Source organism: Bactrocera oleae, chromosome 4, assembly GCF_042242935.1.
Source record: "Bactrocera oleae isolate idBacOlea1 chromosome 4, idBacOlea1, whole genome shotgun sequence".
Classification (NCBI taxonomy): Eukaryota; Metazoa; Arthropoda; class Insecta; order Diptera; family Tephritidae; genus Bactrocera; species Bactrocera oleae.
This window is the reverse complement of record NC_091538.1, coordinates 71,497,780-71,569,868: the sequence shown is the minus strand read 5'-3', so window position 1 is coordinate 71,569,868 and position 72,089 is coordinate 71,497,780. Positions and strand designations below refer to the sequence as shown.

Sequence of the window (72,089 nt, the reverse complement as noted above, 5' to 3'; positions counted from 1 at the left end):
ACGTCTCAAGCCCTCAACTTATTTATGGATAGCAGTTCGTGATGGTTAGCTGGTATGTGTTGGCGCGTGTGTGTGCTCACAAGGGAAACGTGTCTGCAAAAGACTTGAAACGGAAGTGCAGCATAATATTAACGCTCCGAAATGTAAATATAAATATGTAAATATATCTCACTTTTTTATTAATATATGCTTCATAATAAATGCAGTGTTAAGCTAAAAATGCACTCAGCCTCAGTGCGAAGCCTTTCATACATACATACATATATACATAATTGCATTTCAATATCTTATTCATACACATTCAGCTTTAAAAGCAGTTTTAAGTTCTTTGAGTTAGTGCTAAAAATATTCTGGAAGTGTAAATTTAAGCTTACGCCAACTTTCAAGCAATCTATAGGTCAGCTATTTTCAAGGTTTTGGTTATGAGTCACAGAACTCCAGCAATCACTGGAGTATTGCAGTATACAAGCCATGCTAGATGTCGTTATTACCAACTAAACAGATAGACAAGTATATATAAGCTTGCTAGTCACTTAACCTTCTACCCATCATCGACTTCATGGATGAGGTTTCACTCTTACGAATGTCATTTAGATAACACAACTGGAGTGCCAGCCTAAAGAAAGTAGATGTTTAGGAATTTAAAAAGAAACAATTGATATAGTTTTCAAAATTTAGGAGTATTCCATTTAAACATATTTTACGATTGCACAGTAAAAAAATAAGTATTCTGCGAGTTAGAAGCGAACTCCGACGGCGCTAAAAAATCTCCTCCACTGCTGCAGTGATTTCGGCTTTCTCCATGGATGTAACCTAATTATCTATCAAAGAAAAATTAAAGATTTACAAAATGACGGCAGTAAAAAAAAGTTGATTTTTTCCTAAAATTTTATCTTTTTTGGTCTGCTATATTCGATATTTGTTCTGATAAAAAAACTGGTAGGTCATTGTATGGAAAACTATTATTAAGAACGTGCAGAAAAAATTTGATTTTGAACGGAAAATTTGCCTCCGTTTAAAAATAAACTGATGAAGCTGAATGAACTGAGCGGCTACACTTTAGTAGGCTGTAACCCGGGTTGCAAATAATGCGTTAAAAAAAAATTGAATTTGAATTGAAAATTTAACAAATTTGCAACCCTGGCTGTAACTCAAAAACTATTTTAGGTATTGATTTGAGATTAAATTGTTTTAATTTTTGTAACGTTTAAACTATCGAAATCTAAAAAATGCTCTGGTAACTCTACAAAGTAAAAGGAAAAATAAGTGAAGGTTTTATTTCGTTGTCTGTATTATTTCAGTAAGCAGAGTATCAAAGCATAGCACTGAAGATCTAATTTCCTTCGATAGGTGTAACCGAAACTTAATTCAGCTGGACCGCCGTTCACATATTTTTTATTCTGCTCCATAAAGGAAAGTAACTACGTTTTGAATCACTGTGCTCTTAAACTAAATGTTCGTGGTAAGAAACGACTGACTGGTGGCGTCTGGACGCACCCTTAAATAAAAATGCAAGCTAAGTAAATTCGTTTTGCATTAGAAATAAGTAAAGTATTTTCTACTTACGTTCAAGACGAATTTTTAGTACCGCTAAAATTACTATTCATTAATTAATATTCAAAAAACTGTGAAGACTGATTGTAATAAAATAGAGAAAGTTAGCGAACTTCGAGCTTATTGTCACACTTTGACGCGTAAAATTTCAGTTCTACTAAATACGAACAATACAAAACAAACTTACTCTTTTCAATTACTGACTGAATGTAGGGTGCAAAAAACATTTGCTAAAGCTAACCTCAAAAAAGATAACACTCATAGACTTACACACCACAGCACGGCAGCAGGGCACTCCTTAATTAATTTACATGTGCCTGCTGTGCTAAAAAAAACATCATAAATAACATAAAAACCGAATGCCATGCAAAGTATGAAGGTGCCGAGGCGTGCCCTAACAGGACAACACCAGGAAGTGGAGCAGCCAACAGACAACAGTCGCTCTTTTGCTAAAAAGTTCACGCACGTGGAAAAATGCTGAGTTTGGAAAAATGTTTAGAAACTGCTACTATTCAGTCATGCAGTGGAAGTCAGCGTAGAAAGTTTAAATTGGACTGGGCGATTGTTGTGAGTTTTGAGATTTTGTTTTCCAAACGGCTGAGTTTATTACACACACGCATATTTAAATCGGCGACAATAACAAATCACTATGGGTAATAAAGTTGCCACATTCACAGAACAACAGTTGGATGACTACCAGGTGTGACTCTCTGAAATTGATAATTAAAGTTAGAAAGAGAAATCTGTATATTTAACTTCTATGTACTTTTCAATATCTGCTTGTTCACTGACAACCGAAGGACTGTACATTTTTTACGCGTAAGGAAATTTTACGGTGAGTTTGCTTGATTTTGAAGAGAAAGTTGGAGACAAGGTGATTGCAGAAATAGCTAAAGTCAGTTATCACTTTTACTAAACGTTTAGATCTACCTCAATAGGTGACCGGGAAAGTGGGATTTACTGGAAGATGCAATCTTGTTTCCAAGTGGTGAAGATTCGGCTAATACCCCCCTATGTCGATTATATTGACACTTGCATGGATTAAAATGCCAAATGGACACACGTTTGAGGCTTCTAGAAATCGATTTCAAAGGCCTTGACTATACCTCTGTCCCTGAGATTCTACTTTAGCTAGTGCAAAAATAATTTTTATATAATATCAAGACTAATTATAAGGCGACTAGTTAGCCAATGAAGTAGGCGCTGGTGACCAGACTCGAACTGAGTATAAATCAAGTACCAGTTGTCAAAAAGACCAACTTCGAAAAAAGTAGTACCTCATTGAAAACCACACGTCTAAAAAAACACCCATTATAACTTTAAAAAGTGATCTATATAAGAACACACAAGTCTTTGGACGTATTCAGCACGAGAAGCCGCAAAAAGTTGTATGGTTGAAGCGTTGATGTGCGCATGTTGAAAATTTGCTATAACTGAGTAAAAAAAGTTTTCCTCCGAAGATAGGTTAGACGAAGCAACACAGAGTGAATTACTTCCCCGCAATTAAACGGAATATCTTCCGAAATAATCCATACTTAAGTTAAGTGAATCCACTTAAGTTCTGTTACCGAATCAAAATATGTTACCGGCTGGTGGCGATTATTATTCTCCTATTAATTTTGAAAGAAAAAACGAGCTTAAGGTAGGAGATAAGTTGCTTGGAGCACAACTGCTAACCTGTACAAATGAACTCATCAAATTCTGCAAAACATTTTAAAGAATTTTAAAGAATTATACATCCTTAGACCTTGTTCTACTAACCACAAAACCTTCAAAAACTCATAGTTTCGCGCACAATTCTGCTTTGAAATTTAGTGCCGTCAATGGCATCGAACTCCACTTCGAGTCGCCACCGCACGTCTAACTTAACCCGGCAACTTTAAATTTAAAGAGCTCAATTCTATGCAATGTTCTGGCAGCTTGCAGCCTTGGCCGCTTACTTGCAACTCCTTTTATTACTCGGCAAGGATAATTTTACACTGACCTCAGCCATTGACAGCGAACTGCGCTCATAATTTTCGCATTCGCCATTGTTGTCGTTGCATTTCATTGTGTGCCTTGCAACATTACGAACAACTCCTTTGTTGTGCACATTCTCCTTGTACGCTTTGTTCGTGCATTTTTTGTGTGCAACATTTTGCATGCATTAACGTTTCCGTGCCAGAAGTATCGCTTACATTCCCGAACATGCCATCATTATGGTCTTTAGTCGTGGCATGCTTATCGATTGCGTAGGCGACACCGAGTGGCGAGAACAGTGGCGCAACAACACATTAAAGACGGCAACATGAAAACTATTCGCGTGGTGAAACTCAGTGCTGTGAACTAACGGAATGTTGCCAAAATCGGAATGTTTATTGTGGTGTATAAATATCCGCTAACTAATCCATACGCTTTCTTTTCGCTTTTCTTTTGTCATAGCGTTCACAAGCGTTTTCGCGAGCTACGTCCGGATTTGGTGCCACGCCAAATGACCGAGGGCCAGGCGTCCAGTGTCAAGGTGCCGTGCGAGTGTATTGAGAAGATGCCCGAATTGCGCGAGAATCCCTTCCGGCGGCGCATCTGTGAGGCCTTCTCGCGCGATGGCCAAGGCAATTTATCCTTCGAAGATTTCCTGGACGCATTGTCCGTGTTCAGCGAGCAGGCGCCGAGGGACATTAAAGTTTTTTATGCCTTCAAAATTTACGGTGAGTACGTGAAATTGCGCGCGTCTTTTGTGCACTGCTGTTGTCGTTGTTGTTGCATTGTTGTTTATTGTTTACGTTTGTGGCTTTGTTGCGCTAATGGTTAATGCCTTTGTGCGCTGGCATGTGTGCGTGTCTATGTGTGGCAGCGAATTATGGACAACAAAAGAAGATAGTTGCTGTTGTTGTAGTTGCCATTTTGGCGAATTTGGCTTAACCGCCATATTTGTGTTCGACCGGGCTTGCAGCCATTGTCTATCGCTTGCAGAGACATGCATGCGCTTTTTTAAGTACACGTGTGTAGGTGTATGTGTGCGCGCGCATTTGAGCCACGCTGTTTATTGTCATTTGCATTTTTTCGTCTAAAATTTGGTCACCACTACATGCTTACCGCACACGCTGTGCAGTCAAGTGGGCGCGACGCGTCAGATTTTGGCAGTTCGCCTCATACACACACACTCACATACTCGCTATATGTTTTTCCGAGAATGTGTGTTTTTGACATTTGAATGCGCTTTGTTTGAAAGTCACAATTCACCGTTATTTTTTTTTCTTGTTTTTTATTTTAGTTGTGACTTTTGTGCGGCAACTTTATCACAATCACGACCAGCACTAATATTTACCGCTCTAATTTCTATTTTCTGTGTGTGCTTCTTTGTAATAAACAGAAACACACATTTATGATTGCAATTGTGGAATTGTTTATATATTATTGTATATATATATATGTATATGCATGTACACACACACGTGCGTACCCTTGCATGTATGTAAATGCTAGTATAAGCAATTTCCCTTTTGTCTGAGTTCAAGGATATTCTGCATATGCTTCAACTGAGAACACCATACAACACAATTTATCTTTCCAACCAATATAGAGCAGCGTACGTAAAGCAATTTCTCTGTATAGAGCCTTCAGCGAATTACTTTAATGACTTCAATCGACTCATGGCGCATCAAAGCCAAGTGGGGACAAAATTTATGAATGAGCGCCATTCAGTAGATTGTTGGACAGTTTCGAAGACATATTCATAGGCCCACGTCGCGTCACCAGTACTGATGCGTTTGATGACTGTAGGGTCCCCAGCTACGTTGTCAAGCATCTTTTTTGCAACCTCTATTCGACTTCGTTTTGACCAAAAAATCAGTACTTGTGGTATGAGTCTAACATTGACACGATTTGTGCCTATAATATTAACCAAAATGTATTGACCCATAAAATAAGTTGAGATCCTCTGCAATATCTTTAATGCCAATACGACGATTTCCAATTACTGTTTCTTTAATTTTTCCGAAGTAATCTTCATTAACAAAGGCAGGTGGGCGATTTCGATAACTTCTCGACCTTCACTGAATGCAATGTTTTCGGCGATTCCATAGCTTTTAATCTATTGGAAACACAAAATTTCAGGTTAACTCATCGTTTTTTTTGACATGATAAAAACCGCCAGACAAACCTTTTGCGTCGTAAGTCAAACTTCACACGAACATAAAAAAAAGGTGTACTAATGTAAGAAAAAAAGTGTTAATCGATTCTATTTATATGTGGCTATGACTAAAAATAAATGAAACGATAGTGTTCAACAACACTTTGGACAATCACTTCATCAAACAAATTTGATGTGAATTAAAATTTGTAGAACAGTGTTACTTGACATGCAGCTGTGCCCATAACATTTGTACTCTTGCATATATTCGGTTACGACCATTCAGTTGGTCATTCTGAGGACTATAAAAGAAAATAATATCGTTCAGTCGCTTCTTTTGCAATTTTTTTTTTTCGTTTTTTTTTTTTTTGCTTTACGAGTGTATTCTAGAGCAAGTGTTGTTGTAGTGAGTTGAATTGGAATGAAAAATATGCTAGTAGCGTTGCGAATTCATAAGACAATCTGTGTCGCTAGAATAAATGTTTCATTGCAAAACAAAGTGTAAGTGAATTCGAAAACAAAAGTTATCCAAACGCACAACTGCATTCCGGAGCGTGTGGCAACATATTTGTGCCGTGCAACATAGTAGTGTTATGAATATTTCAAAGATTTTAAAGATTAAACAGTTACTTAGTTTTAGCATAGATTTGTGTTAGTGTTTTGCCTTTACATTTTGTTTGCCGATTTTTGGTTGTAATTTTAAAATGAACAATTTGAGGTTAACAAGTTTTGGTAGTGTCCTTGAAAAAGTGCAGCAAAAGGAACAGTTTAAATACATATTACATCAAAAGTAAATATTATATTTTATTTATACGACTGTGGGTATACAAGTATGTCCGTCTGCACTCACGAAACAACGTAAGCGAATTTTAACGCATAGCCGTACTTTGATAAATAATTATTCGAATTTATGTTAAGGTTTTTTATGCACATGCAAGTAAAAGAACGAATTTTGTATGAATTTTTTTAAGATTTAATTAATTAAATAAAATTAGTAAATAAATAAAAACAATTTACTTTAACAATCGATGAATTATTTAAAAAAAAAAAAATGTTTCTAGCCGATCACCAGAAGGATATCCGAAAAAGTTGTCAGGCGGTGAGGCAGTTACAACTGCTTAAAATGATCGAAATTACAAAAACGAAAAATATTAAGTGTCACTATATATTAATTAAATACTCGAAGGACTAGTCAAAATGTTGATTTTTGAGAAAATGGTGGCTTCTAAAAAAATCGTTTTTTTTTTTGGCAAAAAGTTGCACTACAGAGTGGCTTAAAAAGTAGAAATTATTATTAAAAATCTTATTCCTTCGATCTTCGACCTGACAAATTTATCTAAGAAAGTCACGTGAAATTTTCAAGACGATCGATGCAGGAAAAACGCTTTAAGATTTTAAGAGCTGATAACACTAAGTTTAAAAATTCTTGCAAAATATACTCATATATCCGAAACTATTGCGCGCATCAATTTAAATTTTTCAGAAAAAATAAACCAATATTTTCACCTGCAAATATGAAGTTATATGCGAAAAAATTTGATTTTTGAAATTCAAAAGTAAATATGACTTTAACCTAACTTTTGATGAAGGTTTTCTTTACTTATAAATTCTAGCAGCTAAAATTTAGAAAAGAGAAAGCTATCGTATTGACATCATAAAAAGCTCTCTTCTTTTTGATGAGTTTTCTATATATACACTATATATTCCACATCATATAAACTTACTACCCCTTAACGCCCCTTAAACACTAAAATTTTTTATAAACTTCCTTTTCCATGCATTTTTAACGCAACATTGCTCTCTCACAACTTCTTCGCCATCGAAATTTCATTGGAGCATTTAACAAATCGGAAACAACAAATTAATTATGCAGTTTGTTAAAAGCAATCAGTATTGGATCTGTTTTTGTTTTGCTTTAATCTGCTTATGCACCGGCGGGATGTATGCCTAAGTGTGTGCGTGTGTGCATGGATATTGGAATTTTCAATTTTCTCTTGTAATCAAACCGTAAACAAATGCCGACAAAACCTATGCATTTTTAATATTAAACGCCTAAAACAAAATAAAGCAAAGCACAGCCAAACATTTTTACGGACTTATCGAACAAAAGCCACAATTAAATTGAAATCAAAATCGACAACTTATACATCGATAATGCTGGCAGACTATAATAGCTTAGGCTGAAGGCAAATTGAAATCTCATATGCTTATTTTCCTGTGTATATTTTTAGGTTTGAATACTCGTATAGTCTACCATATATTAATAATAATAAATTTTATTATTTCCCTGTGTGTGTGTGTGTAGGTATGTAAAAAAATTCATCCGCTTTCATATTTGTATAGTTTCTGAAAGCTTCTTAATGCACTTTTTAGTCAAATCTTTTCTGAATTTTCATCGGCAAAATCAATAATTCCTTTGTCAACGCCAAGTTCAATTTAATTGTATATTATTGCACATGTAGTGGTAATTGATGAAACGGCTACCCGTTGAGGAATTCAATGTGCCCAAGGATAAGGATTCTTTCTGTACTACATTCTACATAAACATTTTTTAATACCAAAATGTAATTTTACTAATGGAATAAAAAAAAAAACACCAAATATAGACCAATAAAAAGCCCAAAAAACTCAAGGCAAAATTCTTGAAATTTATATGAAAACCTATCGCACAATTCACACAAACAATTAAGTTACTACAACAAGTTTTATATGATTAGATCTTCGTTTGGCTATAGAAAAATATATATTGAAGTGGCTGCTCAATAAACATAGTAAACAGTGGTAAATATGTTTTAATATTTACGCTGAAGACGTTTTCATGACTGCCAGATTTCATTGCAGAAATTATATCCGACGAGCACTAAATTCCTGATCATAGTAGTTCAGAGGCCCGAAAATTCACTTTGTCTGAAATCTGAGTCTAATGAACATAACAACTTGCTAGCTTCTAAAACCCCAAAATGCGTCGTTAGTAACAGTAAAAACTCTGGAAACACGTAAACATATATTTTAGTTTTTCGATTTTAACTACATTTAATATATAATTACACTTTATATCGACTAGTTACAAACTAATGATATCAGGATTAGTTTAAAAACTGAGCATGTCAGGATTTAGGATTATCACACAAGTAATTAAATTCAACTCTTCAAATGTTCCAAGCAAAACAAATGCAGCTTGAGCAGTTGGAGAGCATGAAAACTTCTAAGTGTCTTTGTAATTTATTGTGAAAATAATTCGATTTCCTCAATGTGATGTCGTGCATTTCGAAAGTGTCTATATTTATTTCAATTCATATATAATATACTTGTATGTATATGTATGTACCATATATGAAATGCACATAATCCCATTTGTTTGTATTTCTCCATAAGATATTAAGAGTCTTATAAAATATGCATATTAAGCGGTAATGCAATTAAATAAAATTGAATAAACTTCCATAAGACAAACTCGAACAACGAATGCATGCAATGGCGTGCGCCTACATGTAGACTACACTTCATGCTTACATATATGTATGTATGTATGTAGTGGTATACGGTGTTGGTGCGAGACCTGAGTGCATGCGCTGAGCAATAAAATTTCATTGCTGCAGGTAATCACTACAAATTGTAATGCATTATAGGGGCAAGAAATGAAGAAAATTTTAATGAAAACGACGTTGCAGCTTCAATGTGCCACTTTTCGTCTGCGCCGCACGGCACTCGTGCAGCAAAGCAAATTACTTTGGCTACCAAAACCCCACAGGTCGATGAGCTGTTATGAGAACAACATACCTCTACGCACACACATACATACGCAGTCTATTGCTATCACCTTGTGCTATCGCAGGCCAAAGGACATACGCACACACACACATGCATGTTTTGTATTGTAAATTAAACACATATGTATGTGTACGTATGTGTATATGTGTGTGTGTGTCTCACTGCTTGTTGTCACACATTGGCATTTGCATGCACGTCCTGCTCGGCTGTTAAGCCCCTCACTACTTAACTCTACTCCTAAGCAAACACGCACACGGCTATGTTCAAATAGGTATACCTACACATACACACACATACGAATGCATATATAGCTTTACATTTAACTGAGCACAATTTAACCTGTTTGTTCGTTCAATTCCATTCTCCACTTGCCTCAACAGATTTTGATCAGGATGGCTTCATTGGTCATGGCGACCTCATGTCTTGCCTCACCACCATGACGAAGAACGAGCTAAGTCCGGAGGAGCATCAACAGATTGCCGATAAGGTAATGGAGGAGGCGGACGTGGACGGTGATGGGAAATTGTCATTTCTAGAATTCGAGCATGTCATACTGCGTGCCCCGGACTTTCTCTCCACCTTTCGCATACGCATCTAATATACTATACTAATATGCAGATATGACTCTGAGAATTTTTTTTCTACAAATACATACAAATAAACACATACACATAATTGTGTATATGATTTGCATACGTGTTGTTTATATTGCAATTTTATGCATTCTATCCTCTGCACACACTTACCTACTTGTATACAAAAGGATAAAACTTTATGTGTCGATGCTCTCAATTGAATTTGTGTACAATATGTGGAATTTCGGATTGAATGATTGACTTCGAATAGAATTGCAATTGCTTAGGTAATATTTATGAGGGATTTCATATGCAGATAAGAATTGAAGAGTGTATTGTACAAATGCTCATTTAATTTGTTATGTAAATATGTTTATGACATGAATCAATCTTTAGGAGACGTCCAGCGGCCGGTAGCAGACTTATAGAAGTTGTTCTTACAATGAAGAGCAATAGTCTGGAGAAGCAACTACCCGCAGCTATTATATGAACTTAAATATGCAATAAATCTAATTATTAAACTACAATAATGGAACACTCTTTTAACTTAATAAACTGAAAAACTGAAGCTAATGACCCTACACTAAACGCGCCAATGTCTTTGACATTAAAATAAATTAGTATTTAGTAGTAGTATAAAAAATGTAGTCTTGAAAAACAAAAAAAATCGCGTTTTAATATAAACTGAAGCAGCTGATTGAACTGAGCGGCTACGCTTCAAAAGACGATAACTCAAAATCATTTGAGATATCAATTTTAAATTGTATTGTGTTTTTATCGATTTCTTGTTTATAATTTCAAACTAGTTGTGCCCCTTAAGAATTATATGTTTGCTTGTGTAAAACTACCAAATACACAGGTATTCTTATTGGGGAACTTGAGAAATTCTGCTTTATCCGTTGAACAAAAGCAGATGTTTTCATTTTTCAATTTCGTATTCGAACTAGAAAAGATATGCATCGATATTGGTTACTTTTAGGTGAGAATTGCCACGTGTCGGAGACACTACTGAGGCAAGTGTGGTTATCAACAGTTTTTTAACATTTTCACATAACAATTCAGTCGGGTTAATCTATCTCCTTAAGTTCTAAGTGCTTTAAGCAACCGCTAATCTATTATACTATTATACTTTATACAGAATGTTGTGAGAGCGTGAATAATACAATACTGTTAACAACGCTTTCGTTAGGGTTTCAGTTTAGAATTCACGGCAATGCATTTTTTCTTCAAGTCATTAAGAGACTTAGAGGTAGTAAAAACTGCTTTCTTAGTGATTCACCTTCTTCGTCTTGGTCGTAACTCTTTCCTAGAGGAGACACAAATTCTACGAATAAATGTCGTAATGTAATCATGTATTCATTTGCATACACAATAAACGAAATTTTTTTAAATTATTATTCCATAAGTACGCATTTATTTATTTACAAGTACATATACTTAATTCTCCTCACACATTACTGTTATACATATTATATTTTTAATTTATCATTAATTTATTTTAATATTTTTTTAAGTGTTTTTGTTCTAATTTAAGCAGCAATGCAATATTTAGTTATTGTGTAGAGTTTACATTTATCCGTAGCTATCTTAAATATTAAAGTATACGTATGCATTAAAGTCTACCATATTACAATATTATCTCCTTCCGATTAGTACATGTAAGTATGTATCTCCTAATACGGTTTTGTTTTAACATTCAATTTTCTTTTATTCTTTAAGAGAATTGTGGCACAGTGGGCGAGTATACATTTCCGCTCGAAAGAATTTTATGTGTTCTAATGGAGTAAGCGATCATGTATTAATTTTTAATATTTTGCCATTAGAAACAATTTATTTCCTGAATATTACTATCAAATAGCTCAATTTCTGAAAAGACTTTCTAAATAAAAAAAAATGGAAAAAGCGATTCGAGATTTTGAAATAGTTTAGTTTTCAGTTTTTGTCGAAAACATTGAGTACATTCTATTTAAAGCAAGATGAATCATTCATTTAATTTGGAACCGCAATAAGGAAATATATTATATAATATTTTTACAAAACTTTATATTAACACTTAAAAACAAGTTTTCTTGTCTATAGTGTTAGTTACCAATGAAAATTCTGATTTGCAGCCAGAAACTCATTGATATGCTACACTATTTTCGTAAGAAAAATATTACCTTTATCATCACATATTTGTCGGTTTAATCATTCAAATATCTTAAACACATACAATCATACACATGTTTACAATCAAATACTTAACACTAACCTTCTTACGTTCGGCGAAAGTACACTCTTGACCCACTATGCAGTATTTATTTACATCTAAGTCGAAGCATTATGTATATGGGCAAATATTTAGTACATCGAACAATTTGAAATGTTCACAAAGGCAAACATTTGTAAGAATGTGTGTTGGTGTGTGAAATATCGAATATTGGCTTGTTAGTCTGGGCAAAAACAACGTATTTGTTGTTGTTATTTTTTCTTGCATATTTATCCTTACACAGTATGTGGTGTGGGCAGAAAAGTTTAATAAAATTAATTTAAAATATTATTGCACAAAGAGAGGCAAAGTCTGGATTAAATTAGTAATAGTGTGAACACATGCTAATAACTGTAATTGTTTCCAAAGCTGAAGTGACACCTAAACTGTGACAAAACTAATTGATAAATTACACTGTAAAATACTTAACGGGGTATTAGACCACAATAATATTACAAAAAGCTGAAGTACTAAGAAAAAATGTAATTTTTTCGTTTTTTCGAAGTTAGCCAAAATCGAGATATTTGTTTTCGAAATTCGAAATTTGACAATTTGAGAAAACAAATTTAATATATGCAAAAAAACGACTTTTACTCCTTATTTCACTGACAATTACTTTATGGGAACAAATATAAGTATAACCTTATACGTAAAACATCTGTCATATAAGCTTAATTGAAACATATTATACACATTGATGTGTGAGGAAAACGTAAATGATTGGCATATTTTTTCTTGTTTAAGATTTATATAATTAATAATAATTTTTCTATAAGCTCAGTCTCGAAATTATTTCCGTTTTGAAAGACTAACTTCGAATAACGGAGAAACTGCTTCCATCTGTCGAAAAAAATTGCTTGGTCCAATAACCAGAAAAAAATCGATTTTGCCGTATATTGTTATTTACAGTTTAAAATAATTATGTTTTTTTTTTGTTTGAAAATTTCTGAAATTAAATTTCATAACCTAATATTATGGTGACATTTATTAACACTTCCTTCTTAAACTTTGTGTTTGCCTGTGTAACTTTGTATATGGTATAACTCTATTCAGAACTGTTTTTGCTGCGCTTTTTGTTGTAATTTTTTATTTATATTTGAATTTAATTAACATTTACTTAGCACCTAATTATGTAATAACTTACTTGGAAACATGTATATAGTTATATGTAAATATAGTCACTAAGTTTAACTTTAATTCGATAATTTATAATTACTCGTTCACTGCTCTTCATTTCGTATACATTGGTTCTTTTACATTTTATAGTCTTTAATTGCATTTATTAATTCGTTAAGTATATGCTTAAGTACAGTATGACACTTTTAATCAAAACCGAAATTTTTATATACACGATATTTTGTAATATTATTTTCTAAAAATTTTTAGTTCAAAAAATTAAAACTGATAGCTCATACAGTGACGCAAAAGTTTATACGGGCGTAGCGTCAACTTAAATATGAATTTAGCAAAATATATTTGCTTATTTTCCTATCTATCTAATTTTACCTTTGAAAAGCTTTATTATAGTATTAAACGTTGGAATAGAAGTTTAAGCGTTTAAAATTTTGTGTCACTGTACATATAAAAGATATTTTTAGCATATGCAGGAAGTTATCTGCTTTTAAATTCTTTAACTTCACTGATAAAACACTTTCAAAGCTGTACAGTGCAAGCGAAAAACTATTGACTTGCGAAGTTAAAAAAAAATTCCTAACACAAATATATTTTTGTCAATTTAAACAAAAATAAAAAAAGAAGAAAATTACAACTGTTACAGTCAACCTTACCTCTACTACGTTCGTCTTTTTACAATTTCAATATATGCGTATCTGTGTATATATTCTATTTTAGTACTTCCATACAAACAATTTTAGTCATATTGCAGGGCATACAAGTTTATTTATTTGTAAATCTTAATTTTAAATTTGCATTATGCTTGCAGTTCACTTTTTACGTATACTTCGTTCGGTTCTTTGCTCTGGCTAAACTTTTCAACAAAAATAACTTCACCACAACGCTTACAGCCACTGTACTCTGCTGCGCGCACAGTGGCTGCCAAACTATTGTGTGTTTATTCACCTTTCTTCTATGCTTATTCGCTTCTGCCATTCTCATCGGTGTTTTGTTTTTAATATCACCACCCTTGCGCCATACCACCATTGGCATCAGCATCCGCTTTGGTCACATGCTAGAACTCATGATTCCCACAACTGGGGAAACCGTAATCCGAAAAGCTTTCAAAGCTCTTCAACAAATTTCAGTAGACCGAATTGTGATGTTCGTAATTGTTGTGAGCGGCGGCCGCGTGATGCAAATACGATGGAATCGCCGATGTTGCGTTTAGTTCGGAAGCGCGTCGCCGCAAGGCGGCTATACTGTGTCCTCGCCAGACATCTTCCTCGCCGACGTTGCCGCCATCTGATGGCGATTGCATGGATTGGTGACAATGTGGCACCATATGAGAGCCACCATTATTTGCCGTATGCTCTTGATGTTGTGTCTGCGGTTGTTGTTGCTGCTGCTGTTGTTGTTGTTGTGGTGGTGGTTGTTGATGGTGGTGATTCTGTTGGTGGGCTTGTTGCTGTTGCTGCTGCTGTTGTTGCTGTTGCGGCGTTGGTGGTTGTTGCTGATGATGTGGTGGACCACCCTGCGAAAAAGTAGATTTTAAGTAAGTGTGGTGAAAAAATTGAGTATTCCAAGGTGAAATTTATGAGTTTAGTCAAGGCACAAACCATTTGTATTTAAAGTGTCCTGCAGAGACTTTTGGAGCAATTATATTGTGCTTGCACCAAAAAAGGACATTTGTGTTATAACTTGACTAAAACCCACCAAATTCACCTTAAGCACAACATTGACCCCCTATTATACACACCATTTGGTCGCCATTCATGTCGTTTGGTCCCGCGTTCGGCTGATTGGACAGTGGTGGCGTAACCGATGAGCACGAGTTGATGTTCGGAGGCGTGGTCGTGGTGGGCGAGCCGCTGGCGCCGCAGCTAACGCCACCAACCGTGTGCTGATACATCATCGAATCACCTGAAATTCGAACAAAAGCGTTAATCGAGAATTTTTTAAGTAAACATGGAAATTTTCACGCACCACAACACTTTTTAAAATATACAAACAAATAAAAAAAAACGCAATTCAAAAGAAAATACTGTAAAGGCATAGGAAAATCATGAATTCGTCTCCAAATTTTCAATTAGCGCTGGAATGCGAAAGCAAACAGCAACCAAACTGTCGCCAAGCTACTAAATAAACACAAATGTATGTGTGTGTGTGTGTGTGGGCTTATGGGACATTGTCACCTAAGGCTATAACAGATCCGTCAATGTCGGTGGGCATTGTTTGCACCCTTCCATTTTTCCATTTTGCCAACAGCGAATTGTTAATTGTAAAGGCAAATAATCAAATTCATCGCTGTCGAAAAAAAATATTTTTTTTTGTTATTCTGTTTTTTCGTCGATTTTTGGAGCAAATTAAAATGCGTAAAAGTCGTGTCTAATCAATTCTCTAAAAACTGGTTTACTTATAAGAGTTTTGTCAAATTTGTTGATTTGTGTACAAATGAAAAAAAAAAGTTGTGTTTTCCTGCGAGTACAACAACAAAAGTATGATACTTTGCGTCATCGCCGATCATTTTTGCATTTATTTATTTGTCTTTCAGATAAGTTTATTAAAAGCGACTAAAGTGATAAATGGAAAATTTGTGGCATTGCGGCGAGCAGCACAATGGCAGATAGGAGTACATGTGCTCACACTTTCCTTAATTGAGTAAAAATAAAATTAACAATAAATCCACCTGCAATGCCGAATATTTAATTTTACTAATACATGTTAGATAAAGCATTAATTTCCTAGCCGAAATCGGTAAAGTAGCTCAATAGCTATTATAAATTTTTTTCACGTTCCCTTGACAGTCGAATCTCGCAACTGGAATGCACTCAGTTTTTTGCCGCCAATGAAATGAAATCATTCTAGAAAACTATTTAGAGAGTATGCCATTGCAACAACTAAAATACTTTATTTCCTACAATTTATATTATTATTATATTAGAGAAAAGTCTATAAACGATTAAACAGTGTAGAGTCTACGACACGTTCCGAGTCTTGCCTCCACTCTTGTGAAAATATTGTCGACATCGTAGCAGCTCCAGCTGGACGTAGCTAAAACACTCCAATATGACTTTAAGTAGGGCAGAAACTCTTACTCTAAGTACCACCAATTACCTCGGTTGATGACCGTCTTGGCTAAATCAGCATATTAATGATTTTCTCAACTCTTTAATTTGCATTCGCACTCCGATAAAAGGTACAGATGCAACACTCAAAATTTGTTTATGAGTTTTATGAGAGGCCTCCCTCCTCTCCTCTATAGATATATAAAATTCTGTTTGAAAAAGTTGACGGAGAAGCAATTTTCATTGATGCGACTGTTGCTAAATTCAGTCGCCACTCTAAAATTTCCTACATTGAACTAACACCAGACTTTCACCTAGGGAAATGCTTGATGCGACCAACAACGCTTTATAATGTATGGAAATTATATTTCTGGTATCTTAAACAATCGCACTATTAGAATGCCTAACATCCGTGCGATCCACAGATTCGCTACCGGACTTTGACTCCTATTCTCTAGTAGAAGCAAACTGGTTTGCCACAGCGTTGTCCTTTTCTTTATGGAAAAAAAGCGCGTGATATCCAGACTACTGCAGTTTCACAGTTAAGTTAAGGAAGAGTCAGATCAATAGTCGCTGTCAAACTGAATTAACAGGTATTTAATAAATGAATCAAAAAAACCATATGTTAACAGTTATTGGATCTTTGAAAAAAGCGTATGAGCAACGGTCCAAAATACAATATAATGAACTTGGTAAATGGTCAACAGTAGTATCAGAAATTTTGGTTCCATGTTTCTATCGTAATCGATCATCATCATCATATCATGAATTTAAGAAACGATCCTTGGTCCACATTTCTGTCATATTTGTTACAGTATTTATGGAATATCTTACATAAGGATAATGCTCATTGGAATGTTTTGCAGTTGCCGATATGTTTAAACATCACTAAGTTGAATTATAGGTTTATATCCAAAATCAAAATAGTATATATTTAAAAACCGATTTTTTGGCATATATATCGATGGCACATATAGTACGTGAAATTTTACAACGATAAGTTTAAATTGATCAAGCAATAAGTTTCGAAGATATGCACGTATTTGTAACAATTTTTTGTTTTGGTGTATTCGACTGCCAGAACTTTAGACGCGTTTTTCTCGAAGCGCTGGCTGTGACGAAAATTTCACAGAAACGAAACGCATATAGATTTTTTCTGCTACTGTAAAGTGCAGATTTTTTCACCAAAACCGACTTTTTTATGGGAAGCCACTATTTCGTCAAAACTTTTGACTAGTCCTTCGATCATTACTTGTGTTCATCTGTAGTAATATCAAATTTTTTTTTGGTTTTGGATTTAATATATTTAAAGCAGAAAAAATCTTCTTTACCGCCAGACGCCGTTTTCCTGAGGTCCTCCTGGCAATCTGCTACTGGATCAAGTGAACCTTAACCGTTTCAAAATTAATTGCCGATTATTAAAGTACATTAAATTCTGTAAATGTACATTATTTTTATTTAACTATTAAATAAAATGCCTCTTAAAAAATAAAATGAATCACAAAAAAATAATTTTTCTGGCTTACAAGTTGATGCGAAAATATTACTATTTTCTGAACAAGTTCCCAATAATCTTTGAGGAGGACAAATGGTAAATCATGCAAACTCAAAAACATGAAAAACGACTAAAGAATAGCAACCAAAAACAAAAAATAGTGTGAGGTTTTCCTTATGTAATTTGGTATAATGCTATACTTTGCTTAACTAAAGAGAGTAATTTTCAACCAAAATACATTCTTTAGAAATTTTCATTCGTTAGTATTTATTTTGTTAGCATCATGTTATCAAGAGTTGTTAGTGTTATAAATTAATTCCAAATACATTTTTTTTATATAAAATTAAAATATTTGATTGAATTTGTTTTTTATTTAAACACTTATTTACATAAGCCTGTGATTATATTATACGCACATACCTAAAGCGTTTAGTCCATAATGCTGATAGCTGCCAGCACCCATTGCGGAACCAATGTTAATACCCGAATTAAGACCACTATTTATTGTAGATGAAAGCGGCGAAGATTGATTTAGTTGACCAAAACCTTTGATTTGTTACGGTAATATTTGCAGGATTAGTATTTAGAGGATGAATATTGTTACAAAGTCATAAATAAGAGAAAAGTAGAAGAATAAAAGAAGAAAAGAAGAAGGGGGTTAGTTCTTCGTTAGATTAACTATTAGAATCTGTAATTTGCATCAAATAGATTTCTACTCTTACAGCAACATATTCATAGCTTCAATGCAAATTTAAATTTAATTTACGCTTTACTAAATGTACTATGACTCATCTATTTTTGTACTTTACTAGGGTCGTCAGCTGTTGAAAAAAAGTAAGAACTCACCTGCAGTCATCGGATTTACGCCCACGCCCCAACGATCGCCGCCGAACATGCCGGTACCACAGAGGCCCTCGCCCATGGCAATGTTGGTGATGTTGGCGCCGAAAGGCGGCAGTCCGTGTGATGGCAGCAGCGCGCCCGGTGTACGGAAGACATTTGTGGTCTTCTTACGCTTCTTCCACTTGGCCCGCCGGTTTTGAAACCAAACCTGCAAAAAATTAAACAATTTCACTCAAATTTCAAATCAAATTAAATTTTCCGGAGAAGTCAGTTAAATTAGTCAGTTGAGGAATTTCCGCAATAAGTGCTAGGCAAGTGGACTAATGCGCAAATAATCAAACATAGAGACATGCGTGCGTACATAACATGTAACTAACATATACATATTTGTATGCACACACGCACATATGTGCATATGTAAGTGCCTCACAGCGCCGTTGTTGAACAAGCTGAGAAAACACAACTTTAATCAAGATCAATTACCGGCTTCAACATGACCAACGCAGCAACTACCGCAACATATTTTACAATAAATAATCACCACACTTGTAGCGACATAGTTTGCATAAACACACCCACACATGCACGCACACACACACACATTAGCATGGAAATTCGCCTAACCACATAATATTCATAAACCCAACCACTTGGAGTCGTCGCTCAATCAATATTTTGAATAAACACTGCTGACCACCGACACACTTGAACATAAATATAAATACATACATGCTTATTTACATACGTTACATATGTAGATACCATATAACAAATAGTTACATCGAAGCAAGCGGTTGGGCAATAATTTGTAAGCCTTCCAAGTGAGCACACAACCAAGGCAACAAGCAATTACATGTTGACTTATAATAAATATATATGCATTACATATGTGTAGATGTGTTTGTGTGCGCCATTGATATGTGTAGACATGTCCAATCAAAGGAGGTGCACTTATGGCGGAGAAAGCGGTAATTCGATAAGCGCACAAAGGTAAGTGACGCTTCACTTCTTACACTTCTCAAACTCTAGATTCTTTCCCAGCAGTGTAAACTGCTACAGCTGTTAGATGCCGTTAAAAGTGAGACAATCCTTTACAATAAAACATACATACATACATATATTGCTGCCTATTTGCATATCTCATGTTGATTTCGGAATGCTGGTAAAGGAAACTGGAATCAAATCAAAAGCGTACATATTTCTATGAGACAAATTTTAGCAGGGTCTGAAAAAAATTTATTATAAAATGTTTCGTCTGTAATTAATTTTGAAACACTCTTTCAGTTGAGCATAGGTGACTACTCTATGTCATGTGCGATCTAACGATAAAAGCATACTTTCAAGATAATTCACTTAGGTAGTAATATAATTTTCTCTCTCTACTAGAATCTGTTCAAATCGGCAAACCAATATTTATCTTGTTTTAAGTGCTGCTTCACTGAGAACTATTGGGTCTATAACCATATTCGAGCAGTTTGCCAAGATATGACGTGACTTGATTATATTATAATCCGATTGTTCCAATATTCCGAGTCTGCGTTGGTAAACTACTGCCTGGTGCGTCCTTTGTTTTAGCATATCTCATTCTTTTAAGGAGTAAACAATAATAATTATTTCTTATATTGTGCCTACAAAAATTGTTGTTGCGGGCACTTTTTCTTCATTAATTTAATATGAAGAAAACCTTAGTCGAACGTCAAAGTATTTTCGTGTAAGTTTATGGCGAGTAAGTAGCTGAGCACAGAATCTTTGGGAATGACTGAAGTAGCTAATTCGAAATTTTTAAAATCAGCCCGATAAATTATAAAGTAAATAAATCGGCTGACATATGAATTGAAGCCAAGAGACGTTAAAGGTTGATTTTGCTTGTCAGAAATACTGCGTGAACGCGACAAAGCGATGTTGTTTTCATATCGGCTTGTGACTGCTGATGAAAAATATATACATAACGACAACTCTAATTGCAAAAAATTATGTGTGAAACCTGACCAACCAGCCAAATTTGCGGCAAAGCCGAATATGCATGACGTCAAGGTAATTTTCTGTATTTGGTGGGATCAACAACCACTCACTGAAGTGAGCAATTGCTGAAATCTTCCTTTATAACAACTTTCATTCTCAGCTTGCAAGACCGCTTAAAAACTATTCGTTTTATAGAATTATAGGCCAAACCTTGTTCATCCTGACTACCATTTCTTCCAGCCGTTGCCGAACGCACTCACTAGAATACGGTTCACCTCAGAACAGTGTATCAAATATTAGCTTATTTCATATTTCGCAATTCTTTTGGGATGAAATCCCAAAATTGCCAGAATATTAGGAAAATGTTATAGCTTCAAGTTGATAATACTTTGAATAATAATAAATTGATGTTAAACAAAACTAGTTATGGTTCCAAAAATATTACAGTGTAACAATTTCCACCCTAGTATAGAGATCACACAGCAGGTATTTACGAGAGTGGACATTAAGGTGATACTTTTTGATTTCATAAATAAAGACGGCTAGACTTCAGAATAGCCAAACCTTTTATTAAAATCAAAAGTTACATATGAAAGCTCCGACAATCTTGGTATCGACTCTGCGTGTTAGGTGACAGATAATTAAATTAATATTGCTTAAATCGTTTGTAACGTCATGCCTTCATTAGGTACCAAAATACACGTGCGTGATTTGTTCGTGGTTTAACCGTGATTTAAATGGTGAAATTTCGGTAGATCCATTATTAAAGACAACCCTAATAAATATCAATATGAAGGCAAATATTTGTAAACGAATTCACGCTGGAAATATTCGTAAAACTCCAACACAACAACAAGGAAACTGTCTGATTCTTTATTTTCTGTCTAGTACTCAGCTAGGTATATATTCATGTTTGTGCATATTAAGAACATGAATATGTTTATATGTACAAATGTATGTGCTTGCCGGTATGGTCACATGTTTGCAATGAAGTTTTGACAGAAACATGTTGAAAGTATGCCTACAAAATCTCCATTATTTCGCATACAAATGTTACCGTATACCAAATTGTTAGAAATATTTCGAATAAAATTTTAGAAACCTTCATTATACTAACCAAATGTTTTACATTTTGGTATACGAGATTGATTGACGTTGTTTGAGTTCTAAGGAGCATGCTTCTAACCGGTTTGAGTTCTTTTGTTTTTCAACCTAATTGAGAGAAATTTAATACAATATTTTATTATAAATAAAAAAATGCGAATTTCCTCTAAGTGTAAGTATCAAAATGTATATGAGCACGTTTGCAACAGTTTTAAATTCTTCAACAAATATTTTAAATTTTTTAAAGCTTAATTGCAACTTTTATTATTTCTTACTTCCGTAAACTTTACCGGAAGAAATATCTACATCACTTTTGTTGACAACTTGGACAAGTTCTTCCTGTATCCTTATTCATCAAAACTCACGAAATCGAAAGTAAAAAGTGAAGAATGAAGTGCTTGAATCAAAAGAATATGTTGGAATTAAGCGGAAAAAAGCAAGACTGACTTTTCGCCAAACAAAAGTCTTTAACAGAGCCTTCTACAACAAAAACAACTGTGCAAATACACAACGCTAAGCATAAGAACTCAGCGCACAAAACACACTCCAAAAATAGTATCATATTTGAAATTGCAAGTGCAAAGTGACTTTGCTTGTAACACTGATGTTTGGTCTCTGGAGGGTTTCGTTGTTTTGTCGAGACCATGTCGTTCCATCTGTCTTCATGTGTGAAGCTTGCCTGTAAATCAGCTGGTATTTCGGGGGTGTGCTTAACTAGGCGTAGGATTTATCTATGGATGTGTGTGTGTGTTTGTATGCAGATAAGTGTGTATTTATAAATAAATAGGAAGCATTCTATACTTTTATAGTTTATACTTGTAGTATAGTATATTATATGATGTTCGTATGCGATAGATACAAAAAAAAATTTGAAAAATAAATATTTCAAAAGCTAAATATACTACTCATTTCAATTTCAACAATTTTTAAAAATTTAAAAGCTCAAATATCATGTTTTACTTTTCTCTCAAATTTTCTGAAATCTATATTGCAAACGAAATCTCTCATATTTTTCACATAACATACGCGTACACACATAAAGATACTGAGTTTGCCGCAAGAATTTGGCTGGTCATAACTGCTTTGGCGACCTTGACTTGTTTATGTATTCTTTTACGAGCGTTTCGAATGCCGAAAAGTAGGATGGAGTATTGGGGGTTTTTTATGCATGCAATTTGTAGCTGTGCGTGTAGATGGTCTATTCATTTACTTTTAATTTAATAAATTAAGTTCACTCACACACACACAAGCGTGCAAACACTTTCGAGTAAACACGTACACATGCATGCACACCTGCACTGTGACTTGTAAAGAACGCTAAACGAAAATTGTCGAAAGCAAGTCACAAACAAATATTCCGGCTTTTCAGCTAAGCGCTTCAGCTTTGCATAGCGTGCATTTAGGCGCATTTGGGTTTGTTTGCCACAACTGCTTGCAATATTTTCACACTTCCTGCCACACTTTATTATTCTTATTTGCCCTTCCGTTTGGTTGTCACGTGGAAAATATAGCTACGCGCGTGTATGTGTGTTTGTGCTGAAAATAGGCAAATCATTGCCTACTTTGTGGCGTGCGGCAGCCGTTAAAATTGCCAATCGCCAAGCGCACGTCGCCTGGGCGCAACCACCAGCCCAGTTGGAGGCGTTGAAAGCTAAAGAGGCGTCAAAAATCAGACGCTTAAATTTTCATACTCACTGCCTCGCGCCTTTCCTCTCTCTCTCTCTGTTACAGTGTTAACAGCACGAAGTTTACTTTTCAGGGTGTGCGTGTGAACGCTTTGTGTAGTCGCTTACATTGATTTTTCGCTGTACCTTTTGTTCACGTTTTTGTTATTGTTGTCAATTTTTGACTTTTTTACGCTTGCTATTATAAATGTTGTTTTGACGCTGAATTACGCCCTGCCATCGTCCTTCATCCATCCCTCCATGAATAAATTATGAAATGATGAGCATGCAAAACACATTAAAGCGGCGGAACGACCCGAATAACGGCAAGCCAAAAGATAACTAAGTTGGTATCTGTCTTACCAAATCAGGTCAAATGCGTTATAGTACATGCTCAGCGAATTAATCGGAAAGTTGGCTCACATGACTTCTTGTTAGAGATTTATATCTGTATATAAATGCGAGTACATACCATAAATGTTTACACATTACGTCATATGAGAACGTGTATTACAAATATCGACTATTAACGTGTTAATTAGAGTAGATAAAAACGAAAAATTCCAACGATACCTTTTATTGCATGCCCCCTGCATGCGTTTGTTTTGTCGCTTTCAATATTTCTCTTTCATTTGTATCACGTGCTAAGAAATGTTGAAATAATGTAACATATATACAATACATATGAAAAAATACGGAACTACTGAATTATCTTAAAAAAAAAATATTTTAAGTAATCGGTTATATTCCCATTTCCTCCCCTCTGCAAGTTAAAAAAAGTCAAATATCAGGCTTAATTATTGAGCTAGAGCCACGCAGGATATACAAGTATGTCCTGGTACGCATGTCTATTGCAAATTTTATCGCTATCGGATCCAAACATGAAAGTTACTCAAAAAGTAATTTCTGTCGACAAATACTTTTGTAGCTGCAACGAGTTTATCGAAATAATAATTTCTTATCAAATTTTTGGTTTATTCACAAAAAGAGAAAAGGAAAATAAATTTTTGTTCTAAAAGAGCTTGCAAGGACTTCATAAGAGACCTGTGATCTAAAAGTGTCTTTCTTTATTTGAGTTCTCAAACATTTACATCCCCAAAAAGAAATCAAGTGCAATCAATAAATTATGCTCCATAATAATAATAATAACAGGTGTTTAATAACACATTTTCATAATGCACAATTAATGTTGCAACATAAAGAAGCCAGGAACACCAACACTTTTCATGTTTGTTCTTGTTGTTCTTCCTAGGACAGTGCCTGCATTATTTTAGTTGCTGTCTGCCACAGCAACATATTTCGCCATCGAACACCCCTGAGGTATGACGCCAATAATAACAACTGCTTCCACATCAATTTCTTTGTGTACATATGTGTGTATGTGTATGTGTGTATATGACTTAACAGCGAAGCATCGGCGGCAGGAACAACCTTGACATTTGGCATTCACACTTCGCTTGCGGTGTTTATGGTGCAATCTGCTGGCTCATTTGATGAGCAACCCAACAGGTTCATAATATTCCCTTAACCGCCATTAAACCGCATCATCAGCGGCAATAACACCAACACCAACAACAGCAACAGCAACAACCACCCAACGAAGAACATCAAATCAAAGCACTTCCCTAAACACTAGTGTTGTTGTTGTATTTTTTTCACTGCTCATTTGTTGTTTGGCCGCTTCCCTTCCGCTGATTCACTCGTTCGCTCGCAGACGCATATCATTTTCACCCTCTGCCATTTCTATTTATTCGGTTATCTGCTGCAATTTCGCGCTATTTCACTTCCTTTATTTGCCAGCGAACGCGCATATGTTCTTACGCCGTAGTTTGTATGTGCTTGTATGTGTGTGTGTGTGTGGCTGGGCACGCTTAATGCCTTTGCACCCTCTCAATTTATGTTGTGATCACGTTGTGTCCTGCCACAAAGGCATTAGCCGCATTATTGCCTTTTCATGAACTTCAACTTCATTTATTATTCGCTCCAGATTTGCCAATTTGCTGTTTGTTTTGTTGATTTATGTTCTAGTTGGTCCTTTTATTTCTTTGTTGTTTTTGTTTCTTTTTTAGGTGAGATGTTGCTCTGTGGCTAACAATGCTAGTTAATAGTTTCGTGGTCAAATAGTCAGCAATGTTGAAGTGGTCTTGAGAGTCGGTTTAAATATGACTTGCTTAAGTGGAAATATATGTTCAAGAAAGTCGTGTATTAATGATTAATCCAAATAAATTATCAAAATATCCTGCATACCAACAACAAGACCTCTATATAATTTTTATATTTACTAGTATTTTTGATAAAATTGCGTAGTGATAGAAATAGGGTCTTTAAACGTAATTTAAAATGTTAGAAAACCTACAATTTTAATAAATTCTTAAATTGTTCTTTATCACCTTTAAATATTTATAGCTAGTTTTGGGTTGAATAAAGGCCCATATATTAATTATAGGCTTTCAAAAAATACCTTTATGACCTCAGCGCAGAACGCCGAATTCAACTGTGATCACATTCTCTACACGTTCTTTTTGCAAGCAATTCCGATGTTTTGGTGAGATATTTTTGATAAAGTGTTTCCTACCTACGGCTACACAAATAATATGCATGGTCCAGCTGTAGAAACTGTTGGGAGCCTCTGCTTTCTCTCTCTGAGAAGCCACGTTGATTTTCCAGTACGATTTTCTTCACTTTCAGATAATTTCATCGCTACTTTTGTATTGTGGCAAGTTTTCCAGTCTTACGAAACTTAATTTATAAAGGGTTTTCCAATAAGAGAGATATGATTTAAAAAAAAAACACACTAATTGTTAAGGAAATTCAAATGTTTTTTTATTTAACGTGAAGTAGAATCGATACAATAAAGTTCTGAATATAACATCATTTAAATCACCTCCACGACTACTTTTGCAAGAACGAATTCGACTAACCCAATTTTCTAGTTCTTTTTCCACTGAATCAAGTCGTGTGTCATGAATGGCACGTTCAATATTGACTTTTCAAGCCTGAAGAGAATTTGGTTTATTGCTAAAGACCAATGACTTAAAATCACCTTACAAAGAGTGGTATAATGATTTAAATCACAATTTCTTGGAGTCTATTCCATGTCAAAATTTCTTGAAATTATCGAATCTCCAAACTTTTCGCGCAATAATTTAGTTGTTGCATTGTAGGAACCAGTTGTTGTCAAGATTAACTTCTTCCAATTGCGGCTATAAAAAGTTGATTATCATGAATCTGTACCACTCTTCATTGGCAGCAATATTTGTATTTCTTCGAGCGGTTCTTTGTCATATTGGCACTTGAACATTATGTAAAAATAATGTACGCTCAAAATTTGTAACAATTTAACGAATAGTGAGCACAGGTGGATGATTATTACGACCATAAAATGACAAAAGCGCACGAAAAGTTGAAATTGGAGAACGATTATTTTGATAATAAAATTGAATAATTTGTAAACGTTGTTCTTACGTATATCTTTCAAAGATGAAATGGTAAATATTACTGAATACAATGAAAGAAAGAAAGTACAACTCATGATATATTAAAAATGGCCGAAACGACAGTTAGAAATCATATCATCCCTAAGGAAAAATTCGATACTTAAAAGTACTCAAAAATGTCAGTGCTTTATATCAGTTAAACCATTTTTTCGGCATGCTATACCTTTAACGCATTTTTCTGAGAGAATTTACAAGTTTTTAGCTAATCTCCGTCAATGCAAGAGGCATAGGACAACAAATTTCAGATTGTTCTCGTTAGAACTCTCAAAACAAAAAAATGTATACAAGTGAAAATTTTTAAGGATCTCTATTAGAATATAGACCTTTTCGGAAAAACCCTTTATAGTTTAGTTTCGATTTTAGCTTGAACAGAAAAGCTAAGTTATTTAGTTAAATAGTGTGTTAGCGATCTAAAATTTTGATGCACTTCTTGTAAGTATCACTAGTACTTGTATACTTGGCAACTTTTAGTGACCTACATATATGGCTAACGACTGTTTTATAAAATCATAAAGGTTGGGTGAAAATTCCATACTATTTAGTTTGCTCTTTCAAACCGGCTCAGCTCCAGCTGCCCAAATATGACATTTAATATTGATGACAAAGCGAACAAGTGAAGAATATATGCACACAAATAATTCCATTGACCGCGCACAAAACATCAAAAATCCATTCAAATTCAAATTCAATTAGCAACTTTCAATAAAATCGCGAACGCGAAAACCAACAACAACCACACGGCGAAAATGGTATTTTGAAGAGCATATGACAGATGCAATGACAGTTGCGCGATTACAACAACAATGGGCAAAACAAACGCGCGCACGCAAAGTGAGTGGCTGGAACAACAACAACGCCAATGTGGTAACAATCTGTTACAGTTGCGGTAAGTGGCACTATCGAGCGTTGGTCACAACAATAACAAACATAGCAAAAACTGAAAAAGATTGACACAAATGAAATTTTGATTAGTTTACAAAGCAAATATGAAATATGCCAGCAGAGAACTTAATATTGCCCATAGCGAGAACAGAACTGCAAAAAACAAAGCAGAACACTTGCAACGCTGTGTGGCAAGCGTTATTGCACAACGTGCTGTAATCAAAATTCAATTTGATTTCCAAGTGTTGCCGCAATATTGTCACCACTTATCGACTCATCTTTTCCACTTTTCAATTTGTTACTGTTGTACCACAATTTTTTCCTTCAGCCTCGAGCAGCCGCAGACCGATTTAATGCCGACAATCAATCTTTTTCCTTATGCAACAAAACCACAGTAACGAGAAAAGCTGTAAAATCGAAGCTACTCAACATGTCACAATGAAAATGTCATCAGCTTTATGCAATCGTTATCGGTTATCAACTGCATTATTACCCACAAAGTATTGGCCCTGCCCTCAACTACAGCCTCCACTTGTCCAAGCAGCTCCTTCGTTTGCACAAACAATCACACAAACATCGATAGCCACTTACTTACACAATCGAGTTTATGAGTTCAGCGCACACATATCTACCGAGCCAGATCCACTGTCCTTCCCGACGCACGTCCTGATCGTTGATGTGTTGGTGAGCTGGTGAGCGGGCAGCTTATCCTTTCGTTTACTTTAAATGCGCATTGAGTGGTTTATGAAAATCGCTTTTTGGCCAATATCTTTTCATTTAACGAAGCATTTTCACATGAAATCTTCTTATTATGTGCGCCTTGGCGTTTGCTGTTATTATTGGACACAATGAAATTGCAAATAAATTCAAGCAGCGCCCGCACACTCGCAAGCAATACCAATGTACACAGGGTTGCTGCACAGCGCCGACAATTCGTTCAATGTAAGCTTGGCAAGCGAGCGGAAAGCAAAAGCCAAAAGCATTTTTTATGAAAACACTCACATTCACTTACGCCATTGCCCGGTTTTCGTATATGTGTGTGTGTGTTGTTTGCGGTGTGTTATCCCCAAATACGGTACGAATGGAGTCGATTTATTTTATGGTATCCTTTAAATCCTGCTTTACGATCAAGCCAAGCGACACTTGCTGCGCTGTGCTCTTTCCGCTCCCTCCGCCAACTCAGCGCCACCATTTATTTCATTTTTATTTGCTTTTTGTTTGTGTTCACTGGCTTTACGCCCACGAATGCGCTTCGTTCCGTTTGCTGTGTGTTATTTGTCTCTTTCCTTAGGGGTTTGGTCGAAACTTTTCATCATCTCTGATTCGGAATTTATTTTTCCTACTTTCATTCACAACTCTTGCAGTTTTATTTCACTTTCGTGTTCAGTAGAAACTGTTGTTTATAACTTTGACTGAAGGTTTTAAGAATGGAAAGCTATGAAAAGAGTTGATTTTACTTTGTTGGAGTAAAAGTTGTGTTGGTATTGATACACTATTTTGATTCCGCTTCTTTGGGGTTTCCTGTCGTTCACGCCTTTATTTTCTTTCTCTAAATTATGCTTTCAACCTTTTCAAGCGTTTTATACCTCTCTCCGAGCAAGCTATTTCGTGGCATTACTTTGGTTCTGGAATAACTATCGGTGAGTTTGTAAGGCAAATATATACTATAGTAGTCCGATATGTTCAGAGATGGTTTGCCTCGCGCAATATTCTGTGCCAAATTTCGTGAAGATGTCTTTTCAAATATCAAATATTGATCGGTCAATTTGTATGGCAGCTATAGTAGTCCAATTCAAACAATAAGTTCGGAGATTATAGCCTTGTCTTGGACATTAAACTTTGCCAAATTTCATAAAAATATCTCAATAAATAAAAAATGTTCATACACGAACTTGATTTCGAACGGTCAGTTTGTATGTCAGCTATATGCTCCATATTAGCGATTCCGACAAATAAAAACTTTCTTGGGGAACGAAACGGGAATCTCAAACAGAGAGGGACTTGTTGGATGGACGGACGAACATGGCAAAATCGACAATACATTTTTACTCAAAATGTAAAAAATATCTGCGTTGAAGCTAAAATAAAGAACTAGACTATGGCGATACTTAGAAGAAACGTTCAGAAGCGGTCACCAAAAGTTGCTTGTCAACATTTATATTTCACCTTAAATCATTAGCGTCCCGAAGAGCAAAGTGAAGTGCACCGAAAGCTTTGCTTGCTCTTAATGCGTAAATACAACCAAACATACAACACATGAGTATAAATTTATATAAGAGTGCAAATTGCTGCACATACTTACATATCTACATATGTGTACATTGTAAGCTGTGTGGCTGTTGGCTCTGACACTCTATCGCTTTTGTTGTTTGTATTGTAGTCGTCAATTGTTTCAGGAATTTCAAATCAAAATCCCAAAGCAGTGATTGTCAGTGGCAACCGGAAGTGCGCTGACGTCTTCTTTATTTTTTGAGACGCCAATAGATCATGGGTGGAGGCAAGTATGGAATGTTGGCAGAATTTCACCTGCAGACAGAGCGCAGCGAACCATTCACAATAAAGCAAAAGCGAGCGGTGAAAGCAAATACAATGCATTTTTAGCAACCCTTAAAAGCAGGTGTGTCGGAGTCGGATGAAACAGCAAATCCCAAGCGGCAGCAGAGAGCAAGCAGCAAGCTGCCAACAGAACGCATGCGCGCTGCCAAACTGCTGCTCTGTGTGTTTGAGAGTGTTGTGTTGTGGGTGGCGGTGGGGTGTTTGTCGGTTCAGTGCCAACAAAACTTCAAAGTCGAGGCTTTCCAGTGAACTCATAGAGCCACTACACTCGCCGAGCTGGAATGTGCATACGTTGTGAAAAATTTTCTGAAAACTAGTTGATATTTCCAGTTTAGTTTGTTTGGATAAAACTGTTCCGTGGAATTTATTTATTTAATAATATAAGCTGCTATGCATATTTTCTTATATCTACATATATATATATACATATATATATTCTTATATCAATTTTATATTTGATTGCATTTGTATGTAAAAACGCATTTATATTCGTTTCTTTTTCTCTTTGAAACTCACGTTGTTTCTCATCGCATGCATGATGACACCTACATGCCGACATACATACAAACATACATACAAACATATTTGTTCTGCCGTTTGCCGCAATCCCACGTCGACCATAGACAATTCAATGAAATTTACCGTATCAGCGGAATAGCTTTGAAAATTGCTTCATTTGCCATAAAGCGAATGCGTGCGAGATTTTCTTTATGTCCTTTAATATTCTTAAATGACATTTGTGGGTTTTTGTGTCGTTTTGTGTTGCGCTTTGACGCGCAAACGTCATAGGTTTGGTCTTAAAGTCTCTACAAATTTCCATTTAAAATTTTCCATAAAAACTTTGGTGAATTCTATGATTTAGGGCATAGATGTGAGCTTTAAATATGCTTACCTACATATATATAATTATGTACACTACACACCGGATATGTTGCATGATTGAAAAAGGTTTTTATATTGTTTTAATTTTTTATTTAATTGTATTTTTAAAACTCAAATTTCTAAGAATTAAATGCAAAGACCAATATTAGTCGCATTTGTGGTTATCGCTTTATAGAAAGAAAATGTTCCAAAAATAAATAAATTTCCACATAAGTATGTACATATGTTTGTATGTGTGTGAAAGGGATAAATATTAGTGGTCTACCACTTCAATCTCTGATGAATTGCTTTTCTCATCTACGTTATTGTGAAATCATCATATATACATACAATATATAAATACAATGATATCTCATTTGATATGCCTTAATGTCGCATGTCGCTTTCCCAAAAAATATTCATTGAAATATTTATGACTCCTGCGATAAACTGGAATGTCACCGTGTTACCATATATTTGCTCTTTCTTCAGTTCACACTTACTTGTCTTAAGGCAGTAGCCTCTCGAGTGCCAAATAAACCTCTTCAGCGCACAGGATATTGTAGGAACATCAATATGTAGAGAAATGAAATGCAACCGAAAGATAGGCTCAATTAAATCACCGCAAAGAGCTTAATTATAACTAAAACCTAAGAGCTCGAAATGTTTTATCTTTAATACCTATATATAGGTTTTTAGTGGAACTTTAAAGGCACTTCACAGTATTGTCATTATTCTATGTTAGTAATAAAGTAAACTTTCTAACTTCTTCATGAAATCAAATGCTATTGCTTCAGTGCTAAAACGCTTACGTAATTTTAATGAACGCTCGTGGTTTGAACATAAAAGGGCAATATCCCTTTTTTAAACAAAAACTTAAAAGTAAAGTATTTGGAAGCAAATCTCGTGGGAAAGTAATGGAGCAAGCAGATATGATCCTCTCCATCTGTACAAAATTTGAGGAAACTTTTTTTGGTGGTCTGAAATTTTCATTTCTCTTTCGAACAAACGATTTCAAAGAGAGGTTTGAAAAAACATATAGGAAATGTGTGTACTCCTCTTCAAACAAATATTACAATAGACTAATAGAGAGAATAAAGTTGTTTAAAATAAAGTTCTATCAGTTTTTCTGAGTACACGACGAGTTACTGAGCTATTGAAAAAACTAAAAAAAATTCGAGGTATTTTTATATTGGCATGAACAATTTTATCGTTAAGTAAATACTTAACAGTGATTGCTTCTGAATCTATGTAGTATAATATTTCCAATCCCCAATACAAATATAAAACTAATCATAAAGTAATTTTTTTTTTGTACGCCACCTCTTAAGATAAATTATGGTTTAAGAAGGTATGTATGTGGGCAGGTGTATTTTAATACCTTTTAAAAGCGCTCGCTGGCAGCGCATCAAAAAGCTACTGAGAAACTTAAGCTCCCCACCCCAAACCATAAGCGACCATTAAAACGCAAAGCTATTTCATACAATTTTCCTACAGCCAACCGTTGCCATCTTCAATTCAACTTTCAAATCTGCGTTTCTACAAACTTTGCTAAACCAAGCCCAGCAGCTCATATAAAATTTAATCAAAATGTCGTTTTCGAGAAAAAAAAACTCCTCTCAACGCATGTGTAAGTGTGTGTTGGAATTACCTATTGCCGCATAGCGGAGTGAGGCATAAAGATGAAATATGTTATTTTTTATACGCTCGTCTCATCTCTTTTTTTAATTTTTTCTACAAACAAAATCTGCTCGTCGCATAATATTCAGCTAGTGCGTTTGTGTGAGTGTGAGCATCCATTACGCAGCTTCCATTCGGTTGCCATTGGCGTCCGCCCCCAATTTGTGGCAGAATGCCACCATTTTGCAGCGTGCCTTTCAGCTGTTTCCAATAGTAGCAGATTGCAACATTTTCGACTCGCTATTTTTCGCTTTTCCAATTTCACATTTTTGGAATATTCATTCATTAGATTTTTCTTTTGTTTGACTACAATTTGCTTTGAATACTCAACTTGAAATGTGGGCAATAACGAAACTCAACTGGCAGCACAAAGCCAAATGCCATGAATATCGGCATGTATGTATGTGAGTGTGTGTGTTTATGCATTTTCCCCGCTCTTGTAGGGATGGGTCGAGTGGTTGTTTAGTTGGTTGAGTTGGTGACTTGTTTTTATTGTTTTTGTTATTGACTTTTAAGAATGCTTTGTGCTTGTGCTTTTTGCCTTCAACGTGGATGATTGCGAGTGGTGGCGCCAAATGGTGTGGCATGAAGTGGAGTATATCCATGGCATCGTATTTTAATTTAATTTTAAATGAAAAGCCATAGCAAACAACATAAAAGATAATGTTTTCTTATTTCCTATATTTATGAATATTCAACGTGAGAGTGTGTTTTGTGTTTTATTTTACTAGTAAGGTTTTTTCAAGCTAATACAATGCATATTTGTGAACCCACTACTTTTTGTTATTCGAATAATGTAACTACATACATATATAGGATATTAATACTTAACATACAAGTTTAATGCTTATATGAACTGAGTAAAAGAGTAGCAAATTGTAGATATAAAGTCAAATTAGCTATTATAAGGGTTTTCACGGGTTTCACGGTTTCAAAAACAAAAAAAAAAATGTTAATTGTCTTAATTAATTCTATAACATATCTAGAATATTGTCATAAATTCTCAAGTTGAACCCAGTAATAGTTTTGAAGGTACAGCTTTGAAAAGTTGTGCGCCCGAGGGCCGCTATATAGTCACTGAAAAATTTAAATGTGTTTTTTTCGAAACTGTGTTTTCAAAGTCGGTGGTCAAGATTTCTCACGAACTACTAAACCGATCTTAATGAAACTAAACACAGGCCTTTGAGTTATAATTTATAAGGTCTTGCCGCGGAGGGTATACAATTATTTAAAAAAACAAAAAACGTCGAGAAATTTTCATTAAAATCTGCATTTTTTTGTAAAAGCGTCTGCCAAAAATACAATTTTTACTTTATTTGTTTTTTTTTCATTCAATACTTAGTTAATTTTTTTAGTTCAAACACATATTTTTTACTTTTTACTTTTGATGATCCCGTCAGAAGTTCTGCTGTCAACGCGGAAGCACCTTTTTTCCGAAGGTCTGCCGGAAATGACATCATAATGACCGAGTTTTGCATATTTTTCTTTGAACATTTCATAAAATCTTTATCCAATTGTTGTTTAAATAAAATATTTAATTTTTTATACGAAAAAAAAAATTCTTGAGGGCGGGGCTTTTTTTGCTCGACGAAACTCATATAACCCCTTAATTCAAAATAATAGTATAAAACACTCTAAATTACAGATCTATAAATATATAGCCAAATAAAGAATTCAAAAAACAAAACTTATTTCTAATCGAACAATAAGCTTATAATAAATGAAAATCAACATAAATTAAAATGCGAAAATTTCCCTACCAACTCTGCCAGTGTAATTTGGAAATAAAGAACCGTCATAATTACTTCATTTTTTTTCGAAGTTTTATATATAATTTTTTTTTTTAAATACAATTTTTTTGGGGACAGTTTGGTTTTGTTTCCATATTTGCAGGGTCTAAAAAATTTAAATGCATTCAATACAAGGCACAGTTATTTAAACTTGATTAAACACGACTTTTTTCCGGGAAATACGAATCTTTGCTCTGAAAACAATTACTAGTTCGCCCTGCGCTAAAATTACTAATTATATTTGCATGAAATTTAATGCTTTAACTATTACTATTTTTGTATTCAGCCTTATTCGAATGGTGCCAAACGGTTTTTTGTGCAATGTTTAGGTCCTGGACAATCGTAATCGATGTTTGAACTGTTAACAATGCTTTTTTAGTACGAAATGTCATCTTTTTAACGCCGTCCAGCCGAACCCGATCGGACTTATACAACGTGAGATACGGATAAATAACGCCATCTATTAAAAAAATGGTTTTCTTTTCACTACCCCTAATATATAAGATTTCGTTTCGAATAATTGTAATGTATGTAGTTTAATATTTTCTCTACTATAGTTAGAATGATCTAATTGGGGTCAAATATGAACCATTTTGTTCGATTATTCATCGCCAATTTGAAGGTAATTTCATAATGATACTCTCATAGAAACCCTCTTTTGTTTTATCAAAAAACTGGGACAGTCGATTTGCACCAGCTTGAAATGCATTTTTCACCAAAAAGAAATCAATCGATATCGACAGGAACATTCAGTAATCACCATCCGGTGCCAAATGCGGACTGTACGCTGGTTGCATAAGAACCTTCCAACCAAGCTCACAGAGCTTCTGGCTCGTCACTATCGACGCTGTCCTGATGGAACACAATTCCAAAGCTGGCCGCTGCTAAGCAATTGCTTTTTTCAGACAGTTTAATGATTGAACAGTTGTTAACAGTTTGGCCGGAATGGCTTAGCCAACGTTTGCACCAGCTCACGACTATTAGACCGCGACGGTTTTCGCTTGACTACAAATTTACAACAAAGTATATTCAAATTTTATGGGGAATGTTTATTACCAATTAAAAGAAAAATTTTTTTTTTGTTTATTTTTTGAAGATTTTCTCTTTCAAATGTTAGCCGCGGCTGTGTCTTTGCATGATGAAAGGCAGAATAATATTGAACAAAACTAACATGACAGCTTGACACGACTCACGCGTGATCTGTCAAAAAAAGCTATTGAAAAAGGTACCTCTACTTGGATCACCCGTTATATGTGACAAAGCTGTTAATAATTTTAACTTTCAGAGAGATAGAAGCACGCCAGTAATATTTTGCAAATAATAAAAAAGAATTTAAAGTGTTTTTTATGAAACTTTCTGCTCGGATATTACTTTTTAAAAGTACAAGCTTCATTGACTTGAATTTCACATGGGTATCAGTAGGTATCTTTTAAATTCAACTGCTCACAGAAGTAATATTTTTATTTTAGAAATTTGAAGAAAAAGTCCTTCAAGTAATCCTATGTAGCATTCAATGGTATATATACATACACACATTAACCGATTACGTTCTATAAATTTCACACCTACTCAAAACACCGAGCAAACATGTTGCAACACACCCAAAAAACAATTATTCACATGCAATGTGCACCACACGCACACACACTCACACAACAACAGTGCAAAAACAAAAAACAAAAACACATTTATAATTTTATTATTCACACTAAGGCCAAATACAAGGCCAAGCAGGACGCCAGACGAAAAACCCACCGCCCATCGCTCGCCGCTCGCCGTCGTCGGCGAATTAATCACGAAAAATTCATTGTCCCCGTCGGTTGTTTAAGACACGTGCTACTTTACAATAACAACAATAATATAGCAAATAAATGTGTATGTATCTTAAATAAACAAACCAATAAATGTTAAACAACCACACAATGGAACAACAACAGTCTCCGGTGATGCGCCAGTGAGTCAGCCAGTAATCTCTCAGCGTGTTCGAGCGTAAAAATTGCATTTCTGAAAATAATGATAAGTCAATTTGGCAACATGTTGAGAGTGTTTGCGCTGCTTGGCGTCCAGCTGTGCTGCCAGATGCTGGAGCGACGTTCGAACTGTAATGGATCAACGGCGATTCACTAAGTTTCTAAGTTCCACGTGCCGTCGCCACAAAATTTATACAGAAACGTAAGTAGCGGAAAGCGGTAACCGAATGCCGAATTAAATGTACAAATTTGTGACAATTCAATGGTGTTTCGGTTTTTTTTCGGCTTTACTACAACAATGCATATCACGACGCTGACTTACGAATTGCGGATCAAATATTGTTTCAAAGATTATAAATTATGTCAGAAGTTGACTTTTAAGTTGGCGATATTTAGCAATTTCAAGATATTTGCCAAAATTTGTAAAGTGGTAGTTACATAACCATTTTCACTATCTTCATAACATTTTGTCAAAAATTCTAAGAAGTATTGATTTATTGTAAGGAGGCTTGTAAATAAGTTCGAATTTCGATTAAAACACAAACAGAAAAAAGTTAACTTCGGTTGTAATACCCTGCACAGCTGCATTTCGTATAACATTTAAGGGTATAATAAGATCTTTATAATTATTTGAATCGGTCAGTTTGTATGGCAACTACATGATATATTAGTGCGATCTTAACAGATTTTAGCGTCTTAGTCAATAATCCATGCCAAATTTCATGCAGATATCCTATCTAATAAAAAACTTTTCCATACAAGAACTTGATTTTGAACGGCCAGCTTGTATAGCAGCTATATGCTATAGTAATCCGATATCGGCTGTTCCGAGAAATTAGCAGCTTCTTGGTGAAAAAATGGTGTGTACAAGGTTCCAGATATATACCGAGAGACGGGAATCGCTAAATCGACTCGGCTCGTCACACTGATTATTTATATATACTTCATAGGGTCTCCACCTACTGCTCAAATAGCGAATAGCCGTTTCTAATAGAGAATTTGCCCAAAATCGATTTTTGCGTAACTTTCCACGTTTAGAATTATAGGCCTGGCAACACAGAGTAGCCGCTTTTAAGTCAATAAAAAGTGTTTGAAATTTTTTTTAATTTTACTTTCCGAAATTTAACGATTAAAATCCGTATCCGGATAGCAAGTATATATATTATTGATTTTTTTTGTCAGTGGTTCCTAAATTATAAGCTAAGCTAAAACTCATACAAATCATGATTGAGCTCCGAGATTAGCAAATAATGTAAAGGAATGTCAGTGTTTTCCATTGAATATCGATGTGTGTTTATATAAAAAAAAAAAACTCACACTGAGAGATGTATGGCCTAGTAATAAATCTCATATAAATGTACTCATAATTTATATGTTTATGCGTATGCACCCACATGATAAAAATACTTTTCGAGAATTATTATGCAGCAAGTGTTGCGCACGAACTTCTTTTTCGGGTAAGATGTTCCACACGAAGCTCTACCTTAATATCTTGTCTTTATCCCGTCATTAGCTACAAATCCACGCCGATTGATTTAGGACCGTGCATGTGTATGCATATTAAACATGTAAGCGAACACATGCACAATCATAAACACAAACATTCAAACACACACATGCATAAATATATGGATACATGAAAAAGGCCAACGCAAAACGCACCCTTTCGCTCGGAGAGTGGAAAAAATCGAAAATCAAAATAGCTAAATTGCACCAGGGCTTAACACGTGAAATGTGTTAATCATTTCGTAATCATCGCTGCCGATAATATCCTGCCAAATGGCACATCAATGAATATGAACAGCGGCAACAACAACAACAACTAATGACACACAACATGAAAAATTGCCCACAATGACAATAAAATTACAACAAATATTGCAATAATAAGAGGAACAAATATAACAACAACAACGCAGCCATAGCGTCATTGATAGTCTGCAAACCTGCTGGCAAAGTTAATTTATATGCTAATTTTATTAACAGCACAGCAATAAGCCCACACACCGCACTGCCCTCCGCTCTTTCGTCCCTCTTTGCGCATTGCACTGCCCTGCTGACTGCTTGCATACGGGTAAAATCCAAAATAAATCCGACAATCTGACATTGTAAGCCTAAAATCAAACATATTTTGTTAGACACCGAAGACAATAGCGCTGCGGTGATGCCACCACTCAACCGCACGCAGCCTGCGTCGGCATAAAGTCCAACAGATATATAATATATATATATAGTAGACATTGGCACAGGCATATGTGTCTGCACAAGGGTTGGGCATTTTAACACCAACAACAACCCAGCCGATTTGGCATTGTGTCAGTCAGCGATTTAGCTGCCTAACTCGTCCTCACCCTCCTGTCGGCCACACATTGATTTACAATTATTAAAACAATTTATCACAAGCAAGCTTGAAGACGAAAACAAGAAAAAATATAAATGTGTTCAGCTCACTTTCGCGCGCCTTGAATTATACTACACGCGGTTTGTTGGCATTCCTTTAAGCTCGCATTTGACATATGCAAATCAAGCGCCATGCAATAAAAATTCAGCCGAATTTGTACAAAATCACACAGACTCAGCCGAAATGTGTCCGGAAACGCCATAGGCGGTCCCGTTTAATTGTTTTATGGGCTGTTTAGTTTAGCATAGTTCTAGCCGAGATAAGACGCAATTGGCCACCTGTTTGCTGACATTCGTAGGCTGTGCTGTGAGAATACCCCACATTGGGCGTAAGTGATACTAAAGCAGCGGGCAACAACAATAACAGCCACTTAGCTAGCTTTGAAAGCAAAGTTTTGCCACAAAGTGGCGCACGCTTGCTAACTACTCACGCTTGTATGTGTATGGTATATGTGAGTGTGTGGATGAAAATGTTTATTCTTGCGTGTGTGTGTGAGAACTTCTTTTCTCGACCCATTAATATCCTTTGTCGGATTAAAATGTTGGCAAAGGCACAACTCACACACGCACATCCACCCGCGCACACAACCAAACAATTGCCGAGACACAGTGCGTTGGCCGGAAGCACAAAATTTAATGAAGCAGTAAATTCGATTGTCGCATAAACAACAAGGCAAAAACAACAATAAAAACAAAAATACAACAACCCACCCTTGTCACCTTAACACACCGGCCACCGTACTGTCAAGCATAATGTTTGCGCCCACACTTCCTTCCTTTGTTGCGAGCTACAAACACCAGCGTATGTCTATGCATATGCGTGTATGTGTGTGTATATGTGTGCGTTGTGTGAAAGCGTCGAAAAACTGCATTGAAATACCAAAAGTGCCTGTCGGACCCATCGTAACTTCTGATATGTGCTGCCAGCACACGAATGAGCAGCAGTCGACCATTAAGTGAGCAAAGCATATACGTGTGCATGTGTGTGCTTTGTCGCCTTTCAGCTAGTTGCAGTGTCTTCCTTTTTTCTATAAAAGTAGGAAAATATGTGTGGCAGCCAACAGCTTTTAAGCCAGGTCGACACAAATTTAACTTTATGCACCGCTATAAAGCATACTTCTAGCCGACGACGGAGTCTTTAACAAAACGAGAGCTGAAGAAAGGTGTAAGAGAAAATTTAAATTTGAAGGCAAAATCTTATGTGTGCAAATAATAGAAAAAAGTTGAGAATGGTATAAAAATGTTACTTAGAAGATAATAGTCCGGTAATGTGAGCAAAATAGTAGTATTATGTAATATTATATCTGCGATTATGTACATTCTGAAATAGGGACATGGTCCCTAGTTTTAGAAAGAAGTACGACAATATCAAGATTGATCGCATACTCAAACTCGTCTCGGGAGAAAATAGCTAGAATGTTAGCTCAAATGTTCAAAGATTGCTAAAAAAAAAAAAAAACAACACATGAAAAATGCTTCTGACGTAAATTTGATTGAAATTCATAATGCGAATTTCAAAAAATCCACAATCCTAGGGAAACTGACATATGGATCAAGTGAAATTAAATGACAGTTCACGACTTACTGGCATCACATGCGAGCCATATGGGCATTATTAACGATGACACATGCAGAAAGAGCAGAGAAGTAGGCATGAGAGAGATGCTGGAACACCTTCTTTGATTCTGGTCGACCTTATCTAGAAATCGGCTTAGCTATTTAGGCGCTTCGCAGTTCAATTGACTAGATGAAGTATCAGTTATGAAGTCTCTGTTAAATTCACAAAAGGTGTCGACATCCTGTATTACGTATACTTCAGCTGAAGCTATATTTTATAAGGCTCAATTCAAACTGCTTAAAATTAAGAAAGAAATCTAAGAATCAATAAATACCTTGTGGCATCTTCAAGCGATTCAGTACTTTTAATAAACATCAAAAATTAAAATAAAATTTTTAGAAACTATTTATGAATTTGTGTTGCATTTATTTTTTTTTTCAAAATCATTATTGTCCATCACACTGTGTGCATTTCCATTACTGCAAACACAATCCAAAGAGTAATCACAGCACTCCTTTCAGGCCGCAATAACATTTTAGAACAAATTTGCGGCCTCTGGCAACAAATCGGACATAACCAACTATTGAACATCTACGAAATGTCATGTTGAACAAGCCGAACATCGATGACGAAAACCGCACTGAAACCAAAACCACCAAAATATCCATTTATTGTTTCGAAAACACCAGGCAGATGACCCATCCGAGTCAGCGTTGCGAGCAGAGCAAACGTCAAAATCGAAACCAAACAAATAACGGTACCGTACGCCAGCAGTAACAACAGCGCAACACAGCCGCTGGTGACAACTATTATTCTAAGCCGCCAAATATATTTGCGTAGCTGCCATTGCCTACAACCGCAATCAACTTCGACATTTGTGCGCTGGAAACCGCAACATTTCGCAAATGCACTCGCTGTCAATATTGATTGCAAATGCCGGCGAATATAACTGTCCGCTTTACATATTAGACACGTGTGCATGTATGTTTGATTTTGTAGCTTCTATGTATTGTATATGACGCACTTACCTGCACTCTGGACTCGGTCAGTCCGATGCGCATCGCAATTTCCTCGCGCATGAAAATGTCCGGATAGTGTGTTTTCGAGAAGCACCGCTCCAGCTCATTCAATTGGGCGGGCGTGAAGCGTGTGCGATGTCGTTTCTGCTTGTTGTTTTTATCCGAGTTCTGCAAGAGATAGAAACGCTGTTGAACGTAAGCCATTTTCCACTTTAACGATTGCGTAAGATTATCTTTTAAATATGTTCTAGCTTACAGGACTTTGAGCTAATAAAAAATACAAAAATTATATATTTTTTTGGTGATGTTTATACTGCTTCATTAGCTTCTGAAGTGTGGCACTTGTATGTATCTAGGAATTTAACTACTCATCCTCTCTTTGTTAGTTAATTCAGCAGTCTTGCCAATGTAATGCTTTGTTAAGTTCAAAAGAACGTAAGAGGGGCCCAGGCAATAGTTTCCTTTAGTTATTAATTATACGCCAAACACCACCAGAAGGAATCGTCGGAGACCCCATAAAATATATATCTAAATGATCAGCGTTACGATCTGAGTCGATTTAGCCATGTCTGTGTGTCTGTCCGTTCACTGTCTAGCTGTCTGCCTATCTGTATATACGCGAACTAGTCCCTCAGTTTTTAAGATATCTGAAATTTTGCACGCATACTTTTCATTACCGAGAAGCTGCTCATTTGTCGGAACCGTCGATATCGGACCACTATAGCATATAGCTGCCATACAAACTGAACAAATTTCAAAAGCAACATGGAAATCTATTCGTACTATGAATCTATTATATATACTTGTATAGCGAAAAAGCTATAGAAACGGCATTATCAGAACTGGTTTTATGCATCAATCACATATTAAATTCCTTGATTTTTCTTAAATAATAATTTTGATTCCATAGCTTCATTTATCCCACCGTAGCTTAACATAACCTTGTAGTATTATTTTCAAGTAATCTGTAAGTCTTTCATTTATTATGCATTGTGACTCCACAAAAAATCGATTTGAATGCAATTGCTCCGAAAAAACGGTAAATATTTTCATAAATTAAACCAAAACGTTGATTTTGATCGAGTCCTTCACAAACCCCTTACTAGCTGACTTCCCTAATTTAATTAATTTTTCTTCACACACACAAATACCCTAAGATTTTATCTGACATATATGCATATACATAAATCATACAAAATACAATTTACAACTACAAATATAGAAGAGAAATACACTTACTTTTTCAATTTTTTCGATAAATTTTCGTTTGTTTGAATGAATCAATTCAGATTTGTGCGCGCATTTCGCATTCATTTACCAATTAATAAACACAATAAACTCGCAACATAACATACACATACATACGCAGATGCAAGCATATACATATATGTGCGTGAAAATGTTTGTTAAACGCATAAATGAAAATCGGTTTCGTTTTCATTTGATCGAAATAAATTCAGAAATGCCCGATTTGGTTTTTCAACAGCAAGAAGGAAATGCAAAGAAAGAAAAGAAAAAACATCGAGAATATGAATTAACAAACATTCAATTATGTGTAAATATGTATTGTATTTAGAAAAAGTATGCACGAGCTTTATAAAATGCACAAGAGATGACCGTTGCATGATTTGTGTTGAAGAATCAATTCGATTAAATTTTTTAATTTTTTTTTTTTTTTTGTTAATTTACGAAATTTTTTCTTGCGTTGGCCCGCCTGCATCGCTGTGGCTTGCATTTCATTTCTTGTTGCATGCTCACCTGATCCTGTTGTTGCATGTTGTTGTTATTGGTATTGTTGTTGTTGTTATTGTGATGCGGATTGGGCGTGTCGCATAGGCCGCCAGTGACGTGCAGCCGCGCCCCGCCGCCACCGCCGCCTCCGTTCAACACCGCGTCGGCCGGGTTTTGCGCGTTCGGCGGCAATTGGCCGAAACTATTGACGCCGGCGTGCAAGGCCGTGATTGCGGCTTTGGGTAGATCACAATCTTTGGGACCTGCAGAGAAAAACAAATTTATATATTGAGTATTATTATTGTTTGCCATAGAAAATATGTTATTCAAATATGAATTTCTACTTAATCCCAAATCATGCAAGAGATACTTAAAAAGTAGACAAATATTTCGTTATAAAACTGTAAGTTGTCGGTGAATAATATACTAAAGTTTAAGCAATAACTCTTCCTCAGCTATTTTCAAAAATAGGAGATCGTAATGAGCAAAGTTTTAAAAATCTCATCACAAAATTTTATTAATTTTTGTGAGCACTTCCCTTTTGATAATTATTGAATTCGGAAGGAGAGGACACACAGAATAAAATTTTTAGTTTAGTGTTTTCGACTCTTCTCTAGGTGAGCGAAAATCTAAAACTAAACCCTAGAGAACTATACATGGTTGCAGATATTATGGAATACAAGCGCAGCCTTCAGCCACTCACTGTCCTAGCAACGTACTAAGAGGTGCAACTAGTGTGAAATTAAAACTTTCGATAAGTTATAGCTTTAAATATAACATACTAAAATTGTAAATGGATATCCTAAATAGTTTTTGAGTTTCAGTCTTTTATGGTATATGCCACTCATTTCAAAAACGACAAAACCTGGATTGAAATTCGGTTGTTTTGAAAAAGCCGCCACTTTGTAATTTTTTTTTAAATTTTTTTCGACAATATCTTCTATTGTAGTAGAGAATATTTACACTCAAAAGGAAACGTCAAAAATACTATGAAGTATGCATGTAAATGATCAGCATGACGAATTGAGTCGATTCAGTATTGTCCGCCTGTCAGTCTGTATACCACATACGCGAACTAGTGCTTCAGTTTTTGAGTTATCGTCCTGAAATCGTGCATGCTTTTCTTTTTCATTTTCTCACCAAAGACCTTCTCATTTTTCGGAACCGCCGATATGGATTATCTTCCATACAAACTGAACGTTCGGAATCAAGTCTTCGTATGGAAAAGATTTTAAATTTTTATTTAACAAGATACTATCCTTACGAATTTTTTCATAGATTATTATTCAAAGCGCTGCTATAATCTGAAAAAAAAATTGTTTAGATCGCACAACCACATGTGCTATATAGCCGCCATACAAACTGATCGTTCCAACTCAGGTCCTCGTGTTTTTGATATTTGACAAGGTATCATCACGAAATTTGATTATAGATTATTATCTCAGGCATCGCTATAATCTCCAAATAAATTATTCAGATCGAACCACTAAAGCATATAGCTGTCATTTAAATTAACCGATCAAAATCATGAAAAAGATCTTTTTAAACGCTTTTATGCTATAAAACAAGCACATGTGAAGGGTATTGTAACAACCGAAGTTGACGTTTTTATACGGTTGTTTGTATCTCTTAAAACTAATCGAGATATATATAGGGTTATATGTATATATATATAAGAGTTGATACGAGTTTAAATCTGATTGTCTGTCAGTCCGTCCGTCTGTCTGTGCAAGCTGTAACTTAAGTAAAAATTAAGGTATCTTAATGAAACTTGGTACATTATTCCTTGGTAAAAAAAAGTGAGGGCGAGTTCGTAATTGGACCACTGCCACGCCCACAAAACACAATTAAAGAAACATTTATAAAGTGCCATAACTAAGCACTAAATTAAGATACAGAACTCAAATTTGGCACAACGAATCCAATTAAGCTGCCTCCTAATAAGTTTAATGTATATATCTTCCAATAAAGCAAAATTAACATGCAACAATTGCTTTCAACCCTTCTTACGATAATGTGGAAATAGGTCAAATCGGATAAAATCGTTTTCAAATCAACTCAATATATTAAATTTAGCTTCTTCAGTTCAGTTTATATCCCATATATTTTATTTGAAGTTGATTTGAATATAATTTTAGCTAAAAGGAAGTATAATATATATTAATAAAAGTAAGTGAGTCTATGGCCTATAATATAGCTTAATAAAATACCAAATTTTATTGTAAGCCAATCCCGATTGCATCGAATAATTAATATTGAATTGTTTCGTAACATTTTTTAATACAAAGTTTTTCTAACAACTGAAGGTATTTTCAATGCTTTGATCCGTGCAAGTTGCAAGAGTATAAAATATTCGGTTACACCCGAACTTAATATTTCCTTACTTGTTTTTTTTTTAAGTTTCATTCATACAAAAAATACTCGTAACTATTGTAAAATATGCACATAGCATGGTTAACAGTTATTATCCCTTGCATTGTTTAAAGTTTCCTTTACAAAATAAAATTTTACTTCGGCAATAAACATATATATGTAGCTCCAATCCTCTCTAGCAGTTTTGTTTTGAACGCTACTGAATTAAATTTTTATCGTTTATAAAACTTCGTATATAGACGCTTACAAGCTTCTTCTACTTTTTAATATAGTACAGTAAGCTAAAAGTCTTCCATAAGCGTGGAAAAATGAATACATAACGATTAAACCCGAAACTGAAAAACTGAAGTAAGCACATCGTGTTTTTTGAAACATACTCTTTTGGCTGATTAATTTATTTGCGTCACTAGCTATAACCAACCTTAAGATATATATATATATATATATATATATATATAAGCAGCAGAACGATTATTGATCTTCGTAATATGTTAAATGGTTTTTAATATTATTATAGTTGCCGAAGAACACCAACTTTTCGATTTGTTGCTATTTTGACATTTATATTTAGTTTCGAAAGTGCTCGCAGCTCATTAGCGATCAATCAGATATTAACTCATGTGTTTAATAGACGACAGTTAATTGGATTTGCACATATTTGCCGATGTTTGACACACAAAGTTATTCACAGTATTTTTTTGTTATTGTTGTAAATAATTTGTATTCTCCAAATATAATATACAAAATTTACACCGCGCGATCACTAAATCGGCGTATTGCAATTGTCATGCGCTGAAAACACACACACACACATACTTGGTTTCCACCACCGTTTCACTATTGTTTTTGTTTTTGTGCGCATGTAATGATGACGCACGAGAAATCCGTTGGAGCAACACCGCCACTATCGTGTATCGCGCAACACTGAGGCGATCAAGTAAATTGAATTTTTCAACAACCTGTCATTCAAAAGATGCCAAAAACAGTAACAGTAACAAACGAGACGAAGCGAACGAAGGCAGGCATACACGAACAATAAGCGACTTTAGTGAAATAACGGACGGACACGACAGCAGCAATGAGTAGTTGGCAGTAGCGGCAGCAAAAAACGCTAACAACTTACAAGCACTTTTTAGTTTGTTTGCTTCGCTGTGTGCATGTGTGTGTATGTGTGTGTGTGAAATAGCACAAACACATAGACTCGCTACAACAGTAGCAACAACAATGCGCGACCAACATGTAGATGACAGTTGAACGAAGTTAGAAACGCCGTCAAGCAGGTGAAGATTGACAAGCGACACAGCCAAACACTCGCTGCCGGTTGAGATAGCTGACGAAAGGGGCGAACGGACAACTGTGTTGCCTACACATACACACATACAGGCGAAGAGGAAACGCCAAATACAGATGTAAGGGCGCAGAAGGCAGCGACACGACAAATGCCTAACCCCATCAACGTTGCTCATTGTTTTCATGGCTGAGGCTGCGCTGATGATGGCGATGGTAATGACGATGATGGAGGAGGCCTACTATAAAGAAGCAACAACAAGCAACAAAATGGTACAAACAACAAACAGCGCAGACAACAGACACAGTGAGCAAACAGAGGCGAAAAAGGTAGCAACTCGCACCACAACAACAACATAAGAGTGTGGATACAAATGGAGAATAATGCCAGCGCAATTAGCAACAACAACAACAAGAGCAACTAAAACAGCATAACTACAAGAACTTCAAATATAATAATAACGTTAAAGAAGTTAAATGCCAACAGTGGCGGGAGCACCTACACACACACACACCAACATATATGAAGTCGTAGTGCGGATATAAATCAGCCGCGCCACCATCAACGCGAAAGTGGTTCCGTGTCTTGCAAAGAGTTGGAATTTTTTAACACGTACATGCGATGCGATCCAATCCCATGCGCTGAGCAAACACACGCATTAAATACTGGTTCACAACAAGAAATCACACCAACAACAGCCGAACGGCAACAGTGGCGCGGCGCGCTGGTAGCGTTGTACGCCCGCTCGTAAAGTCACTTCGGCAGCGGCAGTGAACGACAGCAGAAACAGCAAATATTTATTTTGTTCGAATTCAAACTATTTCCAACACTCGATGATCGGTTATCGCACAGCTAAGCCTAGGCTCAACTCTTCCGCGGCTTGTGTGCCTAAACTGATGTTTTTGGCATCTTGCACCATTCATTCCAGCCGAACGTGGCCAAGTCAAACATTTACAAGTCGCTGGTATATGTGAACTCACGTAAGTGCGAGCGCCTCGGCAGCATCAAATCAGTTCGAGTCATAACTGCTACGACAAGGTGAGCCTCTTCGACAGTCATTGCCCAGCAATGGTGTGCACATCAGGCGTAACGAGCAATAAAATATAGATTCTTCAAAAGGAAGAGATAGCAGGGAACGTTTAATTTTGCGTGGTAGGTCGAGGTGTTAAAGGGCTTAAGGTAGAATTCCAAAGCAATAACTATAAAGCTATATACTCGTAAGCTCATATCAAAAACTGGAATTAGATCCAATCCATTTAATGCTCACGAAAAGTTTAAAAATTTGTACAATGTCACCAGCCATTGTTAGAAGTAGTAAAGAGCTCAATTCGAGCGGTACTGAAATGATTGTATAGATGTGAACTCTTTTTCGTCTCAAAGATCTGTTCAAACTTATAATATTTGCATTACTAATTATAGTGTCCAATGTAGTAGAATTTTCGAAGTAAGGTTCTACCTGAAGTTAGAGACGACCTTCCCGAATAGATGACGTCAGCTTTGACTACCACATAGAAAGCCAATATCAAGCTCTATCAACTGAAAAGGTTTGAGACTGAATGAGCTACTTAGATCACAACAACCAGGTATATAAATCCCCACTCGCGAACGATCAAATAAATTATATTTGAAGTGAAACTTTTAACTTGCTGCGTACTGTACTTTTTTTTAAGCTATGGTCCCCGTTGCTATATGCAAAATGTAGTAAAGGGCTATCAATAATATCCTTAGAGCTGACCGGACAAACTGCTCTTTACATAGTCTCTCGCACTCGCAATCGTGTTGACTTTGTTGTGGAGGTGGAAGAATAGTAAATTGTGCGATTTCCGTTGAAGACACGAGCGTAATGTATTTGAATTAAGTCGGGCCTAAGGTATGTGTATAAGCGTGTGTATGTAGTCGTCGGCACAAATATATAACGAATTCGTAAGACTTCTACAAAAAGTCAATATTGACGTCAGCAAAAAGTTGCACCTAAAAGCATAAACATACATAAACAATACACATACTGTGCATGTAACATATTGTATATTTACTTACATACGATTTTTTCAGCGTGAACTAAAGAATATAGATGTTTATTGTGTTGGGTCTGGATTATTTAATATTTTATATTGAAATATTGTGATTTAAAATTTTCAAAAAAAAAACTTTAGAAATACATTTTTTTAAATAAATTTTTTAGAAAAAAAATTTCAAAATAAGTTTTTAAGAAAAAAAGTCTAAATATTTCATTTTATAAACAAAAACAAAAGAAAAAATAAGTATACTTTTTTCTATTTGCTTTAAATTAAATATTTTTATTGGAAAAGTTTTATTAACTAAATTATTTGTTAAAAATAAAATATATGCATTAAGTATTAAAAAAAGTTGCGTAGTTTGTTTTTTGTCGCTTAAAAAAAAATCTGCTGCACTCAAAATGTAATTTTTAATCAACGAAAATTTTGGCTCGGGTATTCTTTGTTGTTTCTCCAAACCTTTTATCATCTTTTAGTTCATATACCTGTCGGCATTGTGGCCTTTGACTGTGATTTTGACTTTTCAGGGTCATAAAATGTAAACGTGTTAAGTACTGTGAAGTCTTAAAATCAATGATTTTTATTGTTTTTAAATTAACTTGTTAAAATTTCGGTAGCTTTGAAGCTGCTGTATTGAATTTGTTGCCTTAAAAATTGTTTACACTAATACATATATGTATGTGTATGCATATACATATGTATATAAAGATCGCTAGTAGTAGTGACATTATCGTCGAACTTTGGGTCTTTTTCTCTTTTCACTATTTTGAAGGAGAGCTCTGAAGTCGCGAAGCAAGTTGATTTCAGTTCAAACAGTTTAATACTTATATTATACATCTGCTCAGATATGACCCGGACTGACAAAAATAAACTCTCTTCAAATCGTATTCATTATAAACTCACGTCTCATCAACAGTAATGATGCGTTTGATGAGTGTACGTTCTGAAACTGTTCAATTAATTACAAATTTCCCGAAAGAATTTGAACTTATTCAGTCCATATTGATTTTCTACAATACACCATATATATGTTACAAAAAAGCGGGTGCCGAAGTGGCACTCATGTTAAATCAACAATGAAATATCAACTTGGCGTGTCACCTCTCCATTGCAGCAACTGTCACATACGTACTCGTATATAGACTTAGATATGTCGCAAGACTTGGCGTCATCATCCACCAGCAGCATGCCTCTTCTCCACACCAAGGCGACAATTCACCGCCTGACAGTCGTCCCAGCACTGGAACCACTGCATTCGCCACAGCACACAGTCCGAACAAAGTGGGCACGAACTCATGTAGTGGCATCATAAAATGATGCGTGAATTGGAGTTGCCAGCGAAGTGCTAATTTTTACACCAACATCCAACGCGGCTACTGTTCATTAGCGTCGCCGCTCCGCCGCGTCTACACAAACCACAACACACAGCCGCGATCGCGCACAATCCACAGTCGCTTTTGTGTTGTCATCTTCGCTTGCATTCCTCTATATTGAATTGTATTTGGCTGCAGTTGTAAACCGGAAAACTCAGCGCACAACAACTCATTTAATGTAAAACTGCATGCAAATATTGACAGTAAATAATCAATAAATACATTTTTTATGAATTTCCAAAACACGTTGCGCTCAAATATTTCACCAAGTTGCGAATGCAACCGAAAATTCCAAAAGCTTGTTGGCGTGCAATTCGTGTTTGAATGGATTTATTCACATTTTGCAATACTTAATTTGTGCTTATGTCGGATGTGTATGTGAAATTTTGCAATACTTATTTTTTAGACACATTCAAACAATCATCACTTTGCATACAAAAACAAAAACAAAAACAACGGTTAGTGTCTACTGTCTACTGAATATACTAGTTCTACAACATATAGATATACATATATAGGGTTATATACATATATTTAAATCACAGTAAAGAGGCGAATGCAAAAAATTTGTATTGAAAGTGCGCGTTATCGGCGCGTCACCACGCCCACAAAACGGTGTTACCAAGAGAGGGAACGGTCATAAGACTTCGAGATTGCGCCCAAATTTGCTGCTCAGTAAAAATAGATTAAAAATGCTCATTCTCCATATAACGGTAATATTGAAAACTACTGAAGATGCGACAACTAACTAAATAAATACGCCAGAAGCATTGAATATCTCAACTTATATGGTGCGGAAGGGCTTCTTAGCCGCCGGTGTCAAAATTGTACAATGGGCGTGGCACCGTACACTTTAAGGTGAAATCCCATATCTGAGAACCTACTCGACCGATCTCATAAAAAAATGCATAATATTATTCCGCTATTTATATTATATAATTACGTTGTGAAAATAGACCAAATCGCACTACAACCACGCCTACTTGCCATATAACACAATATTTCTATCTAACTCTTTCACCTTGTATCACAATGTACAAATCAAGCATTAATGAATACATCGGAATACAACTTTGTCAAAATCGGATTTTAACTTTTCAAGAACCCAGATTCCGAATGTATGGACTGCCTATTGCTGACTTTCTACCGAAAATATCCGTGATTCTGTTAGATACATTATTGAAATTCGAAAAGCATTTATCTCTGACAACAGTATGTGCTTGTGTCTAAAATGTGCAAAATCGGAACAATACTTCTCTCTGCCTCCATATAACTAATATGAAAAATCGCCGGCTGACTTTATAACGCGGCCTACGATTTGCGAGATTCTGAAATGTTCGGTTACACCCGAACTTGGTCCGTCCTTACCTGTTTTTAATCAGTTCTACTCCTTCACTTTTTTATTTGTTTTTGTCTGTTTTTTTTTTCAACACTCTTTAAGTGCAATTTCTAAAATTTCAAGTCACACTTTATTCCACAAAATACTGAAAATCGATTTATTGGCGTGGTTGCGCACACATCCTGCTTTGCTTTAGCTTTAGCTTTCTATACATTTCGTGAGTTTACATAGCTTGGCCGCATGAGCTGCGTTTTCGCATAGCACCCCAGCCCCCCTCCACGCCCGTTTGACAGTCGTGAGTTCATTGAGTCTTGCGACTTTTCGCGGTTTATTCTTGAAACTTGTACTTGAGCATATTTCTCCATGACCGATACATGTGTATGTATATGTGCGTTCACCATTGGAAAGCGCTGCGCTTCTAATGCCCATCAGCGTTGGCAGTCCGATGGCGTGAAAAAACGCGCAACGCGAACTCAATCACCGTCAATAAGAAGAGGAGCATGTGAGAAAAAGCTTTTCATATCTGCCTGTACACATTCGCGCTTAGACGTACATCTACACTCACACACAAACACACACACTATCTATAATGAATAGTACTACAATACATATGGGTATGTATTTGCGTGTTCGCATTAAATTGCCGCCACTGTTTGTTCGCCGCAAAATCGTGATTAACAAATTATGGGTGCGGTGTCAGGTGTGAGTGATATTCTAATAATATTTTGTGGTCTCCGCCGCGTTGCTTACCAACAACTTCGTACTTCATATTTTTTGGGAAGTCAAACAGTATCACTGACATATACACGCGCACATACTAGCATTTGTATAACTGCACAATTTTCACTTGACGTCAGCGCTGGTGCTGCCGAGACGGCGATTTGCAGACACTGTTTACCTGCCACAGAGTCTTCTGTGTGGTTCCAAACGATCACTGCGTGCACTTGGTCTTAAATGTTGTTGGAAAGAGGTCAACACGATAAACGTGAGTTTATTCAACATTTTCAGCCGCTTCGAAATCACACTCGCGTAAATATGTGAAATCGCTGCAGCAGAGCTGTATTCCAATATTTAAAAAGTTAAGTTGAAGATTCGCTCATATTTTTTTTACCTATGTTAGCATGACAACTTGTGTATCAATTTGCTTATAATTTTAATTGTTTTCTTTGTCAAGCTAAATGCAGCATAGCTGATGTCTTTGGCGTATATATGTATATAAATAACCAGTGTGACTTGCTGCGTCGATTTAGCCATGACCGTCTATCTGTCCGTCCATACGTCTGTATATATACTCGTATACTGATAGTCAAAACCTGATTTGTCGGAACGGTCGATATCAAACCACTCAAGTGTATCGCTGCCACACAAACTGACCGTTGAGACTGAAGTCCTTGTATGGAAAGCTTTTTTATTTGACAAAATATCTTCACGAAATTTGGCATGCATTATTATCTAAGTTAACGCTACAATCACTGAACAAATTGTTCAGCTCGGACCAGCATATACCCACTTATCAGCTATTAACAGCTAAAGATATCGATAATTCAGAAATATGTAATCAAGAGTACACTCCACTACTGTGCCTTCCTGTGAACCTCTGCGCAGCGAATGTCGCGCAGCGATTTGAGTAACCAATTTTATTGCGGCAACGCTTAAAAACGCATAAATTATCAGCTGCAACATTCGCTATTGCGGCTGCAACAGCAGATCGCCAAAAACCAAATACCGCAGCTGTTGCATCTTTGCGGACGCGTGCTGCGTTGCCGCACAAACCGCATAAAACGATTAATTAATTACGAATTTTGCCAAATGAGAATTTATAGCGAACAATTTGGGCAATTTTCGAAAATTTCGCTACAAGTGCGGCGCGCGCGGAAAGCTCGGCATATGCCAAACTGCGGTAAGGCTGCCAAAGCATTCGAGAAAAAAAATTGCGTGCCGAAATTGCAGGAAATTTTCCAAAATGGCCGATTTGAAAATCGCTGCGTAGAAAATAGCGGCAAATCAGCAAGGCAACAACAACAATAATGGCAGCGAAACCGGTGAACGCGCACAGAGCGTTTCATATGTGCACATAACAGTACACAACAGCAAAGCGGTGCGTAAAATTAAGTCCAACGAATTACAAATGCAATTGTGAAATTAATTTAATTAATCCTTTTGCGCCTGCCAACAGCAGCGCTGGCATAAACGTCGTGGCACAAACAGACTTGCGGCAGTTGGCAATCAATGGCACTCGCACTCACTCACCATTGCCAACCGGCTTGTTGACGCCATTTCAGTCGGCCACTCGCTGTGCCACTCAGTCCTTGTCGACTGTCGGTGGCATTAAAAACTTTTCACATAGAATAAATCGTGGAATTTTCATTTAATACTGACGGCAGCAACAAATGTAACGAGCGCGCTGCAGGCTAAGCGGTCGCACAGTTAGCATTTCTACGCCGAATAAAAGTGTTGCAGCAATTTAGGCGGCAAAGCAGGGAAAATGCAAATTTTTCGCGCTACTACTACATACAAAACTGGATTTCAATTGGTGTTTGTGCAATTTCGAAAATGTTCACCATTCCTAATGCAACACAAAACAAAAAAAAAATAAATGCTTATGCAAATGGCTTTTAATTGGTGGCAAAATGTTTCAGTTCAAGTACTTGAGTCGACAAATGCCTGATGGGCAATTTGCAATTTTAACAAGGATTTCTGCAATTCGCACCACTGTGCATGCGCTGCTCTGGTGACGGCGGTGAGAGATTTTGAAAAATGTAAATTTTCATTGTCGTAAAACTAGGCTTTGTGACTTTGTTGTGGCTGCTGCTTGCGGATCAAAGGATTAGGAAATTTATCACCTTAAAAAGCGCTAGGCAACAAAGCTTTACCACACGTACATATATAGAAAGTATTTGTGTTTTATGATTTATCATTAGAAGCAATCTGGTGTAAAATTTGCATGCATAAGTGTTGTTAAAACCGCCATCGGCTAATTCCATCTGCATTGCAGAAGCGCTTTTTGTGCAAGTGCAATAGAGTTTATAAAGGTTTTTTGGTTTTCAATTATATTTTAGTGGAACTTAAATGATTTAAGCATTAAAAACTACCCTCAATTATCTGAAATGTATTTATTCTTGAAAAATAAAAAATGCTAAGCCAATACCTTACTAGTATTTTAAATTGTCTTTAAAGAACTTCGAAGTTGTTTTTTTCTTAATTGAAAATTAGAGATAGTTTTGTAGAGAATTCAAACTCTGTTACACCCTCATTTCCAAGCAAGCTGAAATTTTTTATAATCGAAAAAAGAGGCTTAAAACAAAATATTGAGAATTTTTTCTAAACTGTTCAAACACATTAATTACTTTTGATGATCTAACAAACAAGAGTATAAAATGGTATGGCAACAGCATAAATTTGTTGACAAATATAAGAAATTTTCCAAAAATATGAGTGTTTCCCTTAATATTCATTCAAAAAATCTATTCCCCGAATAAACCGATAATTATTATGTATGTATGTACCTATGCGTGGAAAAGTGAAGGCCGATTTGCGCTACATTTCATATTTTTTAGCCAGACATTTATTTTCTTTTAATTCTTACGTTGTCGGCCCCTCCCCACTCTCAAATCGCTGAAACTTTAAAAGCATTTACCTGCCATAATGTCACATACAAATCCAACTGCATTACTTCTGATATAATATCGCAGTGTTACATGCTTTTTTTCTAAAGGAATTTAACGGTAAAATCATACCAATCAAATTTGCACGTTTACGTCCTTCGATAGGTTAAGTCTTTGAATCGTGCCAAATCGAACACACAACTAGTGCAATCAAGAGTAAATTGAATCGAAGGAGATTATACTATTTGAATAAACAATCCACATACTTTATTGTATCGAATTCGACCGGATATCATTGTTTTCACATTAAGAAGCGGACAAAGCTCCAACATAGATTAGAAAAATTGCGAAAGTACCAAGGTTTCACGTATCTCACTACCACATTTCGAGTGTAAAATAAATATTATATGGCATTCGAAAGACAGATGAGAAAGGTAAAATATAACGCTCTTAAGTCCCTAAGCTTGCTAAATTTAACTCGCTTTTTATACTTTTAATCATCATATTTACGGAGATTTAGGATTACAATTTTCAAATATCGATTCTGTTTGCTGAAAGTACACTTGAGCCTCCCAAATACATCACTCATTTCGTTTATTAATATTATACAAATACTTGCCCTATCCACTGTAGTGTAGAAGCTTTCGGATCAGTCAACTTAGCAATGTCAACTTTGAAAGCGTTTTCCTCCAAACCGCCTTTTTTATATCGGGTATTGAGGGTACTCGAAGATTCGCACCTAATCAACTCCCCAAGAACCAGCTCACTTGGCGGCATCACTGTTAACGGAGCACTTTAGCATATACATAGCTAAGTGACGATTCAAAATCAAGTTAAATAAATTTTTATTCTTTTATGCAACTGGAAAAGGTATTAACGCTTCGGTACAGCTGAAGTAAGCGTTTTTTTTTTTTTTTTGTTTGGTTATCGTTACAATTTTTTTTTAAAGTCTATCATTTTGCACAAAATTATTTATTCCACTGGAATATTTTAAAATATTGATGCTACCGAGTTTCGAAAAATTAAAAAAAAAAAAAATAATAAATACCCTAGGAGCAAATTTGCCTTACTTCGTATATCACTGTGCAACGCGTTCCACGCGAAAGCGATAAATTGCCAACTATAATATTTGCACCAAGAGCATTACATAAAGGTCGTAAAAATGCAACGCTCGCACTATCGAAAGCGCACACACATAAACACACACACACTAACATACAATAGTTATATGCTAGAGTACATAGTATGCACTTGTATGCGGTGTGCTGCCACCGAAGTGTTCCAGCCTGTGCTCGAAACAATGTGCAATAAATTAATAATCGAACAAATTAAAGTAATTAATTACTAGTTGAAAAAATGGCACTTGAATTTTATAAAATATATGACCGTTGCAGTTGGCACGTAAAGTGGCTGATAAAAGCGCAGAACTGGCAGCAGCGACAAGCCGTTGCTGCAACAAATGAAGCAGTCAACAAGTGCACATGCAGGCAAAAGCGGCGATTGCATTATGCGTGTAAAGGCCACTAGAAGCCTGCGTGTATGTTTTTGCAATTTACATTAATTTATATACGTAACTGTATATATTATATAACAAATGCACACAAACACATACACACACACGGTAGGCGGTGATTTTGTCGAAAACGAAAGTGTTTAAAAATCATTAACATTGCGGTAAGAAGAAGTTAATATTGTATAATTTATACAATCAGTTGTAATTTGCATTAAAATAATTTCCACAATTATTGAGCTGAGCAATTATTACAATTAACACTGCCGGCAATGTTTGGCTTTGGCGATAAATGATGGTAAGTGGGTAGGCAAGTGGTCGCCCACTCATGGAACGGAGTCAGTGGGCCAGACGCGCTGCTAAATGGTTGTGACATCGGCAAACAGCCGCCAATGAACCTGAACGCGTCTGCCAGCGGCGATCGGTGCGATTCACTCTCGATTCGATCCAGGCGCACACATATCGGCGTTTGTATTGACGCACACACACACGCACTAGCCGGCGCCGCCGCCGCTCAATTATCCGCCATTTAGCGTTGATTACGCTGATTAAAATTCCAGTGATCCTGACCGCTAGGCAACTTGTAGATTGGTGTGGGAAATCGTAAACACATACGCACACGTTAATGCACATACAGCTATACGGCACTGCGTATGCACAAAAAATTAGTTTAATTTACTTGTTGTCTTCGGTGTAGCTTGTTTATTGTTGTTATTGTTGAGCTATTGCTAAATTGAAACATTATTATTGATTAGCGTAATTCTCCGAGCGATCTTAATTATGTATATTTGCTTGAAGACACACAAAAAGGAAGAATAACAACTACAACAACAACTCAACTTACAGCGACGACGTTAGACGATTTGCATTTCGTTTATATGCCGTTAATTGAGTTCTTATCAAATATTTCAATACACATTCCGAATATGAAATATTTATGAGTTTATATATCGTTTGATAAATATTTGCGCTCCGACTTACCCAAAACATTGGCGCCCAGATTGTTCAGCATATTTGCTGAAAAGTTCCGAATCGATAGCGCAGACAGCTTGCCGGTTTTCCACTTAACGCGCTGATTTTGATAATGAAATTTCTGTCGTAACTTCGCTGTAGCTTTTCTAGTGAATTAAATTTGATCGTATAACGGTCGCTGTGTATGTGGTAGTGTGTTTGTAGATTCTTCGTATTATTTTCACAGGTGTTAATCTGTCGTATACATGTTTTATCACAGTTCGTGTGCCGAAGAGCTTGGCGTGACAGCACTACATTTCAATAGATTCGTGCTGCAAAGGAAAAATTAGCATTTTGAAAAATATTTAAAAAAAAATTATTTTTGCAATTTAAAGCAAATTTGGTAATTTGAATTATAAAGCAATGTAGTTGAATATTGTTGTACTATTTTTGTATATAATATAATATTATTCAGGCTTGATATACGTATATCGTTTTTGCCGAAAAAGCTCTTATAAACCAGGGTAATTTTTTAAAGCAAAAAATAACAATTCGCGGTAGTATGAAACCCATTGAAAAATGAAGCTAAAAAACAAAAATTAAAGGAAAAATAATTTACGCGCGATCTAAGGTCGGAAAGTGGAAGGGAGGGTGGATAATTGAGATCTTAAGAGTTAAAAACGGTTTATCTCGATTGCTGACAAAACTACAAGTCCTTTGGAAAAAAGCTGTATGCCAAACTTGTAGGTAATGAAAAGATCTACAAATTTGTATTAACACCGTTATATTTTTGATATAAAACAATTATTTTCTAATTTTCTTTTGACTTAATATCCCAAAAACACGCTCATTTTCAATGGAAAATTGTTGCGTCAAATAACTGATTTCATATTTAAATTCTTTTTCTTGAAAAAACCAAAATTAATGACCATACTAAACGACTTCAAAACAGAAAAGTTTTCTATATCTGTTTAAAAACATTTATAATATTTTGAACTTTTTTTAGAAAGGATTATCCTGTTTGCTGGAAAGGAACTTAACTCATTTGATAAAAGCAATTTTTAAATAATAAAATATATTTATTTTGTGATTAGACGTAGTGGAGTTGGAGGTCAAATCAAAAGTATTAAATAAAATATATATATTACCAAAATATACCTTATGAAAATATACAGAGTTACCACATCTACGAAAAATATCTCTTCAAAAAATATAATTCAGTTTTATATATACATATAAAGCTTGTATGAAATTAAATAAAGCAAAACTTGTTTCTTACATAACTTGTAAGCTTTAAAGCAACGCCCCACAGTTAAAAAAATATGTGATAAATAATTAGTATTTATTTAATTTTTAACACTTTCAAAGGAAAAAATAAAATTGCTTACAATAACAATGAAACAAACTTTTGTTGCTTTAATTAAAAAATGCCAGCGCTTTAAGTAAAGCTACTAATATTTATTAGTAAACAAAACATTTGTGCACGCCTTATTTTATGTAAACTATTTTGTAATCTCGACATATAGACATTGGCGTCTGTTTTCCATAGACAAACTGCAACAATAAAACCAATCGAGAGATCAAAGCTGCCGTCGAAAGCGATAACAATCCAAGTGTCATAAAAAGTAACATAAAACGCACAACGCTAATGAAATGAAAACGCCTGAAATCGCAAAGTTGTAATTAAACGCACTCACCTCGACTTTAGCGTTCAATTGGGCTGGCTTACATAACACAGATTAATTCAATCAAATGTCTATGAACTTCCAGCAACTTCGAAGTGACATAAAAAGAGTCGTTGGCTTCAATACGAAATGCGGTAGTGTGGAGTCCTTACAAACACCCAAACATACGTTGTAAACGTATTTAATTTTGTTTTGTTATTTTATTTTTGATTTAATTTTTTTTATTTGCTTACATTAGAGTCTTCTATTTACATGTAAGTATAAGCTTGATTTCTTCGAAACTTGAATTGTATGTTTAAGAAGTCATATAGTCAAGCTTCCCGGACGGATGAAACCGATTTCTTAAGTATCATACATTTTTATTTTTCGTTCGTTTGCACAAATTTTGGTATTTTTTTAAAATAATTTTTTTGTTTTAGATATTAACTTCTGTCAACATTATTTTTACGGTTCATGAATTAACTTTGTGTTTGTAAACACTTTTCGTGCTCCAAGTCATTAACACACTTTCAAAACGGCAACAGTAAGCGCCTTTCGTCTGTTGCACCCTGCCCCCGTTCTACTAGTAGCGCACTCTTTGTTTCGTTTGCGGTTAAATCAACCACTTAATTCACGGTTATAATTTAATTGACACTTTTAATTAAATCCAACAAATTCTCGGCACTGCCGCGGCAGCAGCAACAACCACATTCACCGTTCACATTCCAACACGGCATTGCCACACTGCACTTGCAACACAACAATTTCGAAAGATTGAAGATGAGCTTGCTGTCTGAGCTGTGTCACTGCGTTGACCCGACTGGTCGCATTGGGAGCAAATTAATGTCCCTTAAATGGTCATTAAATATGCGTGTCGGTATGAAGTCACATGTGTAGCAGCGTGTATGTGTTGGCTTTGTGCAACAGTGCAAAAATTTGCCAAAACTAACGGTGACGAATGCACAAGCGCGTTACACTCGGCGAGCGGACAATTCGCATTTAAATCGAATTGTTATGAACTCGAAGCGAGCAACCACCAGCGGAGACGAGTCGAGCAATTTAGGCAGCCTGCCAGCTAAGCTGCGCTGTCTGTCGCCAAGCATTGAGGGCGAGTTTCAATCAACACCACCACCAACACCAACAACACACGGTGAGGCTGAGGCTGCGGCTAAGGCTGTGGCGCTCCTTCCAATTCGCAGTCCTCTCAAATCCAGCCATTCGCTTGAGCACAACAATAGCAAAACAATAATAAGACAATCGAGTGTACAGCAAAAAAAAAAAACAAAGCAAAACATTTAAACTTAAGACTCAGTGGCGTAGTTAATAACTAAAAGCGGGGGTGCGTGGACCTAAGTCTTGTGCCTTGTTGATTTAAAAATTTATTTTTGGCTTGCGCTAAGAGCGATTTCATACCAACTAGCACCAACTTTTCTATTGCTTAGAACCAAAATTTTTACAAAAGCAGCTTCTACACACCCGGGGTAATTTATTTTCGCACGCCCACGGAATTGTACATTTTTTAACAGCACTCTGCTCTGGCCCCCTGCACCCGCCCCGTGGCGAGATAAGCGCGAATAGCATATTTTTTTTGGCTGCTTTGCCTAATCGCGCGTTAAGGCTGCCATTAGTAGCTTCACCACCGTGCATAACTACAACAACAACAACAAGCACACGAAACTAGCTATGGAGCCTGCTGCTCCAGCCCCAACTGCCGCAAGCAGCGAGTATATTGGCAAGCGATTTCCAATATGGAGGTCAAGGTGGCGCAACAAAGATAGCGCGACTCTATCCTATCCAACGGCATCGTTTGGCTTAGCAGTAATGTCTGTCTATCTTGGGCAATCGCTCAGCGCCAGCCATCTTGATACGGGGTGGGGTTCGCACACACAGGCATACACACCCCACTTAACTGTCTCCAACAGCACTTGTCGTAAACACAGGTAGCGCATCTATGGCCCTGGCTGCTGCTTCGCTGCCATGCCATCAGCGGACGACTCGCTTGCTCTCTGTCGCTCACTAGCGCGCTCACCGTTATCAATTATGCATGAACGAGATGCTCATTCGTGGGCGTGACTTATAATGTGTACGCACTCTCCCTCTCTCTATCTCTCATTCACGCCGCTTGTCGCAGTTGTTGTGGAGAGTCTATTGTGAATGGACGCAGTGCATACACCTGTTAGGCAATCGACTTCTTGCACTACTGTAGTACTGCTTAATAACAAAAACAAACCACTTGCTAAGACTGCAGTTGCGCTCTCTTACTGGAAGTGGTCGACCGGACTTCCAGCTTCCTTGCTTACTCAATGCACTTGGAATGCCTAGAAAATACTGTATTTTCAGACACTTTCATTACTTGAGTTTTCTTAGCATACCGTTCTTCACCCGCCCGTGTGGTTATGCTGCTACAAAGAGTACCAAATTTTTATTATTTCCGAATGTAGACGATTTTTATGATTTAATTGGGGTCTAAGCACAATTGCTGTTGATGTGCCTAAATGGGCCCAAAGGGTTTCAATTATGCAAGTAGGCGCAACTGCCTTTATGTATGTCTAGGTGGGAGGGCATATTGGCACTGTGTGTCGAAAATGCATGTACATTCGATATGCGTATATAAAAAAAAAATTTTCTTTTTCAAATTCACTAGTGGATATAACACTTTAAAGAAACCGATGTTTAAACGGCAAAGCAAAAAATATATAGAAATTTAAGATTACTGTAGCTTGCAGAGGAATCGCTACAACATTATAGAGATTTACTATTATGACAATGGAAGTCAGAGAGTTCCACAACTTCTGTAATTGCCAGCCAATCATTAAATAAATGTCTAAATACCTACACCATTCCACTAATAGAAAAGCTTCAGTAATTTGGGATTTGTGTTTAAAAGAAGGACACAAATCACAAAACTCTTCATAAAACTTGGGTACTCTAAAAAAGCAGTATGGTTCTTGGTCTAACTGATCGAGAGGATTTTTAAGCATATTCAAGAAACGTCTAAAGGCGATTCTGTTCGTGTTTTTTTTTTTTGACAAGGTTCATATAGCATATTGGGCTTTAAAACTTGATAATTATGCCCTCACAAAAACTCGTTTATCAGAAAAATAAACCAAATTAATTTCAAATCTTAGGCTGACTCCCATCCGAACTCTACAAATTCGTTGCTTTCACCGCAGCTCTCTGAGAGCAATGTTTTCGAACAAATTTATATTAATGGGCAGTGGGATTACATTTCTCTAAAAGAAAAACACATCCGTTATACAACACTGAGACCATGTACAATGCAAGCACGTTGCTTTCTCGATTCGGTAGGGCATTTGGCACCTCTCGGTAATGTTCCCTTCGTGGGACGAATTTGTCGTATACAATAATAAGAAACTAAGTGCAATTAAGGTGTTGTCTTTTGTGATCATTATTTTCCTGGATTGGCTTTGGCCTGTATATTGCTACCGCCTCGTCCCCCATCGTCTTCTTCACTTTATACACTGACACTTCATACTCGATAAAAAAAAATTTTAATAACAGAAAAGAAGTAGATAGATAATGCCTGTGAAATAAAAAAGTATAAAAAAACAACATTGAAGGTAAAACTAAGTTGGGTTAGCCAATAAAACTGCGAGGGCCAACAGCAAACTTCAACTTTTTTATTAATTTATTCATACATGGAACCGGAAACTACCACACACATGCAGCACTTATATGTGGGTGTATATGTGTGCACCAGAGATAATTATTTATGAATGCAAGCAAGGAATTTACAAATCTCTTCCTTTGAGTAGAAACGAAAAATTTCACGTGAATTGTCAAAGGTATACCAGCAATTGTGTGCGTATATGTGTGTGTGTTCTGTAAGCCCTGTATGCTTGTGTGTGTGTGTTGTCAATTTATTAAAAGGCCGAGAATTCATCTATGTGCGTTGCCAAAGCTGGCACGCGCCATCCTCGTTGCTACCTGTAAATTGTGCCGTGCGAGTATGTTGCATGCCACATTCTACGCATTCTAATAATCCAAGAGCTGGCAAAGTTACTACAGTTACAAGAACAGTAAAAACAACGGTTACACACTCACACACACTCACGTACGTACATAATTCGCACCAGTAGTAAACATTAGTGCGGTGTCGTGTTGGCAACCAGTTGATATTGCTGTAACAATTTCGCCAGCAATCAGTTGCTAGTTTACAGTTGCTCCTGCCTAAGCGTCAACACGTGGCGGCCTGCTGCCTTTGAACATAGACAATGTTTGGGAGATTTTTGTTATTGCCTTAAAATAACTTTGAATTTGTTCTTGTTGTCACCGTTGAGATTGCAGGAGAAGCAACAAACAACAATAACTCAATTGTTCATTTTATTCTTGTCTTTAAAGTATTGAAATTATTAAAATAATATTAAGGCGTAGGCTGATTATTATGGACAAAGATATTATTTTTGAAAGATTTTCCAAGTGTGGAGTTTAGTGAATTTTGGAAGAGTTTTTCATGTTTTTCACTTAGCGGAATGGCAATAAAATTCTTGGTTGAAGATGAGGCTGATGTTGTGATGAGTATGTTTTCGCAACACCAACCCATTTTGAAGTTAGTTAATGGACCCCCTGGTCCTATGTTTCACCTAGTCGCTATGTGCAAATATATATGTATGTGTGTCTTGCATGCTTACCATAGTATATCAGAAGAGAGATTTTGTGCAAAAATGGAATTGCCTCCGATAAATGCACAGGAAACGAATACAACCCACAGCGGTCAAAAATACTTCCACTGATTCTTCATAGATCACTCCAATTGAAACTAAGAGTAAATCAAAATTGTACCGTAGGATGAAGATAATACCAGGATTAACTTGGATGTTAGTTCTCTTGCAGTATCTAGAACAAATTTTCTAAATTTATCAACATTAATTTTATAGCCAAATGATAAGGCATTACTGACAACCTTATCATTAGGCTATAAAATTGCACAATTTTCAATCAGCTGTTTTTCTATGTCAGTTATTTCAGCTGATAATTGAAGAGTACTAGCACCTGTTTTTGGTTTTGTCAACCACTAAACCTATTTTATTTTTTACGAAACTCGCCCTGAACATTTTGTTTCCTTCTTAGAAATCTTTAATTTTCCTCTAAGCCAATATACCATTGGCTGACTTCAAGTCTACAAGAAATGTGAAAAACGAAATATTCAAAAAATCGATTGTAAGCATGTAATGAGACAATGAAAATTCCTAGCGATCTCTTCGAAACTTTTATTGCAAACATTTGTTATTGTCGTTTATCTCAGTAGATGTGGCTTGGCATATGTAACACTTCGCAGCTGTGCTTTCAGTTAAGGCATTGCAGACTTTGTCATCCACCATAGTTAGTTGAAAAATACAATCGAAGTATAATTTTCGGTTGATAGCTGTTTTGAATTTGGTGGGAGTCAATTCTTAAAACAAAATATACAGCTTAGCAAGAACTTACACGTACATACATATACACGCACATATAAGCAAGACAACACAAAGCATTGGGTAGAAACACAGGAATAACACAGAGAGTGGCAAAAGTTGGTAGCTAAATTTAATAATATAGACTAAGAAAACATTAACTAATAACAAAAAAAAAAATGTTTCATTTGAGGGCAAGACAGCGATCACCACCTTTTGTCTGACTCAAATCAACACATAAAGAAAATACAACACTCGAAGGTCGCTGGAAAAACAATAATTTTAAACCAATATTTATAATAATTTAACACATTTAAATACGAATTAATATTTAATATTTAATTTTCTTAAGAAAACCACATTTAAAACTCCGTTCACTGCACAGTCCGCTTAGTTTTATTGTCTCTTTTCTCCATTATTCGTAAAAAGTACGACTAGAATAGACCAAAAATGAATTTACTGTTTGTTTTATTATTATTTTAAAAATGGTTTTGAGACTTACAGTCGCAAATTTCGAACATTTTATTCTTTACTTTTGGCCTATGAAATCTGACACAGTGCAACGCAAAGAATCAGTAGCAATATTCACTATAAATGGCGACTTCGAAGAAAATACAAAGCGTTTGGCATCCAGGTTCTTCTGTTTTTATTAGATTCAGGCGCAAGTTAAGCGCAGAGTTCAACAATTATTAAAAAATTATTTTCGTTCTGCACAACTACTTGAAAATCATATACCGCACGCCAAATTGAAACGTAGAAAAGTTGTATGTAGCCATTTAAAAATCAGGCAATTTATACAATATCTCTTTTAAAGCACTGAGTAGGGCTAATTCGTGTATTTTTATTTTTAATAAGTTCAATTCTTTATATTTAAAAAAAAAAATTATAGCATGTGAAGGAAAAATGGAACGTCTCGGAAAACAGCGGTGCCCTCATAACGCTGTACTGGGTCATGTGAAATCAAAAAAGCAAAATTATATCGTCAAATAATCGCTTTGCCCACGTAACGCTGGGATTTTTTCCAAACTTAGAATTTTCCCTTTTTGGAATTACTTTAAAGCAAAAAACGAGATTTTTTGCCAAAAAATGTTTTGCGAAAAAAATCGGTTAATTTGTTATTGTTAAATGAATAAGTAAGGATGTGCTAAGTTCGGGTGTAACCGATTATTTTTTACTCTTGCAACTTGCAAATAACAAAGCAGGGGAAATACCTTCAAGTGTTAGGAAAAACATTATATAAAAAAATGTTACGAAACAATTGAACATTTGTTATTCGATGCAATCGTGAATGAATTACGATCAAATTTGGTATTTTATTAAGTTATATTATAGGTCATAGACTCAATTTGTTTTAAAACCATATTTTACTTCCCGTCATCGGAAATTATAATAAAATCATACTCAAATGAATTATGCTTAACATAAACTTAACCGGAGAGGCTAAATTTAATATTTGATATGCAAAACGTCAACCAACTCCATTCATGTTCATCGCTAAACCAATAACATAATAAGGTTTGTTAAAATAACGGAATTTATTATATGTAGTATAATATAATTTCACATTATGGCGGCATTAAACTAAAGTATAACCAATATTATACGTTCAGTTAGTTTTGCTAAGATGACTTACATATTGACCGATATATGCAATATAAGGCCAACCGGAAGTTTGAAAAATTGTTCAGGTATATAGGAGATAGGGGTAGTATTGACCCAATTTTATCTGGTTTTTTTTTTTACTACATATTATTAACAGAAACAGATGCTCTCTGAGTTTGATTAGGGTACCTCACATACTATCAACAGTATATAAAGAGTAAAAGTCAAACCGATGTTTGAAAATCATAATATTAGTATATGGGGGCTAGGTCTGGTTTTCATCCGATTTTATAAATTTTAGGCATACATATGGACTGTTAGGACACTCACTCAAATTTAATTAAAATAATATACATATTAGTCGATATATGCGGTATAAAGTCAGCCGGTAGTTCGAAAATTTTTCTGTTGAATTTAATTTAATTTTTCTATGTAAAACACAGGCATACTATTATCAGAAAATAATTATCTCCGAATTTCTATAATATAAGTATTATAATAATATCTTATAGATTGAGCGATATTTTCGGTGAAACATTCGCAATAGGCACTGGGGTCCACATATTCGGTACCTAGGAGCTTGAATAGTTTTCATTCGTTTATGGACAACTTTTAGTCATAAGGTGGCACACTGCGAAGGCACTATTCGTGCAAAGTTTTATCCCGTTATATTAATTGTAAAATTGTATTATTTGAGAATTAGGCGTGGTTGTAGAAATATCAAAAAAACCTACCAATTTTTAATTGCTGCAATCTTCATCGAATCCAAGCTATATTATATAAACTCGAATCTGCTCAAAGTGTTCATGTAGAAAATTCTCTTAATGGTACAGAATGTTGGCAAACCAAGAAATAATAAGCAAAAGTGCGCATCGTAAACTAGCGTAATTAGCTCATGTTAAAAAAATCACCGATTTAATTCGAATAATTTAGACCATACTTTAATTTATATGAATGAAATTTATTTTGAAAGAATTTTCGTCAAAATCAGCAAACAAAAACGTTAAAATATTTCGATGCCACAAACTGTAACGGATTATAATTTATGGAAAGTATATATACTCGTATGTACATATTTGAAATGAATATATATAATAATTTCGGAAATCCAACACTAGTCTCTGTGAATTAAAGTTTTAAGCAAACATACCTATATATCTAGGTATGTGTACCTATAGCTGCACATTTCGAACTTTTCTAGGGTAGTGGATGACAAGTACTAACTCACAGCAATACATACATATATAGTAGCTGCATATAGTATTCATATATGTAACAATGTGTGTGTACACTCAAAAATATACATAGTTGCAACAAAAACACCAATGGTTAAACATCAAAATGGCATAAAGTCTCAACAGAAAAGTGACTTTGGTTTTAATTGAATGATAGATTACCGGGTGCGTGTGGACAGTTTTGCATGCCAATGGACTTGTTTAAGAGTGTGGGTTGTTGAGTGTGGGGTACACATTTAAGTGGGTTGACCGGAAAAGTTAGTAGTGTATGCAGATACACAGAAAATACGAATGATTTTATGGTGAAACTTATTAGATTTCAAACAGTTCATTTTGCGTTGTGACTGGTACGAATCGTTTATGAATAGCTTAAAGATCAGTATTTAAAAGTTAATATTTTTGCGAAAGGAAAACATGTATCATCACATTATTTCAAAGGTGGTGTTTTTAGAGGCATAGAGTTTCCTAAAGGGATAACTGTCAAAGCAAAGAGAAAAAACATATTTAACATATATGTCCATTTCGGTATCATTAACTAAATTTAACAATTCAACCTTTACCCATCCAACATTCTTTAGATACAATTTGATTATACTGATTTTAAGGCTGATAGAGCATCACTTGTGACTATAATGTTCGGTGAATGAGCTCAGAACCAATTGGAGGTTGCACCACGTTCTCATCATCAAACTATCTTTAGCGATGATGCAAACTATTCTGTGGAGACCCTCCAGGCTCGATTGCATGCAAAAAAGTTGATGTTTAAGGTTGGTCATGTCATTCGACTCTTTTTGTGGGGTTAGATCAAGTCAATGGGCTAAACCGTTGAACCAACTACTACTAAGCACTTGAGATATGCTGAAATAGTGAGACAAACTTGGACTGATTGGGTCCTCTTAGGACGTCTTCGCGTTAGTCGATAGTCAGCAGCCTTACGTTCACTTGCCACTCGCATTAACAGACTATGTATAGGCGGGGTGGCATTTAATACTGGGTAAATGCAAAGCCATCTCAACAAGCAAAGCTTCAAAAGCAACAAAAATACCACCAAGAAAATACTGTTAGGGAGTTGTGTATGTGGCACTGATTTGGAGTGGGTGTGGACCCATCACACATAAATGTAGTTATGCAAATGTTTGGTTGGGTTGAAGAATTTTTTGTTTTTGTCTTCAAATTCGAAAGAGTGTTGCAGCAGAGACGAATGCGTATAATCAGTCAAAAATTATGACAACAAACCACAGAGTCAACTTAACGCAAATGACTTAATTGGCAAATGACAGAGCTTATTTGCGCCCTTGCCGTGTCTGTCAGCAGCGCTCCGTCAGCGTCTAACGCCAACAAATCATCTAACGCATGTCTGTGAATTTGTGCGCTTTGCTATTAATTACCCTTGCTTTCTAAAAGAGCCCAACAATTTTGGGTTCTTTTGGATATCTGTTAATTTCCAAAAAATGAAAAATGCTGTGACGCTCAAGAGGGAAGAGTTGTTGGCCTTACCTCTCTTGACGTTCACATGCACACACCGCTGCTGCGCTAGGCGATGGTGCGTCTCTCTGTGAGTTTTCATATCACTCGTAAGTGTCCCTTAACCATTTTTTGTTTCGCGTAAGAAAGTGTTAAATACGTTGAAGTGATTGAACTGAGCGCGGCAAAGGCGGGAGGACGGCAAGACACAGAAGCTCATGTTGCCTCTTGGTTCATTTATTTAAGCCTGGCATGTGTACATGAAAAATCTGATTCGCGCATAGAGCTCCACAAATGGCCTCGGACTAACGTTCAACGGTAATTTGTCTACTTATTCACAGCGAATGCTCTGCTCTTGCTTGCCACTTTTGTATTGCAAACATTGTTGCAGTGCTATATCAATGTGTGTGTGTGTGAGTGTAGCTGCCTTTCAGGCCAAAGACGTTGACAACCGCGAGCGACAGCCGAAAAAGGATGCGCCGCCGAGCATCAGCGTGAAATTTCTTTAGTGCACTTTCATGTTGCGCATTATTCTTATTTAGTTGGCAGCTTTTTGTATTTTTTTTCATTTCTTGGTCGTTCGCGGAAATCGCTCATTGGCTTAATGCTGGCATACAGACATATGTACCATATATGTGTAGCTACATACATATTATATATAATATTTATTTTTATGTTGAAGGTAGGACACTTTCCAATTAGAGCTGAATTTAGAATCAAAACATACTTGTTTATAAAAAAGTTTGCAAAAAATGTTCTCAAAATCTCAGCGTTTTTGTTTTTTCAATAATCATAACTTCATTGAATATATTATATGTATATATGTACATTTGATGCCCATAAGGTTTCCGTTTTGTAAAATATTTAGTTCTTATATAAAATACTATATTTTATAAATTAGTTTGAGTTTTGTTCTCTCGAATATTTCTACTTAATTACTAGCAACATAATCGGTTAACTCTGTCACCTATCGACCGAGTAATCTTATTTATTTTGTTAGCCCAAAGAGGGCTGCTATATTTTAATAGATAGTTCGGAGTCCACATAGCGTTCACAAAAGCTCTCTTTTGCTTCCTTCAATCAATCCTTTCATAGTGATTGTGTAATAACTAATCTTAAGTAAATTAATAGAAAATTATACATTAAATCTTAGATCTACAGAAATAGGAAAAAGCAAATTCGGCAAAAACTATAGCTACTGATCTCTAGATTGAGTAAAAATATTCAGCAATGGAAATAATGCTTTCAGTTTCAGTAAATCTTAAAACATTGCTAATAGATGCTTTTGTAATATTTCTGGATTAAATTCTGATAATAGTGTTGATTATCACAAATTATGTTAGTTAATTATGTTCTTCGACTACGATAACTTTATCAGAAGCTTTTTCATGCCTTTAAAAATATGCTTCAAGATTTGCCGAGAGTTAGAGGTTAAGGTTTGTATTACCATACCATAGCTCAGCAGACTCCAGTTTGTGATGGATACCGATTTTTTAATATACCAAACCGCCAATCTTTGTGGCAATAAAAGCCTGTTTCATTAAAATTCATATCTCGAAGCCAGATGAGGGTACTTGGCTTGAATATATTTTGCCTGATCCTAGTCAGACTGCTATGATTTGCATACTGTAATAATAAAAAGTTAAATTAATGGTTTTGTGATAGACAAGCGATATTCTGTTGCACAGTATAATTATCAGGCGTAAAGTCAGCAATTTCTTTTTTTTTGGAATACTAATGAAACTCATAAGCAGATATAAATTCATTACGATTTGCTACTGAGAGTCTACTTGGAATATGAAAAACATAAGATTTTTGTAGACTTGGTAGACGATGAAGAAATTGTTAGTTATGTAAATTAAATATCGTTTCCATTATAAGTGGATTTATGACACACATACCTATTTTCTTATAATTATTAAAAATTAAAATATAATTTTTATGTTGAAAATTTTTTTTTCTGTATTTGAGAAAAACTTCCTTCAGGTAGCACTTCTCAAAAATATAAAGTTTTGTTCTTGTATTAACGACCTTCTGTTAAAGGCTCCACACCAGAATCGAACACTCAATTACGCATTGCTCCAAAGTAAAGTAAGGTAAATAGAAGATCATTTTTATTTGGCAGCGGAGCCACGAAAATGTGCTAATTAAAAAATCAAATCAAAAAACAAAAAGTTAAACAAATTTGTCATTACCTTTAGTCGCGAAGCGATAGACGGGCATTTGCGATCGCAATTGCACTAACATAAATGTGTTTGTACATATGTATATAATATATACATATATATATAATACAGAAGCAGACCATACAGAAAAAAAAAAACAAGAAAAAAATGTATGAGACGCGAAATGAGCTGGAATTCCTTTGTTGTTCCACTCTCGCAACATGTTGCACAGAGTATAATAGTTTTGTGCACCTAACGGTTGTTTGTATCACCCAAAAGCTAATCGAGATAGATAAGGAGTTATATATACATATAATATATAAATGATCAGGGTGACGAGACGAGCTAAAATCCGAGTGACTGTCTGTCTGTCCGTTTGTCTTTGTAAGCGATAACTTGATTAAAAATTGAGATATCTTGAAGAAACTTGGTACATATGTTCCTTGACCAAAGGGAGGTTGATATTGCAGATGGGTGTAATCGAACCACTGCCACGCCCACCAAACGCCATTAAACGAAAACCTATAAAGTTTCATAACTAAGCACAAAACTAAGATGAAAAACTGTAATTTGGTGCAAAAGATCGCAGTGCTAAGGGGCACTTGTGAGCTAATCATATTTAACAAGTGGGCGTGGCTC

At 35.6% G+C, this 72,089-nt stretch overlaps 3 protein-coding genes across 5 annotated transcripts in view; 2 read left to right on the top strand and 1 right to left on the bottom strand.

The window, feature by feature from the left end:
• Positions 1-224, top strand: part of Ipk1 (Inositol phosphate kinase 1) — a 13,558-nt gene extending 13,334 nt beyond the window's left edge. For all 3 annotated transcript variants that reach the window (XM_036367376.2, XM_070108429.1, XM_070108430.1), the window contains exon 10: positions 1-224. This exon is cut by the window's left edge and continues 136 nt beyond it. In XM_036367376.2, the coding sequence (XP_036223269.2) occupies positions 1-42 (42 nt within the window). In that variant the 3' untranslated portion in view covers positions 43-224.
• Cib2 (Calcium and integrin binding family member 2) lies at positions 67-10,129 on the top strand. The gene is made up of 5 exons (XM_070108431.1): positions 67-157; positions 1,302-2,254; positions 2,355-2,389; positions 3,976-4,241; positions 9,817-10,129. The coding sequence occupies exons 2-5, from the start codon at positions 2,204-2,206 to the stop codon at positions 10,032-10,034; spliced, it is 570 nt and encodes a 189-aa protein (XP_069964532.1). The 5' UTR covers positions 67-157; positions 1,302-2,203; the 3' UTR covers positions 10,035-10,129.
• A 1,581-nt stretch (positions 10,130-11,710) lies between these two features.
• On the bottom strand, positions 11,711-60,616 carry otp (orthopedia homeobox). The gene is made up of 8 exons (XM_014234225.3): positions 59,604-60,616; positions 57,937-58,238; positions 43,480-43,715; positions 41,731-41,907; positions 18,782-18,986; positions 18,356-18,481; positions 15,132-15,295; positions 11,711-14,906 (listed from the first exon to the last, which is right to left on the bottom strand). Exons 2-8 carry the CDS (start codon positions 57,965-57,967, stop codon positions 14,517-14,519), a joined length of 1,329 nt encoding a protein of 442 aa, XP_014089700.1. The 5' UTR covers positions 57,968-58,238; positions 59,604-60,616; the 3' UTR covers positions 11,711-14,516.
• Between the last annotated feature and the right edge of the window lie 11,473 nt (positions 60,617-72,089).

Coding starts and splice junctions, on each gene's coding strand:
- Cib2 (XM_070108431.1), top strand. CDS start 2,204: ATGGGTAATAAAGTTGCCACATTCACAGAACAACAGTTGGATGACTAC. Junction 2,390..3,975: donor ACGCGTAAGGAAATTTTACG/GTGAGTTTGCTT, acceptor CTTTTGTCATAG/CGTTCACAAGCGTTTTCGCG. Junction 4,242..9,816: donor TTATGCCTTCAAAATTTACG/GTGAGTACGTGA, acceptor TTGCCTCAACAG/ATTTTGATCAGGATGGCTTC.
- otp (XM_014234225.3), bottom strand. CDS start 57,967: ATGCTGAACAATCTGGGCGCCAATGTTTTGG. Junction 43,716..57,936: donor TCTGGGCGCCAATGTTTTGG/GTAAGTCGGAGC, acceptor TTTTCTCTGCAG/GTCCCAAAGATTGTGATCTA. Junction 15,296..18,355: donor TTATGGACTAAACGCTTTAG/GTATGTGCGTAT, acceptor TTCGAATTTCAG/GTGATTCGATGATGTATCAG.